Below are 72,089 nucleotides of genomic sequence, written 5' to 3' on the forward strand. Positions count from 1 at the left end.
GCCCCGTTGCCTGTATCTGCTCCCAAGGATGTAGGCAAGGATCTGGAGATCCCTAATTATTTGATGGCCTATATTGACGATCCTTGGTGCTATAAGACCCTATCAAAAATCTGGCTTTGGTTCCAGGGATGTCAGAGCCCCCAGTGGTTTCTTCCCTTGCTACTGGTCACGATGAACCCCAACATCAGCATCAACACTGGGGCCACCTATGTACTTTCATGGAACAGGAGGCACACAGAACCAGAATGCCCCTCAAGCCCATCTGCTACCCCCACTGGAGCCAGACCTTCTCTGCTCCAGCCATATCATTCAGGCTGAAGGGGGCCCTTATCCCATGTGCAAGCAGCCAGAGCATCTGTAGTTCTGCCTGTGGCCACTGGATGTCACCAACTCCCCACATTGATGTGCCATAGAATTGCTAGTATAACTTCAGCTATGGCATCACCACCAGAGTGTCGTCTTATTAATCTGGGAGAAGAGGAGGAATATTTTATCTCCCCGATTTGAAGGCACCAGGAACTCGAAGAGCACCAGGAGGATAAAAAGATTGCAATGGCCCTGTTTTGTGAATGTTTCTTGTTTGGGCCCTGCGCAGCCTACCTCCTGCCTCTTGTGTACAAGGACTCTATCTATCTGTCATTAGCCCAAGTTGAGCCAATTACGCTACCCCTACCCTTTCTCAGATTTTTGACAACATACAACCTGAGAGGGTTATGCAACATTTAAAGTATTCTGACCCAAGGAATCGAATAATTTGTGCCCCATTTGTGTTTACGGGACTCTTGTTAGCAGAGCTGCAGGGATCCTCATTCTCAAGTTGTGCAACATTCTTAAGTAGGTACCCACCACACATTAAATTGAATAGGTGTGTGACAACACACATCTGTGATGCATTGATGTGTGAAAGACACCTTCCCATTTCATGCTATAGGTTACATAGTCTCACATTAAAGGGGTTATCCAAGACTAAACTTTTTTAACAGACCGCTTCAGAGTGGCTAGAGCCGCGGTGGGGTTTATACTTACTTGGTCCTCCCTGCTGGATCCTGGCTGCATCGCTCCATGGCCACCTCCGCAGGTCCTGGGTCTCTAGTTATCAACATCCTGTTGACAGGCATCATGTGATCTCTGCAACCAATCACTGGCTGCAGTGGTGATCACCCATGAGGTATTTAGAAGAAAAGACTGGCATCACTGGTTCTTCTTGCAAACTTAGGCTTTAATCGTCACATATAAAGTACTGATTCTGTGACATGCGTTTCGGCTCACAATCCAAGCCTTTCTCAAACAGATTTGGCATACACAAAGTGAAACAATCACAATTTAAATAGCCCGCCAAGGCGGAAATGACATCAGGTCACCATGGTAATATAATTAACAAAAGAAACAGAAACACGTGAAGGAACAACCCAACTGCAGCAACATCGATCAAGATACCATTGTTATATACATATATGGAACACTCAAAAAATTCAAACCACGGTCAGATGATGCGGTTGGGGGTTCGTCATGTTTTCTGAAAAATAGAAAAAAAGACGAGTTATAACAAATGAATATACATAGTGGAGTTGCAGATTACAGGAAGCTATTGAGATCATACTCCCGATTCAATCCCATGGGTTCAAGTGTCTGCAATGTGTGAATCCAATAGGCTTCTCGCTTTTTTAACATCTTGATCCTGTCACCTCCTCTGCGTGGTTGCGGTACATATTTGATAATTTGGAAGTAAAGTTGTGAAATATTATGATTACAGCGATCAAAATGGTAAGGGATTGGTAAGAGCAGATTCTTTTTACGTATGGTAGACTTGTGTTTAGAGAAGCGATCTTTCATCCGCATAGAAGTCTCTCCTATATATAGGAGTCCACACGGACATTTCAGTAAATAAACTATATAATTACTATTACATGTAAAGAACCCCTTAACCGGGAATTGCTTGCCTGTATGGGGATGTGAGAAATATTCCCCTCGAATCACACTTGAACAGTGTATACATCCCAAGCAGGGAAATGTACCCTTTCTTGGGGTAGACAATGTCTGTTGTCGCTTCTCAATGTGACCGCTACCCACGTCAGCCCTTACCACCATATCGCGAATATTTTTATTGCGCTTATAGCAAATCAAAGGAGGATTCTTAAATTCCTCCACGGAGGGATATGCCCTAGACCAGGGGTGCACAACCTGCGGCCCGGGGGCCATATGCGGCCCTTGATACCATTCTCTGTGGCCCCCAACCATCTGGTGACAGACATGTATGTCTATGTCTTGTGGCTGCTCACATGCATTTTTCATGTATTCTCCCATTAGAAGGGAGTCATAGATATTTATGATATATACTGTGTGTACAATACGCCGTAAATACAATATTTCACTTGTTAATACCCCTTTAACTTTAATTTTCGGCCCTTGGGATTCCTTCAGTCTAACAATGTGGCCCCCACCCAGAAAACGTTGTGCACCCCTGCCCTAGACAAAATGTTCCAATGTCTATTAAAGATAAGCCTACACTTGTTAACCCATGGGTGGTATTTAACAACAAATGGTATACGAGACTTTTTTTCAATTATAGGGGCCACAGAAGTAACCTTACTCCTCTCACTATTCAGCAGTGAAGCGGGATAGACTCGACTCTCAAATCTTGCTGACATTTCTTTTAAACGATTTTCCCTCACGCCTGCTCCTGAAACAATCCTACGGACCCTCTGGAATTGAGAATGGGGCAGTGCTTTTTTGACTGTAGGAGGATGGTTACTTGAATAATGAAGGAGAGAATTCCTGTCGGTATTCTTAATATATAAATCAGTCTCCACTGCTCCATTCTCACCTTTAATCACAAGGGTATCCAAAAAATGTATCTTATGAATGTCAAAGTGCAGCGTAAATTGAAGTTCAGGCCATACGGTATTTAAATAATCTGAGAAGTCCCGAAGGGATCGAATGCCGCCCCGCCACACGCAAAACACACCATCGACGAATCTTCGCCAAAAATTACAGTGAAGTTTAAACAATTCATTATTGTAGATATATTTATCCTCAAACCATGACATGTAAGCATTTGCATATGGCGGTCCCGCAGCACTGCTGATAGTACGTGTCTTGAAACAAAAAATAATTTTCATTCAAGATAATCTCAAGTAAGCTCAGAAAAAATTGTCTCTCACGTTCTGTGTGAGAGGAGAAGGACAACAACCACTCTACAGGCCGTATGCCCTTAGAGTGAATAATGGAAGTATATAACGAACAAACGTCAAAGGTAACTAATAAGTCATCATCCTGTAACACCAGGTCTTTAATCTCATGTAGAAAGATGGCATATTCTTAATAAAAGGTGTCATAACCTTCTCCAAGAGAATCGCTGGTGGGGATAGAATAGAATCAGTCAAAGCCACAATTGAACGGCCAGGCGGTTGACTAAGGGATTTATGCACTTTGGGGAGTGTATAAAACACTGGCTTTACAGGATGATGATTAATCAAGTATTCCCCCAATTTGGAGTCAGTGGTATGATTAGATACAAACCTATCCACCAAAGAGCAAAGCTTATTCTTAATAGTAAATACTGGATCCCCTTTTAATGGCCGATATACATCAGTGTTGGCTAATTGACCCAAAATCTCATTAATATAGTATTCCTTGTCCATCAAGACAAGGGCACCCCCTTTATCAGCAGGCTTAACAATTAAACTGCTATCCTGTAACAAATCATTAAGCGCCTGTCTTTCTGGATGTGAGAGATTGTGACTTTCAGCCACCCAAATGTTACCATCCTGTGGAAACATTTGTTTCCTTGTCCAACGTGATATTTCTCAGGCTTTACAGGATGTGAGACATTGTGGATTTCATTTAAGTCACAATCTCTCACATCCAGAAAGACCGGCGCTTAATGATTTGTTACAGGATAGCAGTTTAATTGTTAAGCCTGCTGATAAAGGGGGTGCCCTTGTCTTGATGGACAAGGAATATATGTATTGTGACAGTCAGTTATTTAGCTCGCCCTTCCAGAGGTGAAAAGGTAGGGGGATTAGTCAGAATATTTAGCTGAAGGAAACCTCGGGAGACAGAAGTGCATTTCCACTGGCGTCCTGCCAGCTTTATTTCACAGGTTGCATTTAAAACACAAAACATAAACGGAACACCTAGCCTTATCCAGGCTCTAACTAAACAATAGGTCCCTCTCTAGGACGTGGATGAGCTAACCTCAGTCTACGCAAAATAAGCACGCTGTCTGTACAGCAACCTGTGATACTTGCAGTTTGCAGGCTATGGACCTTCAGGGTCCCTCAGTGAGATGTGGCTTCTCTCACTCCCAGGGAGTTCTGAGCAAGTGTGTTGACTGCCCAGTTTTCTAGCAACTCCCCAGGTGCAGCTCATCAGGACCCAGGCTTAGGTTTTTCTTAACCCTTTCCTAAACAACTTTCTTCAGCATATGCTAAGAACCTGGGAGACACGTATATACCCTCAATTACTTCACCCTGTGAGACACCACAGTATATAACAATGGTATCTTGATCGATGTTGCTGCAGTTGGGTTGTTCCTTCATGTGTTTGTTTCTTTTGTTAATTATATTACCATGGTGACCTGAAGTCATTTCCGCCTTGGCGGTCTATTTAAATCGTGATTGTGTATGCCAAATCTGTTTGAGAAAGGCTCGGATTGTGAGCCGAAACGCGTGTCACAGAATCTGTACTTTATATGTGACGATTAAAGCCTAAGGCCTCTTTCACACTTGCGTTGTCCGGATTCGGCGTGTACTCCACTTGCCGGAATTACACGCCGGATCCGGAAAAACGCAAGTGTACTGAAAGCATTTGAAGACGGATCCATCTTCAAAATGCTTTCAGTGTTACTATGGCAGCCAGGACGCTATTAAAGTCCTGGTTGCCATAGTAGTAGCGGGGAGCGGTATACTTACAGTCCGTGCGGCTCCTGGGGTGCTCCAGAGTGACGTCAGAGCGCCCCATGCGCATGGATGACGTGCCATGCGATCACGTCATCCATGCGCGTAGGGCGCCCTGACGTCACTCTGGAGCGCCCCGGGAGCCGCACGGACGGTAAGTATGCTGCTCCCCGCTACACTTTACCATGGCTGCCAGGACTTTAGCGTCCCGGCAGCAATGGTAACCACTCTAAAAAAGCTAAACGTCGTATCCGGCAATGCGCCGAAACAACGTTTAGCTTAAGGCCGGATCCGGATCAATGCCTTTCAATGGGCATTAATTCCGGATCCGGCCTTGCGGCAAGTGTTCAGGATTTTTGGCCGGAGCAAAAAGCGCAGCATGCTGCGGTATTTTCTCCGGCCAAAAAACGTTCCGTTCCGGAACTGAAGACATCCTGAACGGATTTCTCTCCATTCAGAATGCATTAGGATAATCCTGATCAGGATTCTTCCGGCATAGAGCCCCGACGACGGAACTCTATGCCGGAAGACAAGAACGCAAGTGTGAAAGAGCCCTAAGTTTGCAAGAAGAACCAGTGAGTGCCGGTCTTTTCTTCTAAATATATACGAGATTGTTTTCTCGGACACGTGCACCACGCCTCCTGAACAGAGTGCCGGCTGAACATACCTGATTATCTACACCCATGAGGTATGTCATAGATGACAGGTCACCACTGAGGCCAGTGAGCAGCAGGGACCAGGTAAGTATGAACCCCACCATGGGTCCAGCCACTCTGAAGAGATCTTTAAAAAAAAGTTTAGTCTTGGATAACCCTATTTAATTGCTTCCTGATGCAGGTATTTTCCTTGTTTTAATTTTTTACTCCCTGCCTTCCAGGAGCCATAACGTTTTTATTTTTGTTTTTTCACAAAGCCAAATGAGGGCTTGTTTTTTGCGAGACAATTTGTAAGTTCTAATGACACAATTTAATTTTGTCATTCTGGGTTTCGTTTTAATGGCATTCCCTAAGTGGTGAATATCACATGTTAACTTCACTCTCTGGGTCAGTATGATTACAGTGATGCTTTTATTTTAAATAGTTTTTCTTCTGTTTAAAAACATTAAAAAAAATAAAAACTTAAAAAATTTTTTTTTTTCTTTACATTGCCATATTCTAAACCCCATAACTTTTTTATATTCATGTCTACAGAGCTGTGTCGTGGCTAATTTTGTGTGGGAAAATTGCACATTCACATGCCTTGCATTGATCTATTGCTTCTCAGCATAATTTACAAAATGGTATATGAAATACTTTATATACTTTTTCATCAAAATGCATACGCCTTTCAATCAATCAAGATTACCTGTTTTGAGTGGGTCTCGACTCTAAATTGGCGCAGCACCACCGCTCCATGTGAACACATCTCAAAAACTCACCTTTCAATGTGGTCTGAAATCAAGTAGGAATTAGGCTAGGTCTACACAACGACATTTGTTGCACGACTACACTGCAATATTTGTCGCGCAACATTTTGTTGCACCAATGTCGCGCGACAATTTTTACATGCATTGATCTTATGCATCTCAGTTAGCTTCTGACACCACACTGAGAGGTGAGTTTTTGAGATCTGTTCACAGAGGGCAATGCTGCACGTCGGTTGGTGTGTTCCAGTGCCATGGGAAGCTTAGCCTGACAGCATTGTTGTTGGGCTGCTGTACAGCGCTGCCTGCAGGTGCTGTGTTGCGGTGGGTTAGTAACCTTGTCGCGCTCCGCCATTTTAAATTAGGGACCCACTCGAAAGAAGTAACCTTGAAGTGGTGAGTGGGATTATGCGTTTTGATCAAAAAGTAAAAAACTCCCTAAATTATTCTGACAAGCATTAGATCAATGCATAGCATGTGGATGTGCGATCCATGCTTTTTTCTTTTTATCAGAATATTTATTTGTAAAATAGGAAAGGGGTGATTTTTGAAAACTTTTTTTTCACATCTATTCTACCTGGGGGACTTTACAATGCAATCGCTCGATTGCCTCTACCACAGACTGCAATGGTTTACTCCTGCAGTCTATGGGGGAATCAGTGCATTCTTATAAAGCTATGCCATGGGCCAACAGCTGAAAAACACCCCATAGCATTATCCCTCCTCCACCAAACTTTACAGGTGGCATAATACAGTCACCTGGCACTCACCAAACTTGACCGTCAGATTGCCAGATAGAGAATGTCTTATCACTCCACAGAACACGTTTCCAGTGGCGGTGTCCTGTACACCACTCCATCAGAAGCATTGTGCTTGGTGATAAGACTTGCAGCATGCAATGGACACCAATTTCATGAGGTCAGCAAAGTATTGGCGACTTTTATGCACTATGGGGGAGATTTATCAAAAGTGGTGTGAAGAAAAACTGGCTTCGTTGCTCATATCAACCAATCAGATCCTTGCTTTCATTTTCCAAAGGAGCTCTGAAAAATGAAATGTGGAATCTGATTGGTTGCAATGGGTAACTGAGTCCGTTTTCTTTCACACCAAGTGTGGCCCGACTCTGGCTCCTCTATTTTATTAGAGTCCGACTTCGGCTCTCACTACTTCATAAATGGCTAATAATTAGTAGTAAAATGGTAATATCAGGCTTTTTCTCACAAATCAGGCTGCTTAGACAGAACATAAAGCAGATTTGTTGGAATAAAGTTTCTGAACAAATAACTTAAAGGGAACTTAAACTGGTGACCTGGCTGCATAGGGATGAAAGCAGTAAGACTTTATAGACCTTTACTGTACTTGTCAATGACCAGAATTATGTAAAAAATGATTTTTATTGCGGCTGTGAGAGGTCAAAGAGGTGTAAATAAGGCACTTAAAGGCGTATTCCCATATTGAAAAACATGGCCACAGGGATACACCGGAGAAAGCCAAAGTGGCGGACTTACACAATATGGTAACTCCTATTGACTGGAATGGGAGTTACGGAAATGGCGTAGCCCTGGAAGCTATTCTGTTTACATAACTCTCGACAGCCTCCTGGTGTCCCTGGGTCGGAAAAAAGAGAGAGCACGGCGGACATGTTTTTTCAAAATGAGAATACCCCTTTAAATGCCCGGGCCCAACGCCTCTCTTGGTTTTGCTACACCACCCTTCAAGATTGACAGACAGAGCTCTCCGAGTCCTGCTGAAAACATGTGTGCGCACCATCAATGACAGAGATACAGCTTACGTGTCGGTGACAAGCCGGTCCAGCGCTATCGGACGGTACATGCGTGGGTTTTCAGCAGGGCTCAGAGAGAGACCGTGCAGGCCGGGGCACTTCAGTGCCTCATTCACGCTCTTTCACACTTCACAGTCACAATAAAAAACATTTTTCAGAAGGTTGCAATGGGGACAAAACGGAAGCGTCTTTTTCTGGTATTGAGCCCCTATAATGGATCTCAATACCGGAAAATATTAACGCTAGTGTGAAAGTAGCCTTAGTCAGTTCTTACTTCATGGGTGCCCTGAAAGCAGAGAACAACCTCTCTACTACTCTCTGTTGGTGGCAGAGCAGTGACCACACGGGCAACATCTCTGACAATATAATAAGAGCCTTAGGCCTCATGCACGCAAACGTATTTTGTTTCCGTGTCAGTTCAATTATTTTTTTTGCGAATAGGATGTGGACCCATTCATTAAAATGGGTCTGAAAAAAATGCGGACAGCACACAGTGTGCTGTCCACATCAGTATGTCAGTTTCGTAGCCCCGCAAAAAAAAACTGATGGCATACGGATGTCATCCTTTTTTTTGGCGGATCCGCAATTTGCGTACCGCAAAACACATACGGTCGTGTGCATGTAGCCTTAGATTGATAGAACATAAATATGTTTTATTATATTAACATTTCTAAAAAGTTAAAGGGAACCTGTCACCGGGATTTTGGGTATAGAGCTGAGGACATGGGTTGCTAGATGGCCACTAGCACATCTGCAATACCCAGTCCCCATAGCTCTGTGTGCTTTTATTGTGTAAAAAAAAACGATTTGATACATATGCAAATTAACCTGAGATGAGTCCTGTCCCTGACTCATCTCACGTACAGGACTCATCTCAGGTTAATTTGCATATGTATCAAATCATTTTTTAATACACAATAAAAGCACACAGAGCTATAGGGGCTGGGTATTGCGGATGTGCTAGTGGCCACTTAGCAACCCATGTCCTCAGCTCTATACACAAAATCCCGGTGACAGGTTCCCTTTGAATTAATTATACAATATTCATATATTTTTAAGCTGGAGTCTGAACCTTTTTTTAGACTCCTGCGAAAAATAGCCCCGACTCTGAATCCACAGCCCTGGTGTAAAGGCATCGGCTTTGAAATAAGAGTTGATCATGGAATACTTAGGAGGGAACGCATTTCACAAACTGACTTGTTGAAGAGGTGACATCCTAATACAGTACCAAGCACCAATTGAGTGAGAATGAGCCCTTCTTTCACAAATGTTTGTAAAGGCAGACTGCAAGTCCAGGTGCTGGATTTTATACACCTGTGGCAATGGGACTGAATAAAGCACCTCATTTCAATAATTAAGAGATGTGACCCAATACTTGTGTCCATATAATGTATATACTACTTGAATAGTGTGGAAAGGATTAACAGAATTCAAGCAGGTCACGCGTTTCAAAATGCATCCATGTAATGAATTTTCAGCAAGAGACAAGTAGTACCAAGCAAAAGAAGATAGTGAAAGAATTCTTCTGTGTATCACGCGTCTAAGTGATGACTGAGATTTATGATTTTCTGTTAGGCATATTGTACTTATCTCATGTTTTGAATACTGGCACAAACTACTAATTCAGAATACTTTTTTATGGGGGATATGGGACTAACGAGGTTGCAGCATCAAAGAAAAGGAATTGGTGACCTAGTTTAATGGACTTGGCTTTATAGGTTTGCATCTATGAAGGTCATGCAGAATCCTAGTTATTTAAGTCGTCCCCTAACAGAACAGTACTATCCTTGTCCGTAATGCGGACAATAATAGGACATGTTCTATTTTTTTGTGTAACAGAAATACGGACAAACGGAATGCACACGGAGTACCTTACGTTTTTTTTTTGCGGACCCATTGAACTTAACCCCTTAAGGACCAGGCTCATTTTCACCTTCAGGACCAGGCCATTTTTTGCAAACCTGACCAGTGTCACTTTAAGTGCTCATAACTTTAAAACGCTTCGACTTACCCAGGCCGTTCTGAGATTGTTTTTTCGTCACATATTGTACTTCATGACACTGCTAAAATTGGGTCAAAAAAGTTAATTTTTTTGCATAAAAAAATACATTTTTTACCAAAAATTTTGAAAAATTAGCAAATTTCAAAGTTTCAGTTTCTCTACTTCTGTAATACATAGTAATACCCCCAAAAATTGTGATGACTTTACATTCCCCATATGTCTACTTCATGTTTGTAGCATTTTGGGAATGATATTTTATTTTTTGGGGATGTTACAAGGCTTAGAAGTTTAGAAGCAAATTTTGAAATTTTTGAGAAATCTTCAAAATCCCACTTTTTATGGACCAGTTCAGGTTTGCAGTCATATTGTGAGGCTTAGATAATAGAAACCTCCCAAAAATGACCCCATTCTAGAAACTACACCCCTCAAGGTATTCAAAACTGTTTTTTCAAACTTTATTAACCCTTTAGGTCTTCCACAAGAGTTGATGGCAGATGGAGAAACAATTTTGAAATTTCTATTTTTTGGAAAATTTTCCAATATAATCAATTTTTTCCAGGAGTAAAACAAGGGTTAACTGCCAAACAACACTCAAAATGGGTTGCCCTGATTCTGTAGTTTGCAGAAACACCCCATATGTGGTCGTAAACTACTGTTTGGCCGAACGGTAGCACATAGAAGGAGGGGAACACCATATGGGTTTTGGAAGGCAGATTTTGCAGGACTGGTTTTGTTTATACCATGTCCCATTTGAAGCCCCCTGTTGCACCCCTAGAATAGAAATTTCAAAAAAGTGACTCCATCTAAGAAAGTACACCCCTCAAGGTATTCAAAACTGGGTTTACAAACTTTGTTAACCCTTTAGGTGTTCCACAAGAGTTAATGGCAGATGGAGAAACAATTTTGAAATTTCTATTTTTTGGAAAATTTTCCAATATAATCAATTTTTTCCAGGAGTAAAACAAGGGTTAACTGCCAAACAACACTCAAAATGGGTTGCCCCTGATTCTGTAGTTTGCAAAAACACCCCATATGTGGTCGTAAACTACTGTTTGGCCGAACGGTAGCACATAGAAGGAGGGGAACACCATATGGGTTTTGGAAGGCAGATTTTGCAGGACTGGTTTTGTTTATACCATGTCCCATTTGAAGCCCCCTGTTGCACCCCTAGAATAGAAATTTCAAAAAAGTGACTCCATCTAAGAAAGTACACCCCTCAAGGTATTCAAAACTGGGTTTACAAACTTTGTTAACCCTTTAGGTGTTCCACAAGAGTTAATGGCAGATGGAGAAACAATTTAGAAATTTCAATTTTTTGGAAAATTTTCCAATATAATCAATTTTTTCCAGGAGTAAAACAAGGGTTAACTGCCAAACAACACTCAAAATGGGTTGCCCTGATTCTGTAGTTTGCAAAAACACCCCATATGTGGTCGTAAACTACTGTTTGGCCGAACGGTAGCACATAGAAGGAGGGGAACACCATATGAGTTTTGGAAGGCAGATTTTGCAGGACTGGTTTTGTTTATACCATGTCCCATTTGAAGCCCCCTGTTGCACCCCTAGAATAGAAATTTCAAAAAAGTGACTCCATCTAAGAAAGTACACCCCTCAAGGTATTCAAAACTGGGTTTACAAACTTTGTTAACCCTTTAGCTGTTCCACAAGAGTTAATGGCAGATGGAGAAACAATTTAGAAATTTCTATTTTTTGGAAAATTTTCCAATATAATCAGTTTTTTCCAGGAGTAAAACATAGGTTAACTGCCAAACAAAACTCAAAATGGGTTGCCCTGATTCTGTAGTTTGCAAAAACACCCCAAATGTGGTCGTAAACTACTGTTTGGCTAAACGGCAGGACATAGAAGAAGGGGAACGCCATACGGTTTTTGGAAGGCAGATTTTGCTGGACTGGTTTATTTACACCATGTACCCTTTCAAGCCCCCTGATGCACCCCTAGAGTAGAAACTCCATAAAAGTGACCCCATCTAGGAAACTACGGGATAAGGTGGTTGTTGTTTTGGGACAATTTTTGGGGTAAATTAGATTTTTGGTTGCTCTATATTACTCTTTTTTGAGGCAATGTAACAAAAAAATTTAATTCTAAAATTGTTTCTACATTCGCTATTTAGTTTTGTGGAACACCTAAAGGGTTAACATAGTTTGTAAAGTAATTTTTGAATACCTTGAGGGGTGTAGTTTCTTAGATGGGGTCACTTTTTTGGAGTTTCTAGTCTAGGCTACATCAGGGGGGGCTTCTAATGGGACATGGTGTAAAAAAAAAAAACTGTCCATCAAAATCTGCCTTCCAGAAACCGTATGGAGTTCCCTTCGTTCTATGCCCTGCCGTGCGGCTATATAGCCATTTACGACCACATATGGGGTGTTTCTGCAAACTACAGAATTGGGGCAATAAATGTTTTTGTTTGGCTGTTAACCCTTGCTTTATTACCGGCAAAATGGATTTAAATTTAAATTTTGCCCAAAAATAGGTGTTTTGGCACCGTTTTTATTTTATATTTTTAACACCGTTCATCCGAGGCGTTTGGTAAAAAGTTATTTTTATAGCGACGACTTTTACGCACGCGACGATGCCCAATATGTATGGCTCTCAGACTTTGGAGACACTAAGCAGGCATCCTAAAACTGCGGCCCTCCAGATGTTGTAAAACTACAATTCCCACCATGCCCTGATGATGGCTGTAGGTTGTCTGGGCATGCTGGGAGTTATAGTTTTACAACATCTGGAGGGCCGCAGTTTGAGGATGCCTGCACTAAAACTAATATTTTTTGGGGAAAGAAAAATTGTTTTCGTGTCTCCAAAGTCTGAGAGCCATAGTGTTTTATGTTCTCTAGTGAACTGTTGGGGATTATAAAAATTTAGTACTCCATGGAAGTGTGATACTCCCTGAAGCAATCGATAATGCAGAGGCCCGGATGATCGGGGCACGTGTCACATTGAGTGGTGGTGTCCTTCCGTATCCCCCTCTTGTGACACACTCTGCACTTTTTTTGGGTTCGTCCCTTCTTTCCAGTATGGGGGACCACACCTGGAAAGTGTTGGCCAGGGACGATCCGGGCGCCTCCAGTTCCCGAGGTACTCCGGCCTGCTCTTTCCCGGTCCGAAAAGATCAGGTCTTTGAGGACTGCCTCATAGAATTGGAGGAATGTCCCTGTGCTGCCAGCGCTTCGGGATAGTACAAAAGAGTTGTACATGGCAACCTGCACCATGTAGACCGCAACTTTTTTGTACCATGCCCGGGTTTTGCGCATGGCGTTATATGGCGTGAGGACTTGATCAGAGAGATCAACTCCTCCCATATACCGATTGTAGTCGACGATACAATCGGGCTTGAGGACCGTTGCCGCGGTACCTCGCACAGGGACTGGGGTGGTGCTGTTACCGTGGATTGTGGACAGCATAAGGACATCCCTCTTGTCCTTATACCTGACCAGCAACAGGTTTCCACTGGTAAGTGCACGGGTCTCACCCCTGGGGATAGGTACCTGGAGGGGGTAGGCAGGGAGGCCGCGTTGATTTTTCCGCACGGTCCCACAAGCGAACGTGGATCTGGCGGCAAGGGACCTGAACAAGGGAATGCTGGTATAAAAGTTGTCCACGTACAAGTGGTAACCCTTATCCAGCAGTGGGTACATAAGGTCCCACACGAGTTTCCCGGTAACACCCAGAGTGGGGGGACATTCTGGTGGTTGAATCCGGGAATCTCGCCCCTCGTACACACGAAATTTGTAAGTGTACCCTGAGGTACTCTCACAAATTTTGTATAGCTTCACGCCATACCTCGCCCGCTTTGTGGGAATGTATTGGCGGAAACTGAGTCTCCCCTTGAACGCAACGAGAGACTCATCAACCGCGACCTCCCTTCCAGGTACGTAGGCCTGCTGAAATGTGGCCCCAAAGTGATCGATGACCGGCCGTATCTTGTACAGCCGGTCATAGGCAGGATCACCTCGGGGTGGACATGCTGCATTATCGGAATAATGCAGACATTTCCGGATGGCCTCAAACCGGTGACGTGTCATGACCATACTGTACAGTGGGGTCTGGTACAGGACGTCCCCACTCCAGTATTGCCTGACACTGGGTTTTTGGACTAGACCCATATGCAGCACGAGGCCCCAAAATGTCCTCATCTCGGCTGCACTGACCGGCGTCCAGCCACCGGGTCTAGCCAAAACTGAGCCTGGGTTTTGAGCGACGAACTGTTGGGCGTACAGATTCGTCTGCTCCACCATCAAATTCACCAGTGGGTTACTGAAAAAAAAACTAAAAAAGTCTATTTCAGTAAACCCCACTGTGGGAATCTGGATTCCAGGATTGCCAGCGAAATCCGGAATCTCAGGCTCAAAGTCCACTGGGGGACACCAGCTAAGTTCATCGGCAGGGGGCTCCGGTGAACTTATTTGGTGGGCCGGGAAACCAGTACGAACCCCAGGGCGGCTCGTACTAGGGTGGGCCACAGGATCCCTAGCATGTGTGGCCCCTGGCTCCGCCTGGCGGCGTCTCCGCTGCCTTGGTGGCTCATCGTCATCCGATGATGATGAGGAGGATGCGGATGACAAAAGGAACGTGGGGTCATCCTCATCCTCACTGGGGCTCTCAGAGTCGGAGGCAATCTGGGCATATGCCTCCTCGGCCGAGAACACCCGGCGGGCCATGGGTGTGTGTGTGTGCGTGTGTATGTGCGTGTGTGTAAACCTTTATTCTATGTGCGTGTGTGTGGGGGCACGGGTGTTCACGTACTAAAAAGTCCAGGCAAAAAAAATGGGCAAGTGTTAGGAAAAAAAAAAAAAAAAAAGTTCAAACTTGCTGATCAGCGGTTCAACGCTGATCAGCGGTCGGTGGGGTGGTGGGGCGGGCGATGCGCTAACAGTGGACGGACGCTAAAAAGTGCCGGCCAGTCAGCGCACGCAGAAAAAAAAAAAAAGTGGTGGTGGGGGAAGGGTCTGGTGGTGGGGGGAGGGGGTTGGTGGATGGGGGAGGGGGGGTTGGTGGGTGGGGGGCTGGTGGTGGGGGGGATGCGGGAGGGGCAAGTGGCTGGGGGGGTCTGGGGTCTGAAAGTTGAAAAAAAAAAAGTTTGGAATAAATGTGCTTTTTTTTTTTTTTTTTTCTAACTTTTCCCTTCTATCCCTGCCTAAAGGTGCCTCTCCCTCACTGACCCTAACCTACCTGGGTGGCGATGGGTGCAGGAGGGTGATGGATGCCGATTTAGGGGGACACAGGAGCTGGTGCTGGACGATGCTGCACGGTCAGGGTGCTGGACAGGAAGAGGAGGGGAGAGAGGAGCGCAGGAAGTTTGAATCTCGCGCCTCTCTCCCCTGCACCAATCAGCACCCTGGACAGCGGCGTTCAGCACCAGGGCCAGCTCCGCCTCTGCAAATCCTCGGACTGCGATTGGTGGTGTAAAATTACGCCACCGATCGCAGTCTTTTTCCGGTTCATCGGGTCACAGGACACCCGAATGGACCGGAAACGCAGAAAACCGCAGGTCTGAATTGACCTGCGGTTTTCTGCGATCGCCGATACGGGGGGGTCCAATGACCCCCCCCTGCGTTGTTACGGGATGCCGGCTGAATGATTTCAGCCGAAATCCCGTTTCGATTAACCCCCGCGGCGCCGGAATTCAGATTTTAAGTCAGGACGTACCGGTACGTCCTCGGTCCTTAAGGACTCGGGAAATAGGGCGTACCGGTACGTCCTCGGTCCTTAAGGGGTTAATGGTTCTGTATACAGTCAGCCAAAAAAATGGAATGGACACGGAAAGGAAATACATTTGTGTGCATGAGCCCTTAGGCAGAGGCAATTCTTCGGTAAAAGATTTGTGTGGGTGAATAACGTCCATCAATATTTATATTTTTTAATAAAATTCAAGCTTATCTAGTTCCACCTTCAGCGCTGTATACAGCTTTATTTCCCGTTTCAGGCTGCTTGGCATAAAGCTCTCCTATATGAAAGGCACCTCTGGGCCTCATTTAAATAAGAAACGCTATAAAGAAATGAAGAGAACAGATAACATGCTCAGATTTTTCCCCGCTATCGTTGCCGCAGTACATAAAATAGAGAACCAAAAAATCGGAATGTTTTCCTTTCACATTGTTACAAAGAGTAAAAGTCAGCCTTGCATCCTAATGTATGCAAATATGTTTGAATATAAAGAAAAGAGAATTTTCTTCCACATTTGTAGTCTTGTATTTATATAACATGGGCACAGCAGTCTGTCATTAGATGAACTACTTCTTATGTACTACTCTGTCAATCAACTGTGGCTCACTCTGCTGACTATTCGGAAAACTCCATAAACGCGTGTCCCATATAGGAGGGTGTTGCACTGGGTATTGCACTTTAACCTGTGTAGAAGCACATTGCTGACAGAGGTGATACATAAGTCACATTATTATGACCACCAGCTAATATCCAAAGTAACCGCCGTGTGCAGCACGGACAGCAGCTAGACGGGCTGGGAGTGACTCAGTGAAGTCCTGGTAGGTTGTCACAGGTATCTGGAGCCATGCTGACTGCAGTGCATGCCACAGCTGCTGGAGGGTGCGTGGGGAAGGATCCACAGAGAGAACACGACGATCGAGGTGGTCCCTCAGATGTTCAAATGGGTTCAAGTTTGGGAAATTTAAAGGGCCAGGGCAGTACTTAGAAGTTTTAGTCATGCTCTTCCAAACCAATTACATAATATAACGTGGTCTCAAAAAGCAGGAAATGCTCAACCTCATAAGCAGTTGTGCATTTATAACCGGGGGAGCAAATCCTGCACTTGTGGTCCGCTGCTAATGGCGATCCCCAGCAAGAAATGCATACAATGGAGGATGCCTGCAGCGGACCACAAGTGCCACAGACATCCTACACCAGATAGCAAAATGTGTGGATGTAATTGACTATATAAAATAAACATTTAGAATAAGTGCCCTACTGTGGTGGATGCAATTTGTATATGTATGTCTGGAGTAGGGTTGGACGATATCAAAAATATTCAGACGATAACGATATTTAAAAATTTATCGCGATAAATACTTGTTTAAAAGAAAAAAAAACACAAGGAGACGTTATACTGTATGGGGGCAGCCACAAGGAGACGTTATACTGTATGAGGGCAGCCACAAGGAGACGTTGCACTGTATGGGGGCAGCCACACGGAGGCGTTGCACTGTATGGGGGCAGCCACAAGGAGGCGTTGCACTGTATGGGGGCAGCCACAAGGAGGCGTTGCACTGTATGGGGGCACCCACAAGGAGGCGTTGCACTGTATGGGGGGCCACAAGGAGGCGTTACACTGTATGGGGGGCCACAAGGAGGCGTTACACTGTATGGGGGCCACAAGGAGGCATTACACTGTATGGGGGGCCACAAGGAGGCGTTGCACTGTATGGGGGGCCACAAGGAGGCGTTGCACTGTATGGGGGGCCACAAGGAGGCATTGCAGGGGTGGTTACATATTGTCAATGTGACATCACCGCTGTGCTTTAAAGAGCCTTGAGCTGAGTGGAGCAGGCTCAGGCAGGAGCCAGCTCTGCTCAGCTAAATCCTGGCATAACACATCTGTACAGGGAACCAAATTTTTCTAACCTTGAGGGGCGCACAGGCAGGAGCAGCGATGATCTGTGCTCCAACTTGTGCGGCCCCCAGTAAAATCTGTACACCAGTACAGCGCTGGCATGTCAGTGATGTACTAGAATAATCATTTTAAGCCGTGATAGCACCCAGGGTAGAACTGTATTATTGATTAATAAAGCATATTACAAAAATAATTTTTAGCCTACTTAGAACATTTTACAAGAAGGTTTTAGAAACGTTTAGTTACTCTTTAAATACTGCTTTATTATAAATAAATTCCCAAATGCCTTTCATTAGTTATAATGGCTCATTTTGTCTGGGGAGAAATCATAAGAAGAAATAAGATGGCCACCATCCTATTAGTACACACAAAACCTGTCCTAATCACACAGGAGGAGTTACTTCACAACAATGAGGTAAAAAGCTGCCTCATCCTCCTCTCCTACTTGTCAGGGATTATGATCCTGAATACAGCTGATAAGATCTTCAGCTGAATCTCTGTAGGAATGGAGTCCATGAGGAGACATGAAGTACAGACTGTCAATGGCAATGTTGCAGACTGTACTCCAGCTGTCTTCCGTACATGAACAAGTCATGTAAAACACTTCAGGAAACTTTGGCCTTGCTTAACTCCTGAATATGTAAAGATAGCTCACAACAGACACTTGTTTCTGAGTAAATTTTAGCCAAGACTGATGATATATCACATGAACCCCTTCCCATTGGAAAAACCTGAGCTGGGGATATGGGGATTTCAAAATTGTGGCCGAAAACATTTCCTCCACCAAATATTGCAGCCTCCTTCCCAATTAATACTATCACAAATTGGAAGTCAATTTTCTACAAAGTACCCCAGTTAAAAGTGTGTGTCTGTATTTATATGGCTGCAACTGAGCTACATGTTTAAAAAGTACAATACTGCTGTAATGTCTCTGGGAATGTCAGACATGCTATATTAACATCAATTCAGTCAAGACTCACATATACGGTAAATCAATGTGGAAAAGAAACTGTGCCTGAAATACAATAAATACTAATCATGTTTAAGATGTAAAACTTTAACCCACGTACCGGATACCACTGGGTCTCTCATTCCCACTGTGAATAACCATATAACGGGTGTTCTTGGCAAGACCTACTAGCAAGAAAACTGCGGAATTCTTCTGATAATTCTGTAGACAAGATGGTTGTTCATCTACAGTTTTCCAATGGTACTTTGAAAGTCAGAAGGCCTTGATAGGAAAAGTAGACTTTCATGCAACTTTATATACAAAGCAGGCAATATTATTAAAAAAACAACAACTATCTTGTTCTTGTAGCTAGATGTTCTCTTGCAGAAGAAGTGAGTCCAACCATAGCTTCACTGGCCTCCCAAAGCTTTTTGGCAATGCCAGCGTCCTGCACATAGGGGCGCAGCTTGCACGGTTTACAGTCTGAGAAGTAGCCGCCATTATGCTGGAGAATGTCATCGGATATAGCACAGTATATGACAGTCTGAGCCGCCGCCTCACATGAAATGAAGAACAAGGATGTGATGACATACATCACTATACGGAAGAGAATTGAAAATTGGGAGGTCCAATCACCGACCACAAAGCCTGTAAGAGAAAGGGATATCGTTTAGTATGCCCACCTATCCCTTATTGTACTACTAACTACCATATATTATGTAGACTAGGATTATGTGCAGGATCTGAATACACAAGGTATTTGATACCTATATAGGATGTGCGTACACAAAATCACAGTACGTTTTTATTTAAGAGTATTTGCCAAGACAAGGCTATTGCTCTGTGAACACCCATCAAGACATCCTCTGTCTATCTGCCCTACTAAATCATATGGACATGAGAAGGGAGGAGAGCTACTAACATGCAGAGGCTCTCACTCTGGTGGACACAAGCTGTGTATGTATTACATGTACGGCCATTTATTAGACTGGTCTCCAAGTATCTTGGGAGCAAGAGAGATGGTGATCAACTCAAGACATCAGGCACAGTGCCTGCTATGGGTGCCTCTGCTAATTGCCCACCTACCTTTCTCTTCTGAATCCATTGCCGCAATTGTGAGAAAAACGCTTCTGAACCCTTATGGAAATGGCTTCTTAAGTTTCCCTCAGGGCAGGCCTGAGCCGCTTGATGCACCCTAGCTACTCCGCTCTCTTTTGCTAGCCACACCCGACAGGACCAGGCAAGATGAAGATTCGGATGCCTAGCTCGTCAATCAAGTGGAAGTAGGAGTGGTTATGAGCAAGGGTGCCCGAGTGACTTGGGCTACCATAATACTGGTAATGACTGAAGGACTATTGCTGCAGATCAGTGGAAGACGTAAGTTTGCTCAGGCAAATCCTAGTCAGCAAAAATTCCCAGGAGTAATGCTTATTTTATGTGCAAATAAAATACTTCACATACATGTTATAGTTTATGCATATCACACAGTGACTATATACTGCTACATAGAAATAGTAATCAGTGTTACAGAGGACCTGACACCATGAAATGCAGTGCAATCTGCAGGCAGCATGTTATAGAGCAGGAGGGGCTGAGCAGATTAATATATGGTTCTGTGGGAAAGATTCAGTATTATACATTTATATCTCTGCTATTTCTGATTTCATTGCTCACGTGGGAGGTTTTATCAGTGACTGAAAGCATTCCCTGTATACACAATTAGGGTCCTATAACAGTGCCTGATGTTCAGGCGGTGCGAGTGCTGATTGCACAAGCCATTGCAAACTGAATGTGGGAGGAATGATCGCTACTGCAGTCATTTCCCCCTCATTTGGTCCCATTGATTATAGATAGCACATCCCTGATTATACAGCCATATATGCAGCTGATTATTGGGTACCTGTCATCCTGATGAAAGATACCCATCAGCTGACAAACGAGCAAACTCATTTATTGGTTAATCGTATGCTCTAGTAGCGCCCTTACACAGGGAATGCTTTCAGTCACCGATCACACCCTCCACGTGAACAATGAGGTCAGAGAAAGCAGAGATTTAAAGAGGACCTGTCACCACTCCTGAAATGCCTGTTTTAATAGCGTCATGCATTCCCCATGTAATAACAATTCAGGAACATCTATTCTTATGGCTCTATGTTGTGCCATTCCTTTATTATTTCTACTAGAAGCTATAAATGAATTGCTAGCAGTCTGCAGTAAGGGTACAGAGGGGAGGTAACCAGTGGGGGTGTGTACCTGCACAGTCTGACACTATCCAATCAGTGCTGCCATTTTCAGACTGTGCAGGTACAACCCCCCCCCCCCCCCAACTGGTTACCACCCCCCTGTACCCTTACTGCAGACTGCTAGCAATTCATTTATAGCTTCTAGTAGAAATAATAAAGGAATGGCACAACATAGAGCCATAAGAATAGATGTTCCTGAATTGTTATTACATGGGGAATGCATGAAGCTATAAAACAAGCATGTCAGGGGTGGTAACAGGTCCTCTTGAAATAATTGGTAAATTACATGTTTTTAGTGACTCTTTACCCACAATACTATACATCAATCTGCTCAGCTCCTCCTGCTATAGAACATGCTGCCTGCAGATAAGACTGCATTATGGGGTGACAGGTTCTCTTTAAAGGTATAAGACAAGTTATTAGGCACTGTTCATACTACAGTCTTGATCTCCTTGTATAACCAAGGTAACGTGACTTTTCCAATGGATCCAACTGGACTCCACTAACGTTAACCGATATTTCGGATGGCAAGAACAGCACTGCACACTCTGCCTTTCTTCCTGTCAATAAAGCTTGAAAAAAGCTCCTGAACAGAAGAGTGAAGAGAGTCTCTAGTAGGAGCTATTGTGCTGCTGCCATTTTCTAAATCAAAGACGATCAAAGAAATATCAGTCATAAGTGGTCATTGTGCTGGGTGAGCGCAAGTAACGATAAACTAATAGCTCTGATCATGAAGCTGCTGCCAGGTAACATCAGGCTACATGCACACGACCGTATGTGTTTTGCGGTCCGCAAATTGCGGATCCGCAAAAAAAAAACAATAAGAAAAAAACGGATGACATCTGTATGCCATCCGTTTTTTTTTTTTTGCTGATCCATTGCAACAATGCCTAAAACGGACAAGAATAGGACATGTTCTATTTTTTTTGCGGGGCTACGGAACGGACATACTGAACTGATGCGGACAGCACACGGTGTGCTGTCCGCATTTTTTGTGGACCCATTGAAGTGAATGGGTTCGCATCCTATCCGTAAAAAAAAAAACCAAAACGGACATGGAAACAAACAACGTTCGTGTGCATTGTAGCCTCAGAAACACACATTCTGACCTGGATGAACGGCACATGCAGTCACTCCATGCCCCTCCGTCTGTTGAGCTATCTCCTGGGTAAAGTAGACATTTGCCAGTTTGCTTCGGCAGTAGGCGAACAGCGGCACTATGTTGTAGTTTAGGTCAGAGAAGTCCAGCTTTTGATACTTATGAACGTTAGACGTGATGTTCACGATGCGGCTTGGAGAACAACTTTTCAGCCGTTCTAGTAGAAGATTGGTGAGAAGGAAAGGTCCAAGGTGGTTGACTCCAAAGCACTTGCTGAACCCATTATCTGTCCAGTCTAGCACCGCGGGCACACCTGCAAATGACAATAATGAGATATACAAAAGTCTAAACATTAGCTGCACATAATAGCAAATCTTGAAAATAAAATGTGTTGGAACAAGTTTCAAGGGCACAGTAAGTATTTGAGACAAAGATAGTAAAAAAACTGCATGTCAGCAGAATAATGGGGCAAAGTTACATAATATATGGTTTAAGTTTTTTTTTATCTTTTAATTTTTTTTAAAGTGTTAGTGCTCAAATTTGACAGCTGAAGTGCCCCTTTCCCTTTCTCTAGGGCAGGGATGGCCAACCTGTGGATTTCCAGCTGTTGCAAAACTACAACTCCCAGCATTCCCAGACTGCCTACAGCTATCAGCCTACAGCAGGGCATGGTGGGTGTTGTAGTTTTACAACAGCTGGAGAGCCGCAGGTTGGCCATCCCTGCTCTAGGGTATAATTTTGTCTCGTCACGGTCCCTTCCTTAAAATTAATGTTAAAGGGAATCTGTCAACGACGACCTCTCTATCCAACTGTTTGAGTAGACACCTAGCTGTGGATCACCCAATTAAAATGTTTTTCTATTTTGAACCGAAGCTCTGTTATTGAGTTATAATACTATTTCTTAATATGCAAATTAGGTATTTGGCGCATTGCGGGTGTTCGCATTGCTCTAGGTGCACCAAGCTCTGCTCCTTTCTGCAGCCAGCCCCCCTCCCTGGCTGCTTTACCACTGTCAATCAAAGCAGCCAGGGAGGGGCTGTCCACAGAAAGAGTGGAGCTTGGGTGCAACAAGAGCAACGGTGACGCACTTATTGCACCAAACTCCTAATTTGCATATTAAGAAAACATAAAACTTAGGAACGAAGACTTGGATCACCAAAAGAAAAACAGCGTTTTCTTCAGGTGAACAACAGCTACATGTGTATGGAAGCACTTCAGGGCGCTGGTGATAGGTTCCCTTTAACGTTTGGTACACTGTTCTTGGATCCGATTTAGTTTCATCCTGAGTCCATTTATTTGTCATGTCCACTGACACGATTATCACGTTCCATGTTCTATACCCTTGTATTGTGTTATTCCTTACTGCTTCGTGCACTGTGGATTGTGTTTGTAACTTGTTACACATGTTTTTGAAAAGTGACTTTACATACGGTAGTTTAACGCCTTTGGGGAAATACTCACATGCCTTTAGAAATGGCTAGGGGTTAAAGGGCTTTTACATGGAGCAACTCGGGTGTGAAATGTCCAGTGCTCACATGTTCAGTAAGAAATTGCTTGTTTGTCACTGATTGAATGTTTTAGCCTGAAAATGATCATTTGTCGACAATACACCCCCTCATATAAACTGGTTGTTAGCAGACAAGACAGGAAGTGCATGAGCACTGTAAGGAGCGAAGACAAGCAATCAAAATGACAAAAAAATCCTGTAAGGGTATTGTTACACATAATTGGATGTCTTTGGAACGTCAGTGACTCACTGTATGGCTGATCCGCGCTCGTTGTCACCAATCTATCGTCATGTAAAATGACCTTTACAGGGTTTACAGCATTATGTTGTTTCTCTACTAGCAATATTTCTGTCCGTTTTAAACACACATCATATTACTGAAAACACACGTCATTTAAAAATTCATTATAATCCCTCTTACAAACTGTGTCCAAAAGAAATATGCCAAGTACATTACCAATCACTGGCAACAAGTCCTTTAGCCCCATCTAGTGGGCATCTGTGTTATTGACACAAATTATTGTCATCAGTTCCAAGTCTACAAGGCGCCCAATTTAAACACCAGTTAATTAACTTCAGAGTCACACAATCCTTCTGTGGACAGTGTCTTATCTGTAGTTCAGAAAAAACACATAAATGTAGCCTGTATGTAACATGTAAAGTAATGTAACTGTATGTAACATAAAGTAATGTAATTATGTAACATATAAAGCAACGTAACTATGTAACATAGTAACGTAACTGTATGTAACAGAGTAATGTAACTGTATGTAACATATAAAGTATTGTAACTGTATGTAACATAAAGCAACGTAACTGTATGTAACATAAAGCAACGTAACTGTATGTAACATAAAGCAACGTAACTGTATGTAACATATAAAGCAACGTAACTGTATGTAACATATAAAGCAACGTAACTGTATGTAACATAAAGTAACGTAACTGTATGTAACATATAAAGTAACGTAACTGTATGTAACATATAAAGTAACGTAACTGTATGTAACATATAAAGCAACGTAACTGTATGTAACATATAAAGCAACGTAACTGTATGTAACATATAAAGCAACGTAACTGTATGTAACATATAAAGCAACGTAACTGTATGTAACATATAAAGTAATGTAATTATGTAACATATAAAGCAACGTAACTGTATGTAACATATAAAGTAATGTAATTATGTAACATATAGAGTAACGTAACTGTATGTAACATATAAAGTAACTGTATGTAACATATAAAGTAATGTAATTATGTAACATATAAAGCAACGTAACTATGTAACATATAAAGTAATGTAATTATGTAACATAGAGTAACGTAACTGTATGTAACATATAAAGTAACTGTATGTAACATATAAAGTAATGTAATTATGTAACAAAGCAACGTAACTGTATGTAACATATAAAGTAATGTAATTATGTAACATATAGAGTAACGTAACTGTATGTAACATATAAAGTAACTGTATGTAACATATAAAGTAATGTAATTATGTAACATATAAAGCAACGTAACTGTATGTAACATATAAAGTAATGTAATTATGTAACATAAAGCAACGTAACTGTATGTAACATATAAAGTAATGTAATTATGTAACATATAAAGCAACGTAACTGTATGTAACATATAAAGTAATGTAATTATGTAACATAAAGCAACGTAACTGTATGTAACATTTAAAGCAACATAACTGTATGTAACATATAAAGTAATGTAATTATGTAACATATAAAGCAACGTAACTGTATGTAACATATAAAGTAATGTAATTATGTAACATAGAGTAACGTAACTGTATGTAACATATAAAGTAACTGTATGTAACATATAAAGCAACGTAACTGTATGTAACATATAAAGTAATGTAATTATGTAACATATAAAGCAACGTAACTGTATGTAACATATAAAGTAATGTAATTATGTAACAGAGTAAGGTAACTGTATGTAACATATAAAGTAATGTAATTATGTAACATAGAGTAACGTAACTGTATGTAACATATAAAGTAACTGTATGTAACATATAAAGCAACGTAACTGTATGTAACATATAAAGTAATGTAATTATGTAACATATAAAGCAACGTAACTGTATGTAACATATAAAGTAATGTAATTATGTAACATATAAAGCAACGTAACTGTATGTAACATATAAAGTAATGTAATTATGTAACAGAGTAACGTAACTGTATGTAACATATAAAGCAACGTAACTGTATGTAACATATAAAGTAATGTAATTATGTAACAGAGTAACGTAACTGTATGTAACATATAAAGTAATGTAATTATGTAACATATAAAGCAACGTAACTGTATGTAACATATAAAGTAATGTAATTATGTAACAGAGTAACGTAACTGTATGTAACATATAAAGCAACGTAACTGTATGTAACATATAAAGTAATGTAATTATGTAACAGAGTAACGTAACTGTATGTAACATATAAAGTAATGTAATTATGTAACATATAGAGTAACGTAACTGTATGTAACATATAAAGTAACTGTATGTAACATAAAGCAACGTAACTGTATGTAGCATATAAAGTAATGTAAATATTTAACATATAAAGCAACGTAACTGTATGTAACATATAAAGTAATGTGACGTAGTCTGCATATAACATACTGATAGATGTGTTAGTACAATACATAATGGATAAACAATCTCACAAATTCTTAATGTGGGATGATGGTGGGTGTAGTTCTGGTACAAGCCTTGTTCATTCCCAGCTACTGGACACTGGAGCTGAGGGTTTTTGGACTTGTGGGGCTAGATATAACAGATAACGTTCCATGAACGACGATGAGCAATGGAGGTCAACACAGTATGAAGGTTTATGTGTCCCAAGACACTCCCCAATGAGTACAGTATCTAAGGACATGCTGGGGGACATTTACTAAGCATGCTGCCCCAGAATTATGGCGCAAAATGCGGCAAAAAGAATGGCGTTTTGATTTGCGCCAAATATATCAACTGTCTTTCTCCAGAATTTTCACAATAAAGAATGCATCATGCCAGAAATGAGTTATAAATGGAAAAGTGGGCGGGGCTATCAAACTGGCGCATATTTTGCCTCATTTATCATCCTCTTATTGGCAGAATTGTCTCAAATTGTTGCGGACCATTAAGCCAGCCTATGTGGTGGTGTTTTGTGTAAAAAGTCGCATTTATGGCATAAAGATACAACTTTTTGTCAAAAGTCTCATTTATGAAAAGAAAACCAATTCATCGTGGGAACAAGTGATGGCTAAGTATTATTTATTTTTATCTAATAGAAATGAGCTAAACAACAGGGTTTTGTCAGTAAAGTGACATTCAACAATAACAAAACAATAACAAAAACATCCCGGGTCAAAAGTCGCAATTTACCAGTGGAAATGTCGCAAATATGTTTCAAAAGTTTCAAGTGTGATCTAGCAGGGGAGGCTGGAATGGCGCATTTTGGTTTAAAAAAGTCGCATTTTAGTGCCATTGGCATTAAAATGTCGCAAATAGAGAGAAATAGGCGGGGAATCAAGTTCATATTTTAAAAAGTCACATTTTAAAAGTGGCGTGCGCCTTTTGATATATGAAGTGAAACAAATCACCACTTTTGATTTGTAATGTTAGTATTTTTTTGGGTGCAAATTACACCATTATTGATAAATGTCCCCCATCGTATTCTAATTTTATTGTTCCCATGGCCAACAGGCGTCGTCTTTCATCACATGACGTCTCTTGGCCAATACGGTCAGGTGGCTCTGTAATTAGAATACAGCTCGCGCTTTAGAATGGGGCCCTAAATTGGCATGCTGCTTAGAAGGCGCATTAGTCCTTTACTGTAAAATACAAGCTAGAAGGGATCTACTAGGATATCAACAATGTTCTGCATACAGACATTTCTCTATTTCCATCTCCTGTTCTCAATATATACAGTGAACATACAGGTGAAACTCAAAAAATTAGAATATCGTGCAAAAGTTCATTTATTTCAGTAAGGCCGAATGCACACGGCCGTTGTTCACGGCCGTGAGCGGTCCGTGGAACCGCGGCCTGGATTCCTGCTGAGTGCAGGAGCGCACGGCGTCATTGGTTGCTATGACGCAGTGACCTCCCTGCTGCTGCCGCCACAGTACAGTAATACACTGGTATAGATCATACCAGTGTATTACTGTATTGCGGCAGCAGCAGGGAGCGCACTGCGTCATAGCAACCAATGACGCCGTGCGCTCCTGCACTCAGCAGGAATCCAGGCCGCGGTTCCACGGACCGCTCACGGCCGTGAACAACGGCCGCGTGCATTCGGCCTAATGCAAATTAAAAGGAATTGCATTAATGCACTTTAAAATTAGAATTTTGTGAAAAGGTTCAATATTCTAGGCTCAAAGTGTCACACTCTAGAGTCAGCTAATTAGTCAATTTATAGCCTACAACAACCCCGATAGCAATACCTAACTCCCCAACCTACTACAACTATACAACAAAAGAGCGAGGATGTATCATGGTAAAAAATCTAATTTTATTCAATTCAAATGACATAATCAATGCAAGTAAGAGCAAAAGGCAACAGGACATGAAGACTGAGCCACAATCGGGCTCTACAATGTGGAGAATCACATTTGGGGATAATGTGACCATAAACAGCAGGTGACACAACAAATGGAGCAGAGGCTATAAACACTGGAGTGGTTGCGGGTGCAAATGCTGTTCCCTAATAATACTCTCAGTCTCAGCATCTAGCGTATGGACTGTGGGGTGTAGGAGGACGGTGAAGTACTGACATGAAGATGGCATTATACAGATAATTCTAGCCACTCGTCCCACCCTGCTCCAGGTACCATGTTACCTACCCATGTTGCTGCTGGTGACACAGATTCCCAAACGCATCAACCACTCCAGTGTTTATAGCAGGGATCAGCAACACTCGGCACTCCAGTTGTTGTCAAACTACAACTCCCAGCATGCTCCTTTCACTTCTGTGGGAGTTCAAAGAACAGCCAAGCAAGTGTGCATGATGGGACATGTAGTTTCAAAACACCTGGAGTGCCGGAGGTTGCTGACCCCTGGTTTATAGCCTCTGCTCCATTTGTTGTGTCACCTGCTGTTTCTGGTCACATCATCCCCAAATGTGATTCTCCACATTGTAGAGCCCGATTGTGGCTCAGTCTTCATGTCCTGTTCCCTTTTGCTCTTACTTGCATTGATTATGTCATTTGAATTGAATAAAATGAGATTTGTTACCATGATACATCCTCGCTCTTTTGTTGTATAGCTAATTAATCCATACCCCCTGAGTAGAGTTGAGCGAACACCTGGATGTTCGGGTTCGAGAAGTTCGGCCGAACATCCCGGAAATGTTCGGGTTCGGGATCCGAACCCGATCCGAACTTCGTCCCGAACCCGAACCCCATTGAAGTCAATGGGGACCCGAACTTTTCGGCACTAAAACGGCTGTAAAACAGCCCAGGAAAGGGCTAGAGGGCTGCAAAAGGCAGCAACATGTAGGTAAATCCCCTGCAAACAAATGTGGATAGGGAAATTAATTAAAATAAAAATTAAATAAATAAAAATTAACCAAAATCAATTGGAGAGAGGTTCCATAGCAGAGAATCTGGCTTCCCGTCACCCACCACTGGAACAGTCCATTCTCAGATATTTAGGCCCCGGCACCCAGGCAGAGGAGAGAGGTCCCGTAACAGACAATCTGGCTTCATGTCAGCAGAGAATCAGTCTTCATGTCATAGCAGAGAATCAGGCTTCACGTCACCCACCACTGTAATAGTCCATTTTCATAAATTTAGGCCCAGCACCCAGGCAGAGGAGAGAGGTCCCGTAACAGACAATCTGGCTTCATGTCAGCAGAGAATCAGTCTTCATATCATAGCAGAGAATCTGGCTTCCCGTTACCCACCACTGGAACAGTCCATTCTCAGATATTTAGGCTCCGGCACCCAGGCAGAGGAGAGAGGTCCCGTAACAGACAATCTGGCTTCATGTCAGCAGAGAATCAGTCTTCATATCATAGCAGAGAATCAGGCTTCACGTCAGCCACCACTGCAACAGTCCATTGTCATAAATTCAGGCCCAGCACCCAGGCAGAGGAGAGAGGTCCCGTAACAGACAATCTGGCTTCATGTCAGCAGAGAATCAGTCTGCATGTCATAGCAGAGAATGAGGCTTCACGTCACCCACCACTGCAACAGTCCATTTTCATAAATTTAGGCCCAGCACCCAGGCAGAGGAGAGAGGTCCCGTAACAGAGGATCTGGCTTCATGTCACCAGAGAATCAGTCTGCATGTCATAGCAGAGAATCAGGCTTCACGTCACCCACCACTGCAACAGTCCATTTTCATAAATTTAGGCCCAGCACCCAGGCAGAGGAGAGAGGTCCCGTAACAGAGGATCTGGCTTCATGTCACCAGAGAATCAGTCTGCATGTCATAGCAGAGAATCAGGCTTCACGTCAGCCACCACTGCAACAATCCATTGGCATATATTTAGGCCTAGCACACAGGCAGAGGAGAGAGGTCCCGTAACAGACAATCTGGCTTCATGTCAGCAGAGAATCAGTCTTCATATCATAGCAGAGAATCAGGCTTCACGTCAGCCACCAATGCAACAGTCCATTGTCAGATATTTAGGCCCAGCACCCAGGCAGAGGAGAGAGGTCCCGTAACAGAGGATCTGGCTTCATGTCACCAGAGAATCAGTCTGCATGTCATAGCAGAGAATCAGGCTTCACGTCAGCCACCACTGCAACAATCCATTGGCATATATTTAGGCCTAGCACACAGGCAGAGGAGAGAGGTCCCGTAACAGACAATCTGGCTTCATGTCAGCAGAGAATCAGTCTGCATGTCATAGCAGAGAATGAGGCTTCACGTCACCCACCACTGCAACAGTCCATTTTCATAAATTTAGGCCCAGCACCCAGGCAGAGGAGAGAGGTCCCGTAACAGAGGATCTGGCTTCATGTCACCAGAGAATCAGTCTGCATGTCATAGCAGAGAATCAGGCTTCACGTCACCCACCACTGCAACAGTCCATTTTCATATATTTAGGCCCAGCACCCAGGCAGAGGAGAGAGGTCCCGTAACAGAGGATCTGGCTTCATGTCACCAGAGAATCAGTCTGCATGTCATAGCAGAGAATCAGGCTTCACGTCAGCCACCACTGCAACAATCCATTGGCATATATTTAGGCCTAGCACACAGGCAGAGGAGAGAGGTCCCGTAACAGACAATCTGGCTTCATGTCAGCAGAGAATCAGTCTTCATATCATAGCAGAGAATCAGGCTTCACGTCAGCCACCAATGCAACAGTCCATTGTCAGATATTTAGGCCCAGCACCCAGGCAGAGGAGAGAGGTCCCGTAACAGAGGATCTGGCTTCATGTCAGCAGAGAATCAGTCTTCATGTCATAGCAGAGAATCAGGCTTCACGTCACCCACCACTGCAACAGTCCATTTTCATAAATTTAGGCCCAGCACCCAGGCAGAGGAGAGAGGTCCCGTAACAGAGGATCTGGCTTCATGTCACCAGAGAATCAGTCTGCATGTCATAGCAGAGAATCAGGCTTCACGTCAGCCACCACTGCAACAATCCATTGGCATATATTTAGGCCTAGCACACAGGCAGAGGAGAGAGGTCCCGTAACAGACAATCTGGCTTCATGTCAGCAGAGAATCAGTCTGCATGTCATAGCAGAGAATGAGGCTTCACGTCACCCACCACTGCAACAGTCCATTTTCATAAATTTAGGCCCAGCACCCAGGCAGAGGAGAGAGGTCCCGTAACAGAGGATCTGGCTTCATGTCACCAGAGAATCAGTCTGCATGTCATAGCAGAGAATCAGGCTTCACGTCACCCACCACTGCAACAGTCCATTGTCATAAATTCAGGCCCAGCACCCAGGCAGAGGAGAGAGGTCCCGTAACAGACAATCTGGCTTCATGTCACCAGAGAATCAGTCTGCATGTCATAGCAGAGAATGAGGCTTCACGTCAGCCACCACTGCAACAATCCATTGGCATATATTTAGGCCTAGCACACAGGCAGAGGAGAGGTTCATTCAACTTTGGGTAGCCTTGCAATATAATGGTAAAATGAAAATAAAAATAGGATTGAATGAGGAAGTGCCCTGGAGTCCAATAATATATGGTTATGGGGAGGTAGTTAATGTCTAATCTGGACAAGGGACGGACAGGTCCTGTGGGATCCATGCCTGGTTCATTTTTATGAACGTCAGCTTGTCCACATTGGCTGTAGACAGGCGGCTGCGTTTGTCTGTAATGACGCCCCCTGCCGTGCTGAATACACGTTCAGACAAAACGCTGGCTGCCGGGCAGGCCAGCACCTCCAAGGCATAAAAGGCTAGCTCTGGCCACGTGGACAATTTAGAGACCCTGAAGTTGAATGGGGCCGAACCATCAGTCAGTACGTGGAGGGGTGTGCACACGTACTGTTCCACCATGTTAGTGAAATGTTGCCTCCTGCTAACACGTTGCGTATCAGGTGGTGGTGCAGTTAGCTGTGGCGTGTTGACAAAAGTTTTCCACATCTCTGCCATGCTAACCCTGCCCTCAGAGGAGCTGGCCGTGACACAGCTGCCTTGGCGACCTCTTGCTCCTCCTCTGCCTTGGCCTTGGGCTTCCACTTGTTCCCCTGTGACATTTGGGAATGCTCTCAGTAGCGCGTCTACCAACGTGCGCTTGTACTCGCGCATCTTCCTATCACGCTCCAGTGCAGGAAGTAAGGTGGGCACATTGTCTTTGTAGCGTGGATCCAGCAGGGTGGCAACCCAGTAGTCCGCACAGGTTAAAATGTGGGCAACTCTGCTGTCGTTGCGCAGGCACTGCAGCATGTAGTCGCTCATGTGTGCCAGGCTGCCCAGGGGTAAGGACAAGCTGTCCTCTGTGGGAGGCGTATCGTCATCGTCCTGCCTTTCCCCCCAGCCACGCACCAGTGATGGACCCGAGCTGCGTTGGGTGCCACCCCGCTGTGACCATGCTTCATCCTCATCCTCCTCCACCTCCTCCTCATCCTCGTCCTCCTCGTCCTCCAGTAGTGGGCCCTGGCTGGCCACATTTGTACCTGGCCTCTGCTGTTGCCAAAAACCTCCCTCTGAGTCACTTCGAAGAGACTGGCCTGAAAGTGCTAAAAATGACCCCTCTTCCTCCTCCTCCTCCTGGGCCACCTCCTCTTCCATCATCGCCCTAAGTGTTTTCTCAAGGAGACATAGAAGTGGTATTGTAACGCTGATAACGGTGTCATCGCCACTGGCCATGTTGGTGGAGTACTCGAAACAGCGCAACAGGGCACACAGGTCTCGCATGGAGGCCCAGTCATTGGTGGTGAAGTGGTGCTGTTCTGTAGTGCGACTGACCCGTGCGTGCTGCAGCTGAAACTCCACTATGGCCTGCTGCTGCTCGCACAGTCTGTCCAGCATGTGCAAGGTGGAGTTCCACCTGGTGGGCACGTCGCATATGAGGCGGTGAGCGGGAAGGCCGAAGTTACGCTGTAGCGCAGACAGGCGAGCAGCAGCAGGATGTGAACGCCGGAAGCGCGAACAGACGGCCCGCACTTTATGCAGCAGCTCTGACATGTCGGGGTAGTTGTGAATGAACTTCTGCACCACCAAATTCAGCACATGCGCCAAGCAAGGGATGTGCGTCAAATTGGCTAGTCCCAGAGCTGCAACGAGATTTCGCCCATTATCACACACCACCAGGCCGGGCTTGAGGCTCACCGGCAGCAACCACTCGTCGGTCTGTTGTTCTATACCCCGCCACAACTCCTGTGCGGTGTGGGGCCTGTCCCCCAAACATATGAGTTTCAGAATGGCCTGCTGACGTTTACCCCGGGCTGTGCTGAAGTTGGTGGTGAAGGTGTGTGGCTGACTGGATGAGCAGGTGGAAGAAGAGGAGGAGGAAGCCGAGAAGGAGGAGGTGGCAACAGGAGGCAAAGAATGTTGCCCTGCGATCCTTGGCGGCGGAAGGACGTGCGCCAAACAGCTCTCCGCCTGGGGCCCAGCTGCCACTACATTTACCCAGTGTGCAGTTAGGGAGATATAGCGTCCCTGGCCGTGCTTACTGGTCCACGTATCTGTGGTTAGGTGGACCTTGCCACAGATGGCGTTGCGCAGTGCACACTTGATTTTATCGGATACTTGGTTGTGCAGGGAAGGCACGGCTCTCTTGGAGAAGTAGTGCCGGCTGGGAACAACATACTGTGGGACAGCAAGCGACATGAGCTGTTTGAAGCTGTCTGTGTCCACCAGCCTAAATGACAGCATTTCATAGGCCAGTAGTTTAGAAATGCTGGCATTCAGGGCCAGGGATCGAGGGTGGCTAGGTGGGAATTTACGCTTTCTATCAAATGTTTGTGAGATGGAGAGCTGAACGCTGGCGTGTGACATGGTTGAGACGCTTGGTGACGGAGGTGGTGGTGGTGGTGTTGGTGGTACATCCCCTGTTTGCTGGGCGGCAGGTGCCAACGTTCCTCCAGAGGCGGAGGAAGAGGCCGAGGCGGCAGCAGCAGAATAGGCCGAGGCGGCAGCAGCAGAAGAGGTAGCAGGGGGAGCCTGAGTGACTTCCTTGGTTTTAAGGTGTTTACTCCACTGCAGTTCATGCTTTGCATGCAGGTGCCTGGTCATGCAGGTTGTGCTCAGGTTCAGAACGTTAATGCCTCGCTTCAGGCTCTGATGGCACAGCGTGCAAACCACTCGGGTCTTGTCGTCAGCACATTGTTTGAAGAAGTGCCATGCCAGGGAACTCCTTGAAGCTGCCTTTGGGGTGCTCGGTCCCAGATGGCGGCGGTCAGTAGCAGGCGGAGTCTCTTGGCGGCGGGTGTTCTGCTTTTGCCCACTGCTCCCTCTTTTGCTACGCTGTTGGCTCGGTCTCACCACTGCCTCTTCCTCCGAACTGTGAAAGTCAGTGGCACGACCTTCATTCCATGTGGGGTCTAGGACCTCATCGTCCCCTGCATCGTCTTCCACCCAGTCTTGATCCCTGACCTCCTGTTCAGTCTGCACACTGCAGAAAGACGCAGCAGTTGGCACCTGTGTTTCGTCATCATCAGAGACATGCTGAGGTGGTATTCCCATGTCCTCATCATCAGGAAACATAAGTGGTTGTGCGTCAGTGCATTCTATGTCTTTCACCGCTGGGGAAGGGCTAGGTGGATGCCCTTGGGAAACCCTGCCAGCGGAGTCTTCAAACAGCATAAGAGACTGCTGCATAACTTGAGGCTGAGACAGTTTCCCTGGTATGCATGGGGGTGATGTGACAGACTGATGGGGTTGGTTTTCAGGCGCCATCTGTGCGCTTTCTGCAGAAGACTGGGTGGGAGATAATGTGAACGTGCTGGATCCACTGTCGGCCACCCAATTGACTAATGCCTGTACCTGCTCAGGCCTTACCATCCTTAGAACGGCATTGGGCCCCACCATATATCGCTGTAAATTCTGGCGGCTACTGGGACCTGAGGTAGTTGGTACACTAGGACGTGTGGATGTGGCAGAACGGCCACGTCCTCTCCCAGCACCAGAGGGTCCACTAACACCACCACGACCATGTCCACGTCCGCGTCCCTTACTAGATGTTTTTCTCATTGTTATGGTTCACCACAACAACAAATATATTATTTGGCCCAATGTATTGTATTCAAATTCAGCGGGATATAAATTTGAGGCCTAGTATTTAGGCGCTGGGTGACCGGTATGGATTTAGTGACAGAATTAGACTTGGAAATGCACAGAAGCGTGTGTGTGAAGTTATTCTGAATGACCCTATGTGCACCTTCAATATGATCTACCCTTTTAGGGATAGATTTCAAATAGCTCTGATATAGCAGAAACGACTAAATTATGAAATTGCTAAATTGGGAATTGTATTTCAACCCAGAACAAAAAATGTGCTTTGACGGACACTAAATAACTTTCCCAGCCACAACAGGACAGCGGTAACGAGAGATTTAGCGGGATATAAATTTGAGGCCTAGTATTTAGGCGCTGGGTGACAGGTATGGGTTTAGTGACAGAATTAGATTTGGAAATGCACAGTAGCGGGTGTGTGAAGTTATTCTGAATGACCCTATGTGCACCTTGAATATTATATACCCTTTTAGGGATAGATTTCAAATAGCTCTGATATAGCAGAAACCACTAAATTATGAAATTGCTAAATTGGGAATTGTATTTCAACCCAGAACAAGAAATGTGCTTGAACGGACACTAAATAACTCGCCCAGCTACAGCACTAGGGACAGATTTAGCGGGATATAAATTTGAGGCCTAGTATTTAGGCGCTGGGTGACAGGTATGGGTTTAGTGACAGAATTAGACTTGGAAATACACAGTAGCGGGTGTGTGTGAAGTTATTCTGAATGACCCAATGTGCACCTTGAATATTATATACCCTTTTAGGGATAGATTTCAAATAGCTCTGATATAGCAGAAACCACTAAATTATGAAATTGCTAAATTGGGAATTGTATTTCAACCCAGAACAAAAAATGTGCTTTGACGGACACTAAATATCTTGCCCAGCAACAACAGTACAGCGGTAACGAGAGATTTAGCAGGATATAAATTTGAGGCCTAGTATTTAGGCGCTGGGTGACAGGTATGGGTTTAGTGACAGAATTAGACTTGAAAATACACAGTAGCGGGTGTGTGTGAAGTTATTCTGAATGACCCAATGTGCACCTTGAATATTATATACCCTTTTAGGGATAGATTTCAAATAGCTCTGATATAGCAGAAACCACTAAATTATGAAATTGCTAAATTGGGAATTGTACTTCAACCCAGAACAAAAAATGTGCTTTGACGGACACTAAATAACTTTCCCAGCTACAACAGGACAGCGGTAACGAGAGATTTAGCGGGATATAAATTTGAGGCCTAGTATTTAGGCGCTGGGTGACAGGTATGGGTTTAGTGACAGAATTAGACTTGGAAATACACAGTAGCGGGTGTGTGTGAAGTTATTCTGAATGACCCTATGTGCACCTTCAATATGATCTACCCTTTTAGGGATAGATTTCAAATAGCTCTGATATAGCAGAAACCACTAAATTATGAAATTGCTAAATTGGGAATTGTATTTCAACCCAGAACAAAAAATGTGCTTTGACGGACACTAAATAACTTTCCCAGCTACAACAGGACAGCGGTAACGAGAGATTTAGCAGGATATAAATTTGAGGCCTAGTATTTAGGCGCTGGGTGACAGGTATGGGTTTAGTGACAGAATTAGACTTGAAAATACACAGTAGCGGGTGTGTGTGAAGTTATTCTGAATGACCCAATGTGCACCTTGAATATTATATACCCTTTTAGGGATAGATTTCAAATAGCTCTGATATAGCAGAAACCACTAAATTATGAAATTGCTAAATTGGGAATTGTACTTCAACCCAGAACAAAAAATGTGCTTTGACGGACACTAAATAACTTTCCCAGCTACAACAGGACAGCGGTAACGAGAGATTTAGCAGGATATAAATTTGAGGCCTAGTATTTAGGCGCTGGGTGACAGGTATGGGTTTAGTGACAGAATTAGACTTGAAAATACACAGTAGCGGGTGTGTGTGAAGTTATTCTGAATGACCCAATGTGCACCTTGAATATTATATACCCTTTTAGGGATAGATTTCAAATAGCTCTGATATAGCAGAAACCACTAAATTATGAAATTGCTAAATTGGGAATTGTACTTCAACCCAGAACAAAAAATGTGCTTTGACGGACACTAAATAACTTTCCCAGCTACAACAGGACAGCGGTAACGAGAGATTTAGCGGGATATAAATTTGAGGCCTAGTATTTAGGCGCTGGGTGACCGGTATGGATTTAGTGACAGAATTAGACTGGGATATGGCCAAAAAATAACCACACTATTGCTGGTTAAATGCACTTGGTGACGGGCGCAGCTTGCCCCTGATGTAGTATATGGCCAAAAAATGAACAGACTATTGCTGGTTAAATGCACTTGGTGTCACAGCTTGACCAACCACACTACTGAGGGTTAAATGCACTTGGTGACGGGCGCAGCTTGCCCCTGATGTAGTATATGGCCAAAAAATAAACAGACTATTGCTGGTTAAATGCACTTGGTGTGACAGCTTCACCCTGATGTAGGCTTTAGCCAGAAAACAACCACACCATTGAGGGTTAAATGCACTTGGTGACAGGCGCAGCTTGCCCCTGATTTTGTATATGGCCAAAAAATGAACAGACTATTGCTGGTTAAATGCACTTGGTGTGACAGCTTCACCCTGATGTAGGCTTTAGCCAAAAAACAACCACACCATTGAGGGTTAAATGCACTTGGTCGCAGCTTGTGCTGGCGCACCACAAGACACAAAATGGCCGCCGATCACCCCAGAAAAATGTGACTGACAAACGGTCTGGGCAGCCTAAAAACAGTGAGCAATTGAGGATCAGCAGCTCAATGATCCACAGCTGCAGATCGATCAGTTAATCAAGTCCTTTGGAGGAGTTAATCTGCCTAATCTCGCCCTACTGTCGCAGCCGCAACCTCTCCCTACGCTAATCAGAGCAGAGTGACGGGCGGCGCTATGTGACTCCAGCTTAAATAGAGGCTGGGTCACATGGTGCTCTGGCCAATCACAGCCATGCCAATAGTAGGCATGGCTGTGATGGCCTCTTGGGGCAAGTAGTATGACGCTTGTTGATTGGCTGCTTTGCAGCCTTTCAAAAAGCGCCAAGAAAGCGTCACAAAAGCGCCAAGAAAGCGACGAACACCGAACCCGAACCCGGACTTTTACGAAAATGTCCGGGTTCGGGTCCGTGTCACGGACACCCCAAAATTCGGTACGAACCCGAACTATACAGTTCGAGTTCGCTCATCCCTACCCCTGAGCAAAGGGGACCTCAAAATTGTGACTTTGGGGTTTCATAAGCTGTAAGCCATAATCATCCAAATTATAACAAATAAAGGCTAGAAATATCTCGCTTTGCATGTAATGAGTCTTATATGTTAGTTTCACCTTTTCAGTTGCATTACTGAAATAAATGAACTTTGCCCGATATTCTAATTTTTCGAGTTTCACCTGTACAGTGCATTCAGAAAGTCTTCAGACTTTTTCCACATTTTGTTATGTTGCGGCCTTGTGCTAAAATAAAAAGAAAATCAAGTTTTTCCCCATCATTCTGCACTCAATACCCTATAATAGGAAAGTGGAAACAGAATGTTTGAAATCTTTTCTAATTTATTGAAAAGACAACACTAAAATCTTGCATTGACGTAAGCATTCAGACTCTTTACTCAGTACTTAGTTGAAGTACCTTTGGCAGCGATTACAGCCTCCAGTATTCTTGGGTATGATGCCATGAGGTTTGCACATCAGGATTTGGGGATTTTCTGCCATGCTTCTCTGCAGATCCTCTCAAGCTCTGTCAGGTTGGATCTCCTTGAGGCCTCTTTCACACAAACGTAAGAGCTCCGTGCCCGTGCTGCAGGCCGCATATGGCGGTTCCGCAATACACGGGTCACCAGCCATGTGCATTCTGCATCACAGATGCAGACCTATTCACTTGAATAGGTTCGCAAATGCGGAGATGCGGTACGGAACTGAACACCACGGAAGCACTACGGAGTGCTTCTGTGGTGTTCCGTGCTTCCTTTCCGCAAAAAGATAAAACTTGCGGAACAGACGGATCGCAGACCCCATTCAAGTGAATGGGTTTGCGATCCACATGCGTCTGGGTCTGCCCCACGGTCGGTGCCCATGTATTGCGGACCGCAATTTCTGGTCCCCCGCACGGAGCCCTTACGTTCGTGTGAAAGAGGCCTAATGCTCAAGTGCATGGGGTCACTGTTTTGGAAAAGACCATCAATTCTGCATTGACAGTTGCCTGCTCTTATACAGCTCCCTTGATTCATGGCCAGCAGAACTGGGTGAGGTTGTCTTTTGTAAAGTGGTGCCAATATCTGCCACTGAGGCATTGTGCTCTCTGTGACTGAAATATGAGGCTGGTTTAAACAGGCATTGCCAGTTTATCAAACTTTGCATAAGTCAAAAGTACAAGTGAAGATAATATGTTTTTATAATGTATTACTAGAAAAAAGACCTTTTTCTCCACTTATCAGACTCTTCTTCTCCCTCCTGCACTGATCACATCACTCTCAATAACTTACTAAAATCAAACAAACTTTCTGTATCTCTTCACCACAGATGAGTAGGAAGAAGGGAGAAGCTGTAGCGAGAAAGAACATACAGACCAATATGCTGCTGCTTGTATTAAGTAGTCGACTGTAGGGCTGAAGCGATTACTCGATTAAATCGAGTAATTCGACACAAAAAAATCCTCGATGCAAATTTTTGGCATCGAAGATTCGTTTGTGTCATGTGACCACGGAGCGGGTCTGCCCCACGGTTGGTGCCCATGCATTGCAGCCCGCATGCATTGCGGACAGCAGGGAACTGATGCAGCGCAGAACGATGGAGTGTCGGCGGCGCCCCTGCTGGAAAGGTAAGTTGGTGAAAACGAGGGGGTGGAGGCGCGACTAAGGCCGGGCACCCGGAGTGCACAATGGGGGGAGAGCTGATGGCTATGGGGTTGGAGAAGAGCTGATGGCTATGGGGTTGGAGAAGAGCTGATGGCTATGGGGTTGGAGAAGAGCTGATGGCTATGGGGTTGGAGGAGAGCTGATGGCTATGGGGTTGGAGGAGAGCTGATGGCTATGGGGTTGGAGGAGAGCTGATGGCTATGGGGTTGGAGGAGAGCTGATGGCTATGGGGTTGGAGGAGAGCTGATGGCTATGGGTTGGAGGAGAGCTGGTGGCTATGGGGTTGGAGGAGAGCTGATGGCTATGGGGTTGGAGGAGAGCTGGTGGCTATGGGGTTGGAGGAGAGCTGGTGGCTATGGGGTTGGAGGAGAGCTGGTGGCTATGGGGTTGGAGGAGAGCTGGTGGCTATGGGGTTGGAGGAGAGCTGGTGGCTATGGGGTTGGGGAGAGCTGGTGGCTATGGGGTTGGGGGAGAGCTGGTGGCTATGGGGTTGGGGGAGAGCTGGTGGCTATGGGGTTGGGGAGAGCTGGTGGCTATGGGGTTGGGGGAGAGCTGATGGCTATGGGGTTGGGGGAGAGCTGATGGCTCTGGGGTTGGGGGAGAGCTGATGGCTCTGGGGTTGGGGGAGAGCTGATGGCTCTGGGATTGGGGGAGAGCTGATGGCTCTGGGGTGGGGGAGAGCTGATGGCTCTGGGGTGGGGGAGAGCTGATGGCTCTGGGGTGGGGGAGAGCTGATGGCTCTGGGGTGGGGGAGAGCTGATGGCTCTGGGGTGGGGGAGAGCTAAAGGCACTGGGGTGGGGAGAGCTAAAGGCACTGGGGTGGGGAGAGCTAAAGGCACTGGGGTGGGGAGAGCTAAAGGCACTGGGGTGGGGAGAGCTAAAGGCACTTTATGGGAGAGAGCTGATGGCACTGGGGTGGGGGAGAGCTGATGGTACTGGGGTGGGGGAGAGCTGATGGCACTGGGGGAAAGGACCTGATGGCACGGGGGAAAGCTGATGGCACTGGGGGATAGTGGAGCTGATGCAGGAGGTCTTATGAGTTTTTATAAAGGAAAACAGTCTATTAATTCATCTTTTATTAGATTACTCGATAAATCGTAAAAAAATAATAGTTTACTGCAGCCCTAGTCGACTGTCTCACCCAAGTGCTGGATTCATAGCATAACAGCTGTATAATGTCATCCATGTTGCTGCTTCTTGAAGTTCTACAGAGAGACAAGGGAGCAGAATCTCCACTTCTCTGTGTGCGCTGTGTATGGGAGATATCATAGCAGCTAGTCTCTGTTCACTTGCTCAGGTAAACCAACAATTAGACATGGAGCCTGCTGAGGGGAAAACTGGTGGAAAATGCAAAATTCTAATCATTAGTGTTGAGAGAACTTCAGTTTTGTAAGTTCGAGTTTGTGCTAAATTGCGTTATGGATTCCGCTATCACGGATCATAACGCAATTCCATGACGGAATTCATAACGGAATGCCTTTAGAGGCATTCCGTCATAATAGAAGTCTATGGCCAGCATAATGGAAGTGTCACGGCTGGAGGTGGGGGAAACCCCCAGCCGTGCGGTGCCAGGAGATGGTAGGGTTACCACTTGGCCAAACAACACAGAATTAGGGAGCAGGTCACCTCCTGTTGCGTCCCTAACTCTGACCCTGTCTCCTACCTGCATGGGCCGACCTTGATGGTAGGAGGGCCCATACTCAGGAACCTCGGATCCCTGCTGACCCTCCGCAGATCCCTGACCTAGGAGCTGGGTGAGACGACCTACTCCTCCTTGGCACGGAGGAGCAGGAGTCTCAATGGCCAAGCAACAAGGGGAAACAGAAAACACCTTATGGCAGTGACAGGCAAATGGAACCAACACATCACTCACCTGCCACAGACAACAAACCCTGGAACCCATGTGCAGGTGCTGCAGTTCTGAACACCAACGGACACAGCACACACCAGACATCACACAGGAACCCAGGACCATAAGCTGCAATAATAAGTAAACCCCACACACACCTTCATAACACCGTGAAACATAGTTTTATGACCAGAAGGGAGGCCCCCACTGGTAGATGGTAATGTACAGGAGGTTGCTCCAGCTATGCCTGGCTGAAAGCAACCTACTGAGCCAAGCCAGAGAACGAGGCTATATAGGCCTAAGTGGCCACACCCACCGGTCAGAACACACCCAGTGACATCACACACACTGGGAAGAGAATTAACCCTTCCAGCACCACAGGAAAGGGAAAACACCAACTAAAAGGGGAAGTACACACAATCCATAAAACACACCAACACACTGACCTGTTACCGCCAGCAACGGCATGCGTGGCAACCATGTTCTGGGGAACAGCCAGCAGGCCGAGACCCTGCCACCACATGCATACAACAACAGACGTTGCCGCGGACAATCGCAGGTGAAGGAAGGTGTCTACGTGCATACAACACATAACCTCGTGCACCACAAAACGACAAAGGGGGTGCACATAAAACACGTTGCCAAGGGCAACCGCACGCATGCCTGTTATCCGCGGCAACCGCACCTGAGGCAAACCACTAAGTGCCCCCAGCTGCGGTTGACACAACACCAAAACCGCGGGTAACTGCATGCGGCTCCCAAGGAGTCACGATCATGACCAAGGGTCGTGACAGGAAGTCTATGGCCAGCATAATGGATCCGTTTGCATAACAGAAACCGGACAGATCTCCTGCATAACAGAAACCGGACAGATCCATTATGCTGGCCATAGACTTCTATTATGACAGAATGCATAACGGAATGCCTCCGTCATGGAATTGCGTTATGGTCCGTGGTAACGGAATCCATAACGCAATTCAGCACATACCCGAACTAGAACTTACAAAACTGAAGTTCGCTCATCACTACTAATCATATAATGACCAGAAATAGAGTTATTCCTCCTGTACACTTACATTACAGTTTGTTCTGAGAAGTCACCTGTAAAGGCAGGTGTGCTTTAGGTTCTCATGGCTGCCCAGTTCTGCATTTAAATGTGGATGTGCTGAAGACATACTGTGCCACTCACCATCATTGTTGATAAGAATATCAAGACGGCTCTCATTCTTCAGAAAATCCTTACAGAAGTTGCGGATGCTCTGCAGATTTGCTAAGTTTAGGCTCCAGAAGCGGACATTCATACTTGCACTTTCTTTTTTGATGTCTCGAAGAGCTGCGCCCCCTTTCTGGTCATCATGACTTGTGATGTGGACACGTGCACCACGTCTTGCCAGAGCAATGGCTGTCTCTTTCCCAATTCCTGATGCCCCACCTAATGTTTAAAAAGGTAACAATGACCATGATGACAACGAGTCCAATAAGAAGTTGTCATGTCAAGCTGTACAGCAAAGTAAAATAAAGGGCTTGCCAGCATGCAGAGTGCCCAGGATTTTTTCTCCCGCACATAAAGAATGTTTCTACTGGTACTTCACTTTCTTGTGTCGTGAGTCATCCCATTCTCTAAAACCACTGATCATTGTGCTCATGAGCGCTGCAATGAAGCTCTATGTCTCTATGGCAATAAGAATAAGTTTCAAGGCCTTACCACCCGTTCATGGCAACCCTGACAACCTGCTTACTGTATGTGCAAGTAGTACAGCTCCAAACACTGGATGTGTCCATCAATTACTTACTGTAGGTAGATGTTCTACTGTGAGCACTAATTTACATGGAATCAATTTACATAACACACATAGTGAATACATGACATCAGTTATTTATAACCCAGAGCTGCATTCACAATTCAGCTAACTTCTAGGCTGAAACCTCCCAGTATTACTTGAGGGTTATTACTTACAATGTTTGCACGCAAGCTTGCTCTGGTGGGATTTTGGGAAGTATAGTACACCAGCCACTGTACAGTAAAGTACCCCCCCGCTGCCATATGAGAGTATATGTCATAGCCAGCTTGTTGACTGTTTCCAATAATGACCATCTGAACTCAACTTTTTATGAGACCAGAGAAAGGTGTACATATATAAACTGTAAAATGGTGCTCAAAGGTGAACCTACCCTAATAAAGGGAATAAGAGTCTGATCATTAGGGGTCCAACCGTGGTGACCCACACCAACTACAAGAACTGGGGTCCTTTGTCACCCCATATGCATGGAGTGGTGGCTCCTTGCATCTCTATGAATTCAGCATGGCGAGACAATGGACCCACATTCTTGTAAATGGTGGATGACCAGCAGTTGGATGCCCACAGATCAAATTCTTCTGCCTTATCCTGTAAGTAAGGGATAAGTTTATAATTTGACACAAACCCTTTAAACCATACATACTGGACTTCCTGAGAGTAATCAGATGCATGGTTAAAGGGATTCTCTTTGAAAAGCTCTTTAAGACAGCGGACATTGACTGGGGATATACAGATGCTCATACATTTTCTCTGTAATGGAAGTGCAGTCCTATGGTGACCATGTAAAACATTGCTGGGCTCCACTCCAGCTAACAGAGAGGGTCTTCAACACAGGACCCACCTCTATGACATCCATATGAAAGGGGTTGGCTAATTGGAACATGCAACAACCCCTTTAAACAGATTTACCCTTCTTCTAAGGATGGTATATTGCTAAGATATGCCATCAGTTTATGATCTATATGCTGGTCCAACCTCTAGGAGCCTCACCGATCCTGAGAAAGAAGGGGCCACAGCTTTAGTTTAGCACTGCAAGCCCTTCACTCTCTTGACGTGGAAGTTGGTCGGCTGCACAGACGGGTAGCCAGGAACGCAAACATGCAGGGAAAGACTGAAGGGGCTGCAGCCCTCAATCAGGATCAGTGAGGTCTCAGAGACCAACACCAGAGCCGTAGCTGTAGTGGAAGAAGGGGAAGCAGCTGCGATGGGGCCGAAACTCAGAAGGGGCCTGCCCGGGAGAAGGCCTGAAAGACATTATTGTCAGTACCCTTCAACAGAGCGATCTTGACTATCCGCAGGAGTGAGAGTTGCACGGGAGGAAGGGGTTTCTAGGAGGGGGGGTGGCATTCAAATTTTGCTGTGGGGCCCAGTCAGTACTAATTACACCACTGACCACCACGGATCATAAAGTGGTGTCATATCCTAGCAATGTAGCAGGGATCAGCAACCTCCAGCACGACAGCTGTTCAGAAACTACAACTCCCAGAGTGCTTCAATTACCTCTGTGGGAGTTATAAGAACAGCCAAGCATGTTTACATGCTGGGAGTTGTAGTTTCACAGCAGCTGGCTTGTCGAAGGTTGCTGATCCCTGCAATATACCATCATATTACAAGATGGCAAAACTACAACTCCCAGAGTGCTTCATTCACTTCTGTGGGAGTTAGAACAGCCAAGCATGTTTACATGCTGGGAGTTGTAGTTTCACAGCAGCTGGATTGTCGAAGGTTGCTGATCCCTGCAATATACCATCATATTACAAGATGGCAAAATCCCTTTAAATCTATTTTCTTAGCAAAAATAAAAGGAATAAAAATCATCTACTGCATGGAAAAGCCTTTGCCAAGCGGCCATCTTTGTAGGGTTGTTGCGGGTATCGAAATTTCGATACCCAATCGATACTTTTGTCCCGGTATCGATACGATACCGGGATTTCCATTTTTTCAATACTGGGCTGTGCCACTGCGCAGCCTAGTATTACAGAACATGAGCTGCTGTGAGTGCGCTCATGTTCCCTCAGCAGCACAGGGGAGAAGGAAGCTGTCTCTCCCTCCCCCTGTGCTGCTGCTGCCACCAATGAACGGAGAGAGGGGTGGGCACACTGCGCCACCAATGATAGGACTTTTCATGGGTCCGGACTTTAAGCAGCAGGCTACACAGAGCGACGCCCAGGGATGTCCCAGCACTTACTATTATTCCTGGGCGCTGCTCCATTCGCCTGCGCCCCATTACCGTCTCCTGCAGTCCTGCTCCATATGCTAATTACTATCGGAGCAATGGAAAGGAGACAGCAGCTTCTCTAGAGGGCGTTCCTTCTCCCCTGGCTGTAGCTCTGTCCAATTGTAGTGCAGGGAGAAGGAACGGCCACTAGAGAAGCTGCTGTCTCCTCCCCATTGCTCCAATAGTAATTAGCATATGGAGCAGGACTGCAGGAGACGGTAATGGGGCTCAGGCGCACAGCGGGCGGACGGAGTGGCGCCCAGGAATAATAGTAAGTGCTGGGACATCTCTGGGCGCCGCTCAATGTAGCCTGCTGCTTAAAGTCCGAACCCATATAAGGTCGTCTTTAACTTTTAATACAGGAGGCAGATGCCGGCAGCAGAATCGCATAGCCGGCACTCTGTCTCTGACAGGGAGCTGTGATCAGTGGCAGTTAACCCCTCAGGTGCGGCACCTGAGGGGTTAACTGCCGCTGATCTGCTGCCAGTACCCGCCTCCTGTTTTAAGGGTTAATTGTCATTGGTGGTGCAGTGCGCCTGCCCCCCTCAACCCCCCCAGTATTATAATCATTGGTGGCAGTGGCCACAGGGTCCCCTCCCCTCCTCCTCATTGGTGGCAGTGGCAGCTTCTGATCAGAGCCCCAGCAGTGTAATCCTGGGGCCCCGATCAGTTACCATGGCAGCCAGGGCGCTACTGAAGCCCTGGCTGCCATGGTAATCTCTCTGCTGCTGTGTGAACTATGCACAGGGATAGTGCGAGATCCTATTCACCCTAATAGAGCTCTATTAGGGTGAATAGGACAAGGGATTAGAAGATCCCAGGATAGTTATTAAATAAACTGTAAAAAAAAAAAAAAAAAAAAAAAAAACACACCAAAATATTAAAGGGAACCTGTCACCGGAATTTTTTGTAAAGAGCTGAGGACATGGACTGCTAGATTGCCGCTAGCACATCCGCATTACCCAATCCCCATAACTCTGTGTGCTTTTATTGTGTAAAAAAAAAACGATTTGATACATATGCAAATTAACCTGAGATAAGTCCTGTCCCTGGCTCATCTCAGGTTAATTTGCATATGTAGCAAATGGTTTTTTTTACACAATAAAAGCACACAGAGCTATGGGGACTGGGTATTGCAGATGTGCTAGCGGCGGTCTAGCAACCCATGTCCTCAGCTCTATACCCCAAATCCAGGTGACAGGTTCCCTTTAAGTATAAATCACCCCCTTTTCCCATTTTACATATAAAATATATAAAGAAAGAACAAAAGGGGGTCAGTCAGCACATACCAAACCGCAGGAGCACATTGCTATGGCAGGGAACAACATTAAAAGACAAAACATGCATGCGACAACTCACTGCAATATAGAGTACAAAATTGCATAATAATTACAAGTGCTACACTAGAAGTGAGAGATACTTGGCAAATCGTTTTGTACAAAATTATTTGAGCCCGTCTGCCGCACGTCAAGGCGATCTCTGTTAGACGGGTTCCTAACACTAAATTCTACCTGTTAAGTGCCATGACGGCTACCATACACTTCAGGGAGTAGATAAAATATATAAACAATAAATAAATAAACAAACAAACATCGCCACGTCCGAAAAGTCAAAAACTATTAAAATACAAAGAAAATCTGCGCGATTCGCCATTTTTTAAAATGCGGAATGCACGTGGCTTTTTTTGTTTTATTTTTTTCGCATGGTATCAAATGGTATCGAGTATTGCAATACTTTTTTATGGTATCGAAACCGAATCAAAATTTTGGTATCGCAACAACTCTACATCTCTGTGTTCATGGAGCATTACATCTGCCGCTCATTTTCTATTGTACATGGACTGAACGGTTTTTAACACCATTTTGTCACTATTATAAAACCTAGAATATAGATCCAAGACAAGCAGAGATCTGTAGTCTGTGCACAAAACAAATATCGCATTAAAGGGACATTAAACCCTGAATAAAAACAAGCTGCTTGTCTCCAACAAGGACACAAATGAGAAATAAATTGCCTGAACATCTTACGATCCCCTATCGTTTTTCTGAATGTAATCGAAGTGGAACATGCCTAAAATGAACCGGTAGCAAGCAGAGCGTGGCGGACAGGAGATGTCACTTCCTCTGCGGGGGTGGAGTGGATTGGCACAGTTCTGAAGACACGTCAGGAGTCACACAGAGACCAGGTGGCTTATGTTTCCTTTTGAAAACTCGGCTACTTACATCTCTGGCAGTAGTAATTTACTAAGAGGCATCTCAATGTTCTGCTGGACAATACTGCCACTTGGAAAAAGGCTTGGACATTTGGCATCTATGGGGACTTCAGTGGCCAAAACACAGCATACTAGGAGCCTCTTGCCAGGAGATTCATGGCAGGATACCAGAGGGTTTAATAAGAGATGAAAACTTGTCTATATAGAAATGAAGACATGAGGTCATGTGGGTAATTAGGAGCTCGTTTCCTGATGTTCTCTGTAAGTGGAGTAAAGGCAAATGAATATGTTGCTAATACTGATGACAATGAGGGTCCCAAGTCTTGGCCAAAGCCCCAGCAGGAAGGATTGGGATTGAATGTAACATGAAATCCCACCAACAATATCTCAAGAGTGAATTACTGCAGACGACCGCTCATACATACTGTACACCATTATATCCTTAAAAGGGTTTTCCAAGACTTTAATACTGATGACCTATGGATAGGTCTTCAGTATCTGATTGGTGGGGGTCCGACACCCAGGACTCCCGCCGATCACCTGTTTGAGAAGGCATTTGCGCTCCTGTGAGCAGCGCGGCCTTCTCTGTGCTCACCAAGCACAGCACCGCACACCCTATAGCGGCTGTGCTTGGTATCGTAGCTTAGCTTCATTCACTTCTAAGGGGTTGAGCTGCTCCTAGGTCACGTGCCCGATGAACATGTCGTCACCGGCCTAGGAAACAGCTGATCGGCGAAGGTCCTGAGTATAGGACCCCACCGATCACATACTGATGACTAATACTGATGATATAGCCTCAGGATCAAAGTCTAAGAAAACCCCTTTAACACATAGCAATATTATAGACAGGTGGAAGCACAGACATGTCGCACTTGAGGGACCAAGAACGTCTGGAACCCTATCAATTCTGTGGTCTTCTGCTGCTCTTGAATACACTGATAGAGGACTGGGTCATCTTAGTGACTCTGTATCCGGGAAAATATTAGGCCCCTTTCACACGGGCGAGAATTCCGCGCGGGTACAATGCGTAAGGTGAATGCATTGCACCCGAACTGAATCCGGACCCATTCACTTCAAGAGGGCTTTTCAGATGAGTGGTGCGTGAAAATCACAAGCATCCGCGATTTTCACACATGGTTGCTAGGAGATGATGTTAGTAAATTGATAAAAGTCAATTTACTGTATTATTTTCACTTATAACATAAAGGAAAATAATAGCATTCTTAATACAGAATGCTTAGTAAAAGGTTGCTCGAGGGGTTAAAAAATAAAGAAAAAATTAACTCACCTCATCCTGTTGTTTGCGCAGCCGGCATCGTCTTCTTCTTTCAGGACCTGCAAAAGGACCTTTGATGACTTAATCGCTCTCACGTCAGCGCAGGTCCTGCTGAATGAAGATAGAAGGATCTTACGTCATCAAAGGTCCTTTAGCAAGTCCTGAAAGAATTAGAAAGAAGACGATGCCGGCTGCGCGAACAACAGGATAAGGTGAGTAAATATATCTTTTTATTTTTTAACCCCTCAAGGCACATTTCAGTAAGCATTCTGTATTAAGAATGCTATTATTTTCTATTATAACCATGTTATAAGGGAAAATAATAAAATAATTAGAACACTGATCCCAAACCTGAACTTCAGTGAAGAAGTCTGGGTTCGGGTACCACATTGAGTTTTTTTCTCCCGCGCGTGCAAAACGTAACTGAACATGGGAACGCAATCGCAGTCAAAACTGACTGAAATTGCGTGCCTACTTGTGCACGCAATTGCAGTCAGTTTCCCACAATGCACACGCAAAGCTTCAGGAGCAAATCCGGGACGCCCGTGTGAAAGAGGCCTTACATGGCGGTGTCCTAGTTTGGATGTTGGATCTACATCACCATTAGGAATCATGCACATAGTAGTATTATGGGATACAGCCGTAACCCATGGCAGAAATCACAGCACTTTCTGCTGCAGGTTTTCATTTTGAATAGTGCAGGCCCGCTCATGGCTTAGTTCCACTGAATACAGCTAAACTGTGTGCGGCTTTCAAAGGTATCTGAGCGGTAACTGCGCCAAGAAGGGACGTGCATTCTGGAAACCTGTACGGGAAAAATCCCCAGCCGCAAGAACTCCCATAGAAAACAAAAGAAGGCGGTTTCAGCAACGAAACTGTGCTGAAATCTGAGCCCCCCCCCCCCCCCCCCCCCATGAGTGTGAACATACTCTAGAAAAACATGGCTACTTCCTTCCAAAAATAGCGCCAAACCTCTGTACAGGTTTTTTGTGGCACTGCTCGGCCTTATTGTCTTCAATGGAGCCGAGGTGTAATACCTGGCACAACCTATGGCCTGGTGTGGCACCATGTTTTTCTTAACCTCTTCTTTCCCATCAACGACACTGGGGATTGATTGAGGGGATGTCATGTATCTAGACAAAGGAATTCCTTTGCTTGGAGTGTCTTAATTGTGTCCAGACGGTCAGTTGTGAAGACGTACAGATCTGTCTGGCAGAATCCTGTTGGCGCATTTGTATTTTAATGCTGTTTGGGGTCAGAAGAGGAAGACTGAAAGACCACCCTGAGTCATGACTTCTCATTCGTTTGCCTCTAGACTAATTTGTAAGATTTGGCGCACTGCAGACGACATGGTTAGATCCCTTGTTGAGGGATCATAGGAGAATTCAACCATGACCAGATAAAGGCACAGCTCTGCCGTGTGGTGTGACGGGACATGTTCTTCAGAAGCTCGCTGACCTGTTATGAGGACGGTTTTGCCATCCAGTCTTTTTGGATCAAGACACGGCCGTCTGCTCTTGAAGCGCCTCTGAAGCAAGGTGAAGAACAACGCGGCCAGCACGGTGACAAGCACATACATGGCTGCTCACTGCAAAATACAAGAAGAAAATATGCACAGAGGCCACCAATCAAGTCCACACATTAATCCGGAAAGATTACCTTTTTACAATGGTTGACAACTGGTGCATTTTTGGGGGTGCTGTGAAAGTCCTAATCAAAAATGACATCACAGCCAGTGAAGGTCATTCGCAGTGTTCGCCAGCGAACACATGCGGGCTGCCATCTTTAGTAAGGTAGACTCACCCGTCCGGCAATGCACAGGTAAGCCCTTACCTGTGCCGGTCTGAGATCAAATGCAGTCACCGGGAGCAGGCAGTTCCGAGAACAGCTGCTGGGGGCCTTCATCGGGCTGTTCTCGGAACTGTCTGCTCCCGGCGACCGCATTTGATTTCAGACCGGCTCCCGGCACAGGTAAGGGCTTACCTGTGCATCGCCGGACGGGTGAGTCTACCTTACTAAAGATGGCAGCCTGCATTTGTTCACTGGCAAACACTGCGAACTGACCATCACTGATCACAGCTATCAATGGAAGTCCTTACAGGCCAAGTAACGTGTCTGACAACACCACAAGGGCACACAACCCTGAACCTATCCTTAGAGCGCTGTGTATGGGGAACATAAGGTCCCTACACAAATGAATTTGGCTCTGGCAAAGTTTTTTTTTACCTGGAATTAGCAAAAGTATTTTTTGGGCACCTGAGGATTTTTTGAGATTTTGCACAGTGGGGTAGATTCATCAAAACAGTATAAAATAAAACGGGCCTAGCCCTGTTTCACACTTGCGTTGTGGTGTTCCGGTTTTGAAATCCGGCAGAGGATCTCAAAACCGGGTCAGTTTTGTCCCCATTAATTGTCCATGGGGACAAAACTGATCAGGATGCTTTCCGTTCCGCCTTGTTTTTTGTAAGCTACGGTTTTGCGTTTGGTCTGCGAAACGGAACCAACCGGATCTGGCATGAAAATCAATGTAAGTCAACAGTTCTGGATAGCTAAAAAAAAAACTGATCCGGAGCCCATAGACTTACAATGATTTTTATACCTTTTTTTTTCAGTTTAGATTTAATATAACCAGATCCGGCCGTACATCCGGATGTATTAAATGGCACGAATCCGTATAGTTCTGGTTTCAGAGATCTTCTGCCGGATCTCAAAATCGGAATTAACAACCCAAGTGTGAAACAGGCCTTACCTAGGCCCCTTTCACACGAGCATGACGGATTAGGTCCGGATGCGTTCAGTGAAACTCGCACCATTTTGCAAGCAAGTTCAGTCAGTTTTGTCTGCGATTGCGTTCAGTTTTTTCCGCGCGGGTGCAATGCGTTTTGATGCGTTTTTCACGCGTGTGATAAAAACTGAAGGTTTACAAACAACATCTCCTAGCAACCATCAGTGAAAAACGCATCGCACCTGCACTTGCTTCCGGATGCGATGTGTTTTTCACTAAAGCCCCGTTCACTTCTATGGAGCCAGGGCTGCGTGAAAAACTCCGAATATAGAATATGCTGCGATTTTCACACAACGCAGAACTTATGCGTGAAAAAAACCCGCTAATGTACACAGACCCATTGAAATGAATGAGTCAGGATTCAGTGCGGGTGCTAGACGTTCATGTCAGGCATTGCACCGGCGCAGAAAACTTGCTCGTGTGAAAGGGGCCTTAGGCTACTTTCACACTAGTGGTTTTACAGGATCCGGCAGGGGTTAACAAAAACGCTTCCGTTACTGATAATATGAACGGATCCGGTTGTATTATATTTAACATTGCCAATCTATTGTGTCAGAGAAAACCGATCTGTCCCCATTGACTTGCATTGGGGGTTATACCGGATCAGTCTTGCTCTGCATGCTGCGGTTTGCTCTCCGGTATGGGAACGCAACGGAATTTTGGAGCATTCCGTTCAGTTTTATCCCCATTGACAATAAATGGGGACAAAACGGAAGGGTTTTTCCCCCAATATTGAGCCCCTATGACAGATCTCAATACCGGAAAACTAAAATGCTAGTGTGAAAGTAGCCCACAGCAACCAAAGACCACCTTTCATTTGATTTTAGAGCTCCTTTGGAAAATGAAAGGCGGAATTTGATCGGTTGCTATGGGCAACTATGGCTTCTTTCACACCTGCGTTAGGTGCGGATCCGTCTGGTATGTGCACAGACGGATCCGCACCTATAAGGCTGGTTTCACACGGGCGTTGCGGAAAAATGTGCGGGTGCGTTGCGGAAACACCCGCGATTTTTCCGCGCGAGTGCAAAACATTGTCATGCGTTTTGCACTCGCGTGAGAAAAATCGCGCATGTTTGGTACCCAAACCCGAACTTCTTCACAGCAGTTCGGGCTTGGGATTGATGTTCTGAAGATTCTATTATTTTCCCTTATAACATGGTTATAAGGGAAAATAATAGCATTCTGAATACAGAATGCTTAGTATAATAGTGCTGGAAGGGTTAAAAAAAAATAAAAACGTTAACTCACCTTATCCCCAAGATCGTGTAGTTCCCGGTCGGTCTCTTCTCTAGCTGTGGGCTTGGGCTGAATGACCTTTGGTGATGTCAGATCACATGCTCCAATCACATGGTCCATCACCATGGTGATGGAGCATGTGATCTGACATCACCAAAGGTCCTTTAGCCACAGCTAAAGAAGAGACCGACCGGGAACTAGGCGATCATGGGGATAAGGTGAGTTAACTTTTTTATTTTTTTTAACCCTCCCAGCACCATTATACTAAGCATTCTGTAGTCGGAATGCTATTATTTTCCCTTATAACCATGTTATAAGGGAAAATAATACAGTGAATAGACTGTCACCTAGAACCCATGCGTGAAAATCGCACCGCATCCGCACTTGCTTGCGGATGCTTGCGATTTTCACGCAACCCCATTCATTTCTATGGGGCCTGCGTTACGTGAAAAACGCAGAATATAGAACATGCTGCGATTTTCACGCAACGCATAAGTGATGCGTGAAAATCACCGCTCATGTGAACAGCCCCATAGAAATGAATGGGTCAGGATTCAGTGCGGGTGTAGTGCGTTCAACTCACGCATCGCACCCGCACGGAAATCTCGCCCGTGTGAAAGGGGCCTAATGCAAACGCTTGTATCCATTCAGAACCATGATAATTCAAACGGATCTGTCCTGATTTACACTGAAAGTCAATGGGGGACGGATCCGTTTTCAATTGCACCATATTGTGTCAGTAAAAACATATCCGTCCCCATTGACTTACACTGTAATTCAGGACGGATCCGTTTGGCTCTGCATCGTCAGGCGGACACCAAAACGCTGCAAGCAGCATTTTGGTGTCCGCTTCCAGAGCGGAATGGAGGCGGAACGGAGCCAAACTGATGCATTCTGGGCGGATCCTTATTCATTCAGAATGCATTGGGGCTAAGCTGATCCGTTTTGGGCCGCTTGTAAGAGCCCTGAAACGGATCAGAAACGCCAGTGTGAAAGTAGCCTAAGCCAGTTCTATTGATTAATCTCTCCCAATCTGTACGTGAGATTTGTCTAATCTCCTACACTTTGCTGTTACTGTATTAGGGCTCATGAACATGAACCTTTTTTTTTTTCTTGTCCATTCCGTAGTTTTTTTTTTACGGATCGTATACAGAACCATTCATTTCAATGGGTCCGCAAAAATAACTTAAGTTACTCCGTGTGCATTATGTTTGCGCATGTCCGTTCTGCAAAATAATAGAATATGTCCTACTATTGTCTGCATTAGTACTGTTCTATTAGGGGCCAGCTGTTCCGTTCCGCAAAATAATGAATGCAGACGAACGTAATCCGGATTTTTTTGCGGACCACAAAATACATACGGTTGTGTGCATGAGGCCTTGCGCTACAGTTTTTCTGTGCAAAAATTTGTGCAAAAAAATGCACTTAATCTGCAGTGTGTGCAGGTAGCCTTAGGGTGGCGACACATGATGCAAATTGCATGCGTTTTGTTTTTTTCTGCAGCGTCATACATTACCAGCAAGTGTATGAGATTCAGGGCTGTGGAGTCAGTAGATAAATGCTCCGACTCCTCAGTTTTTGGTACTTCCGACTCCTCTCTATTTAATATGCGAATGTCATTACCATGTCATTACCACAGAACTACTGGCTAGGAAGCTGCTGCCTTCTCCTTTGTCTGCTGGTCTTCTGCTGAAGATGGGCAGTAGGGGGATCCGGGAAGGGGCAATTATTGTAAAACCTGATTTCCCTAGTAGAATCCCATAGTCATGTTTACACGTTTTTATAGCCTTAGCTGAATGACAGCAGTATTTCCAAATGGTTTACGGCTTCAGTCTTGAACTATTGACTATCCCAGGGATCAGCAACCTTCGGCACTCCAGCTGTTGTGAAACTACAACTCCCAGCATGCTCCTTACACTTCTGTGGGAGTTCAGAGAACAGCTAAGCAAGTGTGCATGATGGGAAATGTAGTTTCACAACACCTGGAGTGCCGGAGGTTGCTGATCCCTGGACTATCCATTCCCTTCACTTATACAAGTGTCTCTACTTAATCCGTTATCAGTGAGAGGCTAGGTTAACCATGGGCGTTGCGTTCCCTGTAACAGCGGAACACAACACAATGGAAAGTATAAGTATTGCCGCTCCTTAACTGTGCGTTGCGTGCCATATAGTGAAGCATATGAAAAGCATGCTTCTTCATGGTCACTTAACGTGTTCGTTTTGCGGTAACGTGACGCACTGCATGCACCGGCCTTTATTCTTACAGTAGAGAAGTACAGTATTTTTCGCAAAAGTGGGGGAAAAATAGCGTCTTATGGGGGCGAATGCTGCGACCGTCCGGTGAATAGGCTGAGAGGGAGGAGGGGCTGGGGGGCCGGCATCTGTTTCTGTAATGGCAGCGGGGCCCGGTGCAGTCACTGTATTCTCTACACCAGGCCCCGCTCACTGTAGTATACAGTAATCATATCTAACTTGTGGGTATTGTTAAAGTATTCCAATCATCTTAAAGCTAGCGCTGTACTACTTACTACTAACTTCTTGGCAGTCAGGAGGCCGGGCGGGCGCTCGTAGCGTAGCTCACTACGTCTCGCGCCTGCTCCGCCCCCTTTATGAATGAAGCAGGCACCGGGTCCCGCTGCCATTACAGAAACAGATGCCGGCCCCCATTCACTACACAGGGACACTGTTATGGGGGGATCTGTGGATGACACATAAGATAAGATGCTATATATGTGTGATCCACAGATGGCCCCACAATGATCCCCCATAACAGTGCGTTATCCACAGATGCCCCCATAATAGTGCGTTATCCACAGATGCCCCCATAACAGTGCGTTATCCACAGATGCCCCCATAACAGTGCGTTATCCACAGATGCCCCCATAACAGTGCGTTATCCACAGATGCCCCCATAACAGTGCGTTATCCACAGATGCCCCCATAACAGTGCGTTATCCACAGATGCCCCCATAACAGTGCGTTATCCACAGATGCCCCCATAACAGTGCGTTATCCACAGATGCCCCCATAACAGTGCGTTATCCACAGACCACCATTAGTTCAAAACCCTCCAAAAGCACTCCTTATGGTTAAAAATTTTTATTTTCTTATTTTCCTCCTCAAAACCTATGTGCGTCTTATAGGGCGAAAAATACGGTAATTAATTATAATTTTTTGTGAATTGGGACATTTAAACTTGCTTTTTTTTTAATTTTTTTATTCCAATTTAAATCTAGTAGGAGTCGGAGTCGGTTCCTTTTTTGCCGACTTCGACTCCAGGTACCCAAAATTGCCTCTGACTCCAACTCCACAGCCCTGATGAGATTATAATATTTCCACGGACACGTCGCTTTTTTTCCTCAGGTGCGGAAACTGATCTGCTGTGCGGACTCTGAAATCTGTAACGTGTCAACTGTTGTGCTTTTCTTGCATAGATTTTACACTTTTCAATGGAAGGGCGACATCTGCTGAAAATCCGTATAAAAAAATGCAAAAAAAACGCACCAAAACTGGGTGATTTTCCACAGATCTCCTCCTTGCATTCCAAAAGATAAAATCCGCACAAAAGATTCGCACAAACAACTGACACTCTGCAGATTTCAGAATCCGCACGGCAGGAAAAATGTAAGGCCCCTTTCACAGGAGCAAATTTTCTATGCGGGTGCAATGCGCGACGTGAACGTCTAGCACCCGCACTGAATCCGGACCCATTCATTTCCATGGGTCTGTGTACAGGAGCAGTTTTTTTCATGCATCAGTTCTGCGTTGCGTGAGAATCGCAGCATGTTCTATATTCTGAGTTTTTTACGCAGCCCTGGCCCCATAGAAGTAAATGGGGCTTCAGTGAAAAACGGAAGCAGGTGCGGCTGCAATGCGTTTTTCACTGATGGTTGCTAAGAGATATAGTTTGTAAACCTTCAGTTTATTGCGCGCGTGAAAAACATATCAAAACGCATTGCACCCTCGCAGAAAAAACTGAACAACTGAACGCAATCGCAGACAAAACTGACTGAACTTGCTTGCAAAATGGTGCGAGTTTCACTGAACGCACCCTGAACGCATCCGGAGCCAATCCGCCAGGTTCGTGTGACAGAGGCCTAAAGCGTCCATGGGATGGGTCTAATCTCGTACACTTTGTTGGTCCTGGATTACGCTGCAGTATTTCTGCAGGAGAATCCGCGCCAAAAAAAGGAGTCATCCACGGTGTGGGCAGGTAGCCTATGGGTGCACCAACGCGCTACTTAGTACCCGCCTGTGCTTTAGGACAGTGCCAGGTCTCAGCTGGTGTTTTCCAGGGTTTTAGAGTACATTTGTGCCCATGATAAATTCCCGGTGCAGTAGATGGGTTTGTCGCCGGACTGCCCCTTTGGTGTCACCAGGCACATTTAGAAAAAGAGCTGCAGCAGTGACATGAGGAGCTCCTATGGGAAAGCACAGGGCAGAAACAGCCTGTAACACACACACAGCTCTGCTGCATCTAGGCCCAGGTATATTACAGATGAGTGCAGGCCTATTGTGTCCTAACTACACACGTACAATGGACCGCAGCGCTCGGCGACAGCGGGGACCTTACCCACCGGGCACACCGCTCCACTAGGGGAGAATAGATGCTGCTTCCTAGAGAGGACCGCTGGTGACGTCATGCCCACGTGACCAGACCTTCCTGTGGGCGGAGCAATGCTAGGAAGTTTACCAGACTGTCTGACTGCGTGGTTTTCCGAGGTTTCTGAGCGGCTATGTGCCTGTGTGTCCTGGGGGATCATCATCAGTATCAGGGGTGGGGGGCACTGGGCTACAATGCTCTGTAGGTGTCCTGGGATTTAATGCTTTGTGGGGACTGTGGGTGCACTGGGATGCAATGCTCTGCGGAGTCTGTGGGTGCAAGGGGATGTAATGCTCTGCAGAGACTGTAGGTGCCCTGAGATGTAATGCTCTGTGAGTGCACTGGGATGTAATGCTCTCTTGGGGACTGTGGGTGCGCTGAGATGTAATGCTCTGTGGGTGCAAGGGGATGTAATGCTCTGCAGGGACTGTGGGTGCCCTGAGATGTAATGCTCTGTGGGTGTACTGGGATGTGATGGTCTGTGGGTGCAAGGGGATGTAATGCTCTGCAGGGACTGTGGGTGCCCTGAGATGTGATGCTCTCTTGGGGACTGTGGGTAGGGTGGCCACTTGCAGAGCCCCAAAAAGGAGGACATCGTACCGGGGATAGTGATGCACACTAGTTAAATACTACATACTAGATACCCAGGTGATACCAGCATGGTCCCCATCACTATAAACCAGAAGATGTATAACTAATATAAGCTGTACATGTATAATTATATTCAGAAGATACAGACCATGCTGGTATTACCTGGGTATCTTCTGTATATATATGTACAGCTGGTATAAGTTATATATATTGTGGTATATAGTGATGTGGACCATGCTGGTATAACATGGACATCTTCAGTGTATATATTTTTTATATATATATATATATATATATATATATATATATATATATACATACATATATAAAACATCGATACAGACCATGCTGGTATCACTATATACAAGAAGATATATAACTTATATAAGCTGTACATATTTAATTATATACAGGAGATACTCAGGTTATGCCAGCATGCTCCATATCACTATATACTCAAATAGGTATAACATATCAGCTGTACATATTGTAAGGGATCGCTCTCTCTCGGGTTCGCAATCACGGACTTCTCCTCTAACAACAGGGTTCAAATCCAAAAGGCGCTTTTTTTTTTCGGCACTTCAGCACCATCACACACATAACCATCGAAAATAAACACCTGCCCGTCTGGGATCTACCTAATACACGTGTTGTCTCTACCTCATCTATAAAGCACCGTTCACACACGGGATTAGATCCGGCTTCCTCAGCCATATATTCGGTCCAGCAGCCCCCAGGCTGTGACAACACCAGAACCTTTGGGCGGAAATGGTCCATAGTCCTCCCAACTCTGACCGTGTGACCCTCTTTTCTGTAGGTGTCTCTGGGATCCCCAAACTTCAGGCTTTACAAAGCCTCCTAGCTGAGACCACACAGAGCCTCTCAGGCTTCCTCAGCCTTTCTCCCTCTAAGGCCTCTTGCACACGAACCGCAAATTGCGGTCCGCAATGCATAAGCACAGACTTTAGGGCAGCCGCATGCGGATCGTGGACCCATTCACTTGAAACGCATGCACTGCTTTTCTGCCTTGTGGAGGCACATACAGTAAACCCACGGAAGCACTCCGTAGTGCTTCCGATCTGTGACTCTGTTCCGCATATCCCAGATTGAGGACCCATTGAAGTGAATAGGTCCATGATGCGGGATGCACACGGCCGATGCCCGTGTATTGCGGACCCGCCGTATGCAGGCAACGGCCGTGTGCATGAGCCCTAGCTCCCCCAGTCCACATGAAATCCAACCCAGAACAACATCTAGACAAAACTGCCTCAGCAAACTACACTTTGCTGAAACCACTGCAGCTTTCTGGATTTCAGTTATCTCACCCATCTGAGGTATCTGGGTGGGATATACACGCCTCCCAGCACTTATACTGTACACATCACCACTATATATAATTATATACAGGAGATACCCAGGTTATACCAGCATGCTCCATATCACTATATTCAAGAAAATGTATAACTTATACCAGCTGTACATATATAATTATATACAGAAGATGCCCAGGTTATACCAGCATGGTCCATATCACTTTATACAAGATGTATAACTTATACCAGCTGTACACACATAATTATATACAGAAGATACCCAGGTTATACCAGCATGGTCCATATCACTTTATACAAGATGTAGAACTTATACCAGCTGTACACACATAATTATATACATAAGATGCCCAGGTTATACCAGCATGGTCCATATCACTTTATACAAGATGTATAACTTATACCAGCTGTACACACATAATTATATACAGAAGATGCCCAGGTTATACCAGCATGGTCCATATCACTTTATACAATATGTATAACTTATACCAGCTGTACATTTATAATTATATACAGGAGATACCCAGGTTATACCAGCATGGTCCATATCACTGTATACAAGATGATGTAGAACTTATACCAGCTGTACATATATAATTATATACAGGAGATACCCAGGTTATACCAGCATGGTCCCTAACACTATATACAAGAAGATGTATAACTTATACCAGCTGTACATATATAATTATATACAGAAGATGCCCAGGTTATACCAGCATGGTCCATATCACTGTATACAAGATGTATAACTTATACCAGCTGTACACACATAATTATATACAGAAGATGCCCAGGTTATACCAGCATGGTCCATATCACTTTATACAAGATGTATAACTTATACCAGCTGTACATTTATAATTATATACAGGAGATACCCAGGTTATACCAGCATGGTCCATATCACTGTATACAAGATGATGTAGAACTTATACCAGCTGTACATATATAATTATATACAGGAGATACCCAGGTTATACCAGCATGGTCCCTAACACTATATACAAGAAGATGTATAACTTATACCAGCTGTACATATATAATTATATATAGAAGATACCCAGGTTATACCAGCATGGTCCCTAACACTGTATACATGAAGATGTATAACTTATACCAGCTGTACATATATAATTATATACAGGAGATACCCAGGTGATACCAGCATGGTCCCTAACACTATATACAAGAAGATGTAGAACTTATACCAGCTGTACATATATAATTATATACAGGAGATACCAGGTTATGCCAGCATGGTCACTAACACTATATACAAGAAGATGTATAACTTATACCAGCTGTACATATATAATTATATATAGAAGATGTCCAGGATATACCAGTATTAAGGATGAGCGAATCGACTTGGTCATCTTTGGATGAAACCAGGTACCACTTGGAACCGAAACCCAGTTCGGTAAAAGTTTTATACAGTAGAAATTAATTTCTGAAGTTATTACCCGAAGTCCCGCGAGACTTCACAAAGTAATAACTTCGGCTCATAGGAGCCAATACATTCTAATACTGTACAGAGCGCTCGCTACGTACATTATGTTAACAAAGTTTTATGCGAATCAACTTCAGATGTTTCATCCGAAGTCGATTCACTCATCCCTAACCAGCATGGTCCTTATCACTATATATAAGATGTATAACTTATATCAGCTGTACATATATAATTTTATACATGAGATGCCCATGTTATACCAGCATATACAAGAAGATGACTGTATTTTTATGCCAGATGGTAACTAGTAAGTACCTGGGCGTAGTGGGCTGGCTGACTGGTGCTGGAGGCTGACTATGCCTGGCAGTCAGAGAGCGAGGATGAGGTAAGTTCAATTGGTGGCTGGAATGGCATGGTGGTGGGATCGTTGGATGGCAGTGAGTGAGCACTGAGCAGTACACTGCCTGAGCAGCAGAGTGGGCAGTGGCACCCACCTGCAGATAATGGTTCACAATGGGTCGGCGCATCACGCAATAGCGCTGATGATTTTGTGATGTCGTGTCATACAGCGCACTATGCTGTCTGGATGTGTTGCCAGGCCCTGCCCCCTGCTATACTTAAAGGGAACCTGTCACCTGGATTTTGGGTATAGAGCTGAGGACATGGGTTGCTAGATGACCGCTAGCACATCCGCAATACCCAGTCCCCATAGCTCTGTGTGCTTTTATTGTGTATAAAAACCGATTTGATACATATAAAAATTAACCTGAGATGAGTCAGAGCTTGAAAATATGACTCTTCTCTGGTCACACAAGTAAGGGTACTTTCACATTAGCGTTTTTCTTTTCTGGCATAGAGTTCCGTCCTAGGGGCTCAATACCGGAAAAGAACTGATCAGTTTTATCCCCATGCATTCTGAATGGAGAGTAATCCGTTCAGTTTGCATCAGGATTTCCTCAGTTCAGTCATTTTGACTGATCAGGCAAAAGAGAAAACCGCAGCATGCTACTGTTTTATCTCCGGTGAAAAAAAACGAAGACTTGCCTGAATGCCGGATCCGGCATTTTTCCCCATAGGAATGTATTAGTGCCCTATCTGGCATTCAGAATACCGGAATGTCGGATCCGTTCTGCGCATGCGCAGACTGAAAAAAAGGTGAAAAAAATAAATGCCGGATCCGTTAAGACGGATGACACCGGAAAGACGGATCCGGCATTTCAATGCATTTTTTCAACTGATAAGGATCCTGATCAGTCTTACTAATGCCATCAGTTGGCATACATTTTGCCTGATCTGGCAGGCAGTTCCGGCGACAGAACTGCTTGCCGAATCTCTCTGCCGCAAGTGTGAAAGTAGCTTAAGATATGACTCTTTTATGTTAATTTACATATGTATCAAATCATTTTTTAATACACAATAAAAGCACACAGAGCTATGTGCTAGCGGCCATCTAGCAACCCATGTCCTCAGCTCTATACCCAAAATCCCGGTGACAGGTTCCCTTTAAAGCAGGCATCCTCAAACTGCGGCCCTCCAGCTGTTGTAAAACTACAACTCCCAGCATGCCCAAACAGTCTACAGGTATCAGCCTACAGTAGGGCATTGTGGGAGTTGTAGTTTTACAACAGCTGGAGGGCCGCAGTTTGAGGATGCCTGCTTTATAGTGACCATGCCTAAACCGTCACCCATAACCACAAAAAAGGAGGACTTCTGGTCATCCGTCCTGGCATTGCGCCGGACGGAGGACCAGGAGTCTAAAAACCAGACGTCTGGTCACCCTAACTGTGGCTGCACGGGAATGTAATACTCTGCAGGGACTCTGGATGTACTGGGATGTAATGCTCTGCGGGGACTGTGGGTGCCCTTGGATGTAATGCTCTGCAGGGACTGTGGGTGCACTGGGATGTAATGCTCTGCAGGGATTGTGGGTGCACTGGCATGTAATGCTCTGCAGGGATTGTGGGTGCACTGGGATGTATTGCTCTGCAGGGATTGTGGGTGCACTGGGATGTATTGCTCTGCAGGGATTGTGGGTGCACTGGCATGTAATGCTCTGCAGGGATTGTGGGTGCACTGGCATGTAATGCTCTGCAGGGATTGTGGGTGCACTGGGATGTAATGCTCTGCAGGGATTGTGGGTGCACTGGGATGTAATGCTCTGCAGGGATTGTGGGTGCACTGGCATGTAATGCTCTGCAGGGATTGTGGGTGCACTGGCATGTAATGCTCTGCAGGGATTGTGGGTGCACTGGGATGTATTGCTCTGCAGGGATTGTGGGTGCACTGGCATGTAATGCTCTGCAGGGATTGTGGGTGCACTGGCATGTAATGCTCTGCAGGGATTGTGGGTGCACTGGCATGTAATGCTCTGCAGGGATTGTGGGTGCACTGGGATGTATTGCTCTGCAGGGATTGTGGGTGCACTGGCATGTAATGCTCTGCAGGGATTGTGGGTGCACTGGGATGTATTGCTCTGCAGGGATTGTGGGTGCACTGGGATGTATTGCTCTGCAGGGATTGTGGGTGCACTGGGATGTATTGCTCTGCAGGGATTGTGGGTGCACTGGGATGTATTGCTCTGCAGGGATTGTGGGTGCACTGGGATGTATTGCTCTGCAGGGATTGTGGGTGCACTGGGATGTATTGCTCTGCAGGGATTGTGGGTGCACTGGGATGTATTGCTCTGCAGGGATTGTGGGTGCACTGGGATGTATTGCTCTGCAGGGATTGTGGTGCACTGGATATGCTCTGCAGGATTGGGGTGCACTGGGATGTATTGCTCTGCAGGGATTGTGGGTGCACTGGCATGTAATGCTCTTCAGGGATTGTGGGTGCACTGGGATGTAATGCTCTGTGGGGACAGGGTACATTAGGATGATGAGTGGGATGCTTTTTTCATTTCTGCATTTCAAAAGCCAGAACGTTATTATGTCTCTGACATATGAGGTCTTATCTATTGCAGGAGAAATACACCGGCATCTACAGGTGAAACTCAAAATATTAGAATATCGTCCAAAGTTCATTTATTTCAGTAATGCAACATAAAAGGTGAAACTAACATATGAGACTCATTCCATGCAAAGCGAGATATTCCAAGCCTTTACTTGTTATAATTTGGATGATTATGGCTTACAGCTTATGAAACCCCAAAGTCACAATCTCAGGGTCCCCATTGCTCAGGGGTTATGGACTAATTAGCTGACTAGAGTGTGACACTTTGAGCCTAGAATATTGGACCTTTTCACAAAATTCTAATTTAAGCTGCATTAATGCAATTCCTTTTAATCTGCATTACTGAAATAAATGGAATTCTGCACGATATTCAAATTTTTCGAGTTTCACCTGTATATATATATATATATATATATATTTTTTTTTTTTACAGCACGGTTGTTGGGGCACATCTAATGTATAATATTACTTTTATACTTTTTTTTTTTTAAGTGACGGTGTGGGAAAAATGCAGCAATTCCGCCATTTTTTAGGGTTTCATTCTTGCCACATTCACCTTGTGATATAAGAACTCAGCACAATTTTGTCAGTACAGATTTGATGTAGTTTTTATGCTTTTCTACTTGTGCACAATTTCTCTCTTTTTGGAAATAACTTGTCTGTGTCGCCGCCTTCAAAGATCCAGGACATTTTTATTTTTCTACCCGTGGAGCAGTTGTAGCTTTCATTAGAGCCATTTTGGGGTACACACGACTTTTTTATTACTGCGTTAACGAGGTGGACGAAAAAAGAAAAAGAAACAAATTTTGGTATTTTATTTATTTATTTTATATAATTAAAGACACGTGTATCACCGGCTCTATAACGCTTCATCCTAAGGCCCCATGCACACGGCCGTGTTTCACAGCCGTGTGCGGGCCGTGGAACCGCGGCCTGGATCCCTCCTGAGAGCAGGAGCGCACGGCGTCACTGGTTGCTATGACGCCGTGCGCTCCCTGCTGCTGGCACAGTACAGTAATACACTGGTATAGATCATACCAGTGTATTACTGTATTGCGGCGGCAGCAGGGAGCGCACGGCGTCATAGCAACCAGTGACGTGGTCCAGATCTGTTCCGCAAAAAACGGAACAGATCGAGAAAGAAACAACGGACGTGTGAATGGACCCTAAGGGTCGCCGTACGCTCCTGCTCTCAGGAGGGATCCAGGCCGCGGTTCCACGGCCCGCACACGGCTGTGAAACACGGCCGTGTGCATGGGGCCTAAAACAAGGGCATCTTTAGCAGTGCTGATTACGTGCTTTTATATTTTGGATACTTTGTGAGAATGGAATAAAAACTATGGTTTTAACTTTTGTTGTGCGAATCAAAGCATCAAAAATTCTGTTTTCTGCAAAGCCAAATTTCGTCTCGCTTCCCGGTAAGGCTACTTTCACACTAGCGCTTCGATCGGATCCGTTCTGAACGGATCCGATCATATTAATGTAGACGGAGGCTCCGTTCAGTACGGATCCGTCTGCATTAATAACTTAGAAAATTTTCTAAGTGCGCAAGATGCCTGAGCGGATCCGTTCAGACTTTCAATGTAAAGTCAATGGGGGACGGATCCGCTTGAAGATTGAGCCATATGGACCGTTCAGCTGTCCGCCTGTCCGAGCGGAGCGGAGGCTGAACGCCGCCAGAATCTGATGCCGTCTGAGCGGAATCCCTCCCTTCGAATGCCAGGGCTGGACTGAGGCGTTCGGGTCCGCTCGTGAGTCCTTCAAACGAGCTCACGAGCGGACCGACGAACGCTAGTGTGAAACTAGCCTAACAAATCATTTTTCCTAAAACGGCGGCTGCAGTTGTCTTAGAAAGAACGGGGGGGGGGGGGGGGGCCCCGCATGTATTTGGGTGCGGGCTCATCTCAGCTCTTTTCACCATGCGACTCCTGCGTTTATATTTTTCAACTGTGAAAGGCCTAGCATATTACCGTTTTTAATAGACGCTAGACAGATGCACTTACGCTGTTAAAAAACGGTCACATTGACTAATAGGTTGAGTGGGGGTTTAACATAGTGATTTGTCACAAATCAAATTCCTTGTCAAAATTCAGCGAAGCTGCCAAATCGAATTTTTTTTAAACTTTGCTCATCTCTAGTCTTAACATCAGTCTGCACTACCTACCTCCATATTGCATCTAGTGATCTCTTTAAGGGCTCATGTACGTGACCTTATGTATTTTGTGGTCCACAAAACACGGATACACAAAAAATACAGATGACGTCCGTGTGCATTCCGTTTTTTTTTTTCTGACCTATTAAAATGAATGGTTCTGCATCTGGTCCGCAAACAAAAACCGGAACTGGACCAGATCTGTACCCATTCATTTTCAATGGGTCCTGAAAAAAATCAGACATTGTGCTGTCCGATTTTTTTCAGGACCCATTGAAAATGAATGGGTACAGATCTGGTCCAGATCTGTTCCGCAAAAAAAGGAACAGATCAGGAAAGAAACAACAGACGTGTGAATAGACCCTTAGGCTGGTTTCACAAGATTGCGTTCAATGTGTGTCTGCGAGGGCTCCCCTCCTGACCTAAGTAGCACTGATTGGATCGCATACCATTATTTTGATTTATGATGTAATGTAACCCTTACAGTTCTGGAATGTATTGGATAACACTGACAGCATTATGTCAGTGTTAGGGCTCATTCACACAAACATAAGGGCTCCGTGACCACAAATTGCGGTCCGCAATGCACGGGCACCGACCGTGGGGCAGCCGCATTCGGATCGCAGACCCATTCACTTGAATGGTATCCACGATCCATCCGTTCTGCAAAAAAGCACTCCGTAGTGCTTCCGTGGGGTTCTGTTCCGTACCGGATTTGCGGAACCATTCAAGTGAATGGATCCGCATCTGTGATGCGGAATGCACACGGCTGTTGACCCGTGTATTGCGGAACCGCCGTATGCGGCCCACAATACGGCCACCTGTGCACTACGGCAAAACACATATGGTCGTGTGCATGAGGCCTAAGGGTTACATAGCATCATAAATCAGTATAATGCTATGCGACCCTGTCAGTGCTGGGAGGTCAGGACAGGAGCTGCCGCATACTCACGCTGCGAGTTCGATGCATAGAACTTGCTCGTCTGGGGGCTCGGCCTTAGACTGTGCAGTGACACACACCAGTTGTTAGTGCCCAACTGGCACTTTAGTCCTAGACTTCTAGTAAGGCCCCTTGCACACGTCCTTATGCCCTCTGAGACATACGTTCCGTGAGTGGGCCATATGTCCCGCAGCGGCATACAATAGTCCCGCCGGCGGCCCGATGCGCACAGTATCATAGTAACCTATGATGCTGTGCGCTCCCGTGCGCATGACGTATGCCGCTCCGGGACATATGGCCCGCTCGCGGACCGTATGTCTTAGAGGGCATACAGTTGTGTGCAAGGGGCCTAAGAATAAGGGCCCATGCACACGACCATATGTATTTTTCGGATCCGCAAAAAATATGGATGACATTCGTGTGCATTCCGTATTTTGTGAAACGGGACAGCTGGCCCCTAATAGAACAGTATCACCCTTGTCCGTAATGCGGACAATAATAGGACATGTTCTTTTTTTTGCGGAAAGGTCATATGGAAATAGAATGCACATGGAGTAACTTCTATTTTTTTTGCGGACCCATTGAAATGAATGGTTCCGCATACGGTCCGCCAAAAGACAGAATGGACACGGAAAGAACACGTTCGTGTGAATGAGCCCTAATAGAGGAACAAGACAACCTACAGTTATAAGAAAAGATGCTCCAAAATTGTCATTTCATTTGGAATAGTTATTTACTAAAACAGACATATTGGGAGGGGCGGCAGGTCCTCTTCAAAGGATTAAATTGACAGATACTACAGTAATTGGTAGGGGTCGCAAAAATCGGAACTATGAATTATTCCCTATCCCGTGGATAACATGGCACAATCCCTTGAGGTCTGCCTTCTGAGTACCCTACCTGAGAGGACTATTCAAATATCATGTTTTTCATACACCGTGAACGTTTTTTTTTCTGTTTTGTGGTCGCCAAGCTATCACATCAATGGGAAAATAAAAATGTAGTAGTTTCAGAATATATTTTTATTCTCTTTTATTTTAATAAAAAGGTTTCTATTTTTTTAAATATCAAATATAACAGTGGTATCAGTTTGATTAGGCATAATTGGACTGTCTTGCAGAATAAAGTTATGGTGTCATTTGTACCAGTGAACTCCATAAAAATAACACGCCAAGAAAACAACGGTTTAATTGCGCTTTTTACCACTTCACAAACCATTTCTAAAGAAATAATATGGTACAATGAATGGTGTCATTATACACGCCAACTCATCCTCCATAAAACAATCACTCATATGGCTATAGCGACAGAAAGTAAAAAAAAAAGTTATGTCTATTGGAAGGGAAACACTACATACTTAGGGCTTGTTTACACGGCCGTATGGCTTTTTCAGTGTTTTGTGGGCTGTTTTTAATGGCTCAGTTTTTTGTTTCAGTAGTGTTTCCGGTTCCATTCCGTTTTTCCGTATGGCATATACAGTAATTACATAGAAAAAATTGGGCTGGGCATAACATTTTCAATAAATGGTTCCGCAAAAACTAAACAGATACGGAAGATATACGGAGTACATTCCTTATGTGTTCTATTTTTTTTTTCGCGGACCCATTGACTTGAATGGAGACACGGAACGTGATTTGCGGGCAATAATAGGACATGTTCTATCTTTGAACTGAACGGAAATACGGAAACGGAGTACATTCCCGTTTTTTTTTTTTGCAGAACCATTGAAATGAATGGTTCCGTATATGGAACAAAAAAAACGGCCTGTATACGGAATGCAAAAAACGTTTGTGTGAACAAGCCCTTAAAGGGGTATTCCCATATTAGACATTGGGGACATATCACTAGGTATGCTTCCAATGTCTGATAAGTGCAGGTCCCACCTCTGGGATCCATACCTATCCTTAGAGCGGAGCCCTCAAAGTGCAGGAGGATGCATGCGTGGCCACCTTTCATTTATTTCTATGGGACTGCCAAAAAAGCCTAGCACTGGCTCAGCTATTTCTGTCAGCCTCATAGAAGAGAATGGAGCGGTGGCTGCTTCCAATTCATTTCAGTGGGTTTTCTGAAAATAGACAATCATGTTGCTTGGCTATTTTCAGCAGCCCAATATAAATTAATGGCTGCACTTGCGTGTTGTGCGTTCCTACACTTTGCGGGCTCTGTTCTAAAGGATAGGCGAGGGTCCCAGAGAACCCGCACCTATCAGACATTGGTGGCATATGCTAGCGATATGCCCCCAATATCTAAGATTGCATGACACTTTTAAAGGGTTAAACCTGCAGCAAAGTGAAATTATGGTTCAGTTTATTTTTCTATCAAGCAATTACATAATTGGCATAATTTATGGCAAATTTGTATTTTCTTAGAAACCCTATATGTAAGCATTATGTTCACTGTGAACAATCATGGACTAGTTCATGCTATTACTATGGCCAGTTTTATAAGCCTTTGAAGACCCCATGTTACAGCTGAAATCTATGATTTCATGATTTGCCTAAATTCAGTGGGGTATATTTATTAACCCCTTACGGACACATGACGTACCGGTACGGCATGTTTCCCGAGTCATTAAGGACACATGACGTACCGTTACGTCATGTGTTGTTCCGATCATCACCGGCGGGCGGTGATCGGAAGACGGTGCCTGCTCAAATCATTGAGCAGGCACCTCGGCTAAATGCGCGGTCCCGTAACCCCCCCCCCGTGTCGGCGATCGCCGCAAACCGCAGGTCAATTCAGACCTGCAGTTTGCGGCTTTCTATAGTGCGGCGGCGGTGCCATCGGGTCCCCATGGGGCTGTGGGGGGGGGGACCCGATGGCATGGAAAGCAGCGCAATGCCTTCCTGAGGCATCTGCTCTGCCTTCCGGTGAAGAGCCTGTGAGATCTAGCCCCCTGGATCTCACAGGCCCCGGAAGCTGTATGAGTAATACACAGTATTACTCATACAGCCAATGCATTCCAATACAGAAGTATTGGAATGCATTGTAAAGGAATATACCCCCAAAAGTTCAAGTCCCAAAGTGGAACAAAAAATAAAGTGAAAAAATAAAGTTTCCCCCCCAAAAAATTAAGTTTTAAGTAAAAATAAACAAAAACATCATTTTCCCCAAATAAACATATTAGGTATCGCCGCATCCGTATCGACTGGCTCTATGAACATATCACATGACTTAACCCCTCAGATGAACACCGTAAAAAAAATATACTGCTAAATAAACATTTTTTTTGTCACCTTACATCACGTACCTAATATACAACCAAGTACAACAGCAAGCAATCAAATAGGCGTTTGCCCACCAAAATAGTACCAATCTAACCGTCACCTCATCCCGCAAAAAATGAGCCCCTACCTGAGACAATCGCCCAAAAACTGAAAAAACTATGGCTCTCAGAATATGGAGACACTAAAACATGATTTTTTTTGTTTCAAAAACTATATTATTGTGTAAAACTTACATAAATAAAAAAAAGTATACATATTAGGTATCGCTGCGTCCGTATCGACCGGCTCTATAAAGATATCACATGACCTAACCCCTCAGAGGAACACCGTAAAAAATGTAAAATAAAAACTGCTAAATAAACAATTTTTTGTCACCTTACATCACAAAAAGTGTAATAGCAAGCGATCAAAAAGTCACACGCATCTTATCCCGCAAAAATCATACCCTACCCAAGGTAATCGTCCAAAATTATGTCTCTCAGACTATGGAAACACTAAAACATGATTTTTTTTGCTTCAAAAATGAAATCATTGTGTAAAACTTACATAAATAAAAAAAAAGTATACATATTAGGTATCGCCGCATCCGTGACAACCTGGTCTATAAAAATATCACATGATCTAACCTGTCAGATGAATGTTGTAAATAACAAAAAATAAAAACTGTGCCAAAACAGCTATTTCTTGTTATCTTGCCTCACAAAAAGTGTAATATAGAGCAACCAAAATCATATGTACCCTAAACTAGTACCAACAATACTGCCACCCTATCCCGTAGTTTGAAAAATGGGGTAACTTTTTGGGAGTTTCTACTCTAGGGGTGCATCGGGGGGCTTCAAATGTGACGATGTAAAAAAAAACAGTCCAGCAAAATCTGCCTTCCAGAAACCGCATGGCAGTCCATTCCTTCTGCGCCCTGCCGTGTGCCTGTACAGCTGTTTACGATCACATATGGGGCATTTCTGTAAACTACAGAATAAGGGCCATAAATATTGAGTTTTGTTTGGCTGTTAACCCTTGCTTTGTTACTGGGAAAAATTGATTAAAATTGAAAATTTGCCCAAAAATTTAAATTCTGAAATTTCATCTCCATTTGCCAATAACTCTTGTGGAACACCTAAAGGGTTAACGACGTTTGTAAAATCTGTTTTGAATACCTTGAGGGGTGTAGTTTTTTAGATGGGGTCACTTTTATGGAGTTTCTACTCTAGGGGTGCATTAGGGGGGCTTCAAATGGGACATTGTGTCAAAAAAAACCAGTCCATCAAAACCTGCCTTCCAAAAACCGTATGGCATTCCTTTCCTTCTGCGCCCTGCCGTGTGCCCGTACAGCGGTTAACGACCACATATAGCGTGTTTCTGTAAACTACAGAATCAGAGCCATAAATATTGAGTTTAATTTGGCTGTTAACCCTTGCTTTGTAACCGGAAAAAAATTATT

The 72,089-nt window shown here is 44.8% G+C and overlaps 1 protein-coding gene across 4 annotated transcripts; it reads right to left on the reverse strand.

Annotated features, from left to right (window-relative positions):
- Window positions 1-1,210: 1,210 nt before the first annotated feature.
- LOC122933857 (retinol dehydrogenase 12-like) lies at window positions 1,211-58,042 on the reverse strand. Of its 4 annotated transcripts, XR_006388560.1 has the most exons (6): window positions 57,933-58,017; window positions 50,834-50,963; window positions 43,060-43,302; window positions 21,973-22,275; window positions 18,742-19,268; window positions 1,211-1,516 (listed from the first exon to the last, which is right to left on the reverse strand). XR_006388560.1 is itself a non-coding variant. In XM_044288963.1 (5 exons), exons 2-5 carry the CDS (start codon window positions 50,952-50,954, stop codon window positions 18,973-18,975), a joined length of 963 nt encoding a protein of 320 aa, XP_044144898.1. In that variant the 5' UTR covers window positions 50,955-50,963; window positions 57,970-58,042; the 3' UTR covers window positions 17,496-18,972. The 4 variants fall into 4 exon arrangements, 3 of the variants coding, with proteins under 3 accessions (XP_044144898.1, XP_044144889.1, XP_044144877.1); XM_044288963.1 differs by lacking the exon at window positions 1,211-1,516 and having other exon boundaries at window positions 17,496-19,268; window positions 57,970-58,042; XM_044288954.1 differs by lacking the exon at window positions 1,211-1,516 and having other exon boundaries at window positions 17,496-19,268; window positions 57,974-58,041.
- Between the last annotated feature and the right edge of the window lie 14,047 nt (window positions 58,043-72,089).

The sequence above is a fragment of the Bufo gargarizans genome, chromosome 1 (genome assembly GCF_014858855.1).
Source record: "Bufo gargarizans isolate SCDJY-AF-19 chromosome 1, ASM1485885v1, whole genome shotgun sequence".
Classification (NCBI taxonomy): Eukaryota; Metazoa; Chordata; class Amphibia; order Anura; family Bufonidae; genus Bufo; species Bufo gargarizans.

What these genes read in the sequence shown, in the direction of transcription:
- LOC122933857 (XM_044288963.1), bottom strand. Translation starts at nt 50,954, where the DNA reads ATGTATGTGCTTGTCACCGTGCTGGCCGCGTTGTTCTTCACCTTGCTT. An exon ending in TATTCTTATCAACAATGATG is followed by an intron (nt 22,276 to 43,059) that starts GTGAGTGGCACA and finishes TGTCATTTGCAG; the next exon opens with GTGTGCCCGCGGTGCTAGAC. An exon ending in TGCATGTGCCGTTCATCCAG is followed by an intron (nt 19,269 to 21,972) that starts GTCAGAATGTGT and finishes TTTCTCTTACAG; the next exon opens with GCTTTGTGGTCGGTGATTGG.